The sequence below is a fragment of the Coffea arabica genome, chromosome 11e, assembly GCF_036785885.1.
Source record: "Coffea arabica cultivar ET-39 chromosome 11e, Coffea Arabica ET-39 HiFi, whole genome shotgun sequence".
Classification (NCBI taxonomy): domain Eukaryota; kingdom Viridiplantae; phylum Streptophyta; class Magnoliopsida; order Gentianales; family Rubiaceae; genus Coffea; species Coffea arabica.
The window spans coordinates 14,332,748-14,404,836 of NC_092331.1; the positions used below are offsets into that span (position 1 = coordinate 14,332,748).

The 72,089-nt window shown below is 34.1% G+C and overlaps 4 protein-coding genes across 5 annotated transcripts; 2 read left to right on the forward strand and 2 right to left on the reverse strand.

Annotated features, from left to right (window-relative positions):
* Nucleotides 1-11,710: 11,710 nt before the first annotated feature.
* Nucleotides 11,711-23,873, reverse strand: LOC113718964 (uncharacterized). Of its 2 annotated transcripts, none has more exons than XM_072071666.1 (16): nucleotides 23,488-23,873; nucleotides 23,206-23,367; nucleotides 22,648-22,827; nucleotides 22,394-22,451; nucleotides 22,018-22,068; nucleotides 21,587-21,669; nucleotides 21,093-21,180; nucleotides 20,535-20,576; nucleotides 20,368-20,442; nucleotides 20,088-20,156; nucleotides 19,466-19,581; nucleotides 18,791-18,903; nucleotides 12,972-13,051; nucleotides 12,621-12,741; nucleotides 12,220-12,286; nucleotides 11,711-12,131 (listed from the first exon to the last, which is right to left on the reverse strand). In XM_072071666.1, exons 1-16 carry the CDS (start codon nucleotides 23,715-23,717, stop codon nucleotides 12,008-12,010), a joined length of 1,659 nt encoding a protein of 552 aa, XP_071927767.1. In that variant the 5' UTR covers nucleotides 23,718-23,873; the 3' UTR covers nucleotides 11,711-12,007. The 2 variants fall into 2 exon arrangements, with proteins under 2 accessions (XP_071927767.1, XP_027099707.1); XM_027243906.2 differs by having other exon boundaries at nucleotides 23,437-23,872.
* Nucleotides 23,874-35,019: 11,146 nt separating this feature from the next.
* On the forward strand, nucleotides 35,020-36,420 carry LOC140021147 (uncharacterized). The gene is made up of 3 exons (XM_072071918.1): nucleotides 35,020-36,055; nucleotides 36,107-36,235; nucleotides 36,386-36,420. Exons 1-3 carry the CDS (start codon nucleotides 35,020-35,022, stop codon nucleotides 36,418-36,420), a joined length of 1,200 nt encoding a protein of 399 aa, XP_071928019.1.
* An 18,916-nt stretch (nucleotides 36,421-55,336) lies between these two features.
* LOC113718085 (uncharacterized) lies at nucleotides 55,337-58,619 on the forward strand. The gene is made up of 4 exons (XM_027243006.2): nucleotides 55,337-55,467; nucleotides 56,416-56,533; nucleotides 57,497-58,052; nucleotides 58,188-58,619. The coding sequence occupies exons 1-4, from the start codon at nucleotides 55,337-55,339 to the stop codon at nucleotides 58,334-58,336; spliced, it is 954 nt and encodes a 317-aa protein (XP_027098807.1). The 3' UTR covers nucleotides 58,337-58,619.
* A 12,505-nt stretch (nucleotides 58,620-71,124) lies between these two features.
* Nucleotides 71,125-71,553, reverse strand: LOC113718086 (uncharacterized). The gene has a single exon (XM_027243007.1). It carries the CDS (start codon nucleotides 71,551-71,553, stop codon nucleotides 71,125-71,127), a length of 429 nt encoding a protein of 142 aa, XP_027098808.1.
* Between the last annotated feature and the right edge of the window lie 536 nt (nucleotides 71,554-72,089).

Below are 72,089 nucleotides of genomic sequence, written 5' to 3' on the forward strand. Positions count from 1 at the left end.
ATCAGCCCAAACAACCTTTACCCATACAGTCTCCACCCATACAGTCTCCTCAAATAACAAACTCTTCTCTAGTTTGCTACAAATGCCATAAACCCGGGCATATAGCTCAATATTGCAAACTCAACCAAAGGATTAATACTTTGGGACTAGATGACCAAGTCAAAATTCAAATATCAAACCTTCTAATTGATTCAGAAACTGATTCTGAAAAAGAAGAAGATTATCTCAATCAATTGGAAGATGATATTTCAACATCTACTTCCTCACAAACCACCAGTGACAAAGAAGGAGAAGGCCCTACCATCAATGTCTTAACAAAAGACCAAAACCTTCTTCTTGACATCATTGAAGATACTCTTGAAATAGAGAAGAGACAACTCTATTTAGACAAATTCAAAGAATCCCTGAACCAAGCCACAAATTCTTCAAATCCCTTAGCCAGAGACCCTAGAATTCTTGAAACCTATAATCTCACAGACATTCTTGATAGGTTTCCCTCCAAACCTGTTCAACCTTTGACCCTACAACACCTTCAAACAGAAATTGATCTGCTCAAAGAGGAGATTAGATCGATTAGAGCCAAACAAGACCTTAGCAACCTTGTTCTTCAAAACCTAACACCAATTGAGGAACCTATCAACCAGGAGGATTCTGAATTCCTAGAACAACTTTCTAAAAAACCCAAGAAAGACAAGGATTATTTGGTCCAGATTCGATTGCTAATTAATAATAATTATGTGATCGAAACTGAAGCCCTATTTGATACGGGGGCAGACCAAAATTGTATTCTTGAAAGCCTTATCCCATCTCAATTCTTTGAACAAAACAAAGAAATTCTCAGAGGAGCTAATGGATCCAAACTTGAAATTAACTTCAAGTTAACAAATGTTCAAATCCAATTCTCCTCCTTATCTATTCCAAAAACATTTCTTCTAGCCAAAAAACTATCCAACAATGTTATTCTTGGAACACCTTTTATTAAAAAACTTGTTCCTTATCTTACTACAAATGAGGGCATAATACCCCAACTTCTTGATTCAAATGCCCTCCTGCCTTTTTCTAAAAAACTAACAAATTTTGTTTTGCAGGAAGAATGACAAATTCAGCAACAGTTGAAGAATGGATACCTCAATACCTTGCCAATAATTCTATCGCAAAAGAATATTATTCTCACAAACATCAATGCAGGGAAGATAGGATCAGATTCTTCAATGTTGTATTTTACAACTTTGAAACTGGACAAAGCATTCCTCCCTATCTTCGGTATCAACATAACAACATTGTTGCAAAACCAACAAACAACACAGTTCGCAGTTTGAAGGATCAAAGCTCCACGAGGCGAAGAAAAATTCAGAGACTAATTCTTTACAAACATTGGATCAAGCATCAAGGGGGAACACAAGCACCTGAGATTGACAAAATGATTCAAGAAACAAAACAAGAGCTATCCGCAACTATCTTCTAAAAACAAGATATTCAAGCTGGCTCAATCGGAACAAAATTCAGAAAAAATCATTTTTACTGTAACACCGGAGGCACTGTAGCAATCCGGCAAGTTACTGTGCAAACACGGCAACAAAAGACAAACGTTGCACCGTAGCGCGTACTGTAGCGGTACTATAGCAACACTGTAGCGGGTACTGTAGCACTACGGAAATTTTGCTATAAATACCCCTCAAACCCAACACATTCCATACACCATTCTACACCATTCTTACACCAATTCTTCAAAGCTACTTCTCTCTCTAGCTTGAAGAATCCTCCTCCCTCTCTCTACAAACAAGTTCTTAGTTTTTATATTTTAGTTTTTAGGATCAAACAAAGGAGCTTGTCCAAGCTTCATATCCTTGTAAGTTTGCTTTTATATTCTTGTATTCTAATTCAATCAAATGGTTGGCTGAGCCACCTACATTCATATTCATTTACTTGTTTTTACTTGTTTTGATTATACTAACCATATATGGCTGGTTATACCGCCTGATCTAACACTCTAACTTGTTCTTACATTTTATTTACATTTTGTTTATACATGCCTGGTTCAACCGCCTATACTAACTAGTGGCAGTGCGGCTGCGACCCACTTCCTAACTTTTATGCTTTCCTCCTCTATTCTTTACTTGTTCCTGGTTTAAGGGGCTAACCCCTCGTCCCGTCTGGTATTAGAGCCAGACTATTTGTTAGGAAGTGGGTCGCAGCCGGACTGATAAGAGTAATATTCATCTTATAAGACTATTTCATCTTATAACATATTACATGCTATTTGTACTGTTTAAGTGAAATCAAATAGAAATATTTATGGATTTTAAAAAAAAGAAACTATTAATACACATGATTAATGAAATATCAAAAAATTCATTTTATAAAATGTAAGGGATGAAAAAATTTATTTTTTAAAATGTGAGGGACAAAAATATTCATTTTGTAAAATGTGAAGGACGAAAAAAAATCTGATTATATAAAATTTAATTTAACAATTTTGTCTTTAAAAAATGATCACATGCAAGGTATGTGGTAGATTCCGACCAAAAATTAGTCGAAAATCTAGGTAGCGACCAAACTTAATCAATGTGAATTTGTAAAAGACATAAAATTACACTTTTAAAAGTAAATGACAAAAAAAATTATTTTATAAAATGTGATGGACGTTTTGAACGATTTTCCCTAATTATAATACAATATTACAATTTTTCCCTCCAATAAATCAACGTCTCAATGAAAAGAATAGTTCCGTTCCCATCATCGTTTTTTTTTGGTGTTCCCACCATCTTCCTCTCCATTCATTGCATTTTTTTTCCCGACTTTTACATTTTTTCCAAAAAGTAGTACATTGCATGCTAAGGTATGTCAGCTGATTCCTTCTCCTCTTTATAGCTGAAAGAATACAACAGAACAATTGTTAGCACAAAATTTATGTATAAATTATTTGCCAAAAGAACACCATATGCACACTATATATATATATATGTGTATATATATATATATATTGATAAAACATCATAATTTCATTAAAATCTGAAGTTAGATCATCAAACATACACAAATACCAAAGAACAGATTTGAAAAATAGATACTGTAGATTTGAAGAATAGAAGAATAGATAAAAATACATTATAAAACTCCAAATTTAAAAAATGAGATAAAATAATTGTAACTCCATGAATTAACAAGAACTCTTTCTTAAATTGGATGATTACATGTAAACTAGATTCGCAGTTCATTGACTCAAAAACCGTTTAAAGTATAATCTACTCACATCATGCACTCTAGTTTTATATAAAGCTTGGGCAGATAAACGATAGCCGCCTCAGCACGAAATATGAGCAGAAATCTAAGATCTGAAAAATCTATTACATGGGGCGTTTGGTTCAAAAACTCAAGCATTGACCTCACATATTTAATGAAAAAACTGCTATCAAACGGTCCTAATTGACCTCACATGTTTAAAGAATCAAATTGTCTACTATTAGGGAGTAATGGATTGCTAAGAATGTTTGTTAATTGTATCTGAATGCGGTGCGCTTTCAATGCCGGATGGTCAAATTAATGTTGAATCATTTTTACAAAAAGAAATGGAGTTTGAAACTTTTTAAACAGATGATGATACTTTTTTTGCGCTGTCGTTTAATTAGCTAGCAATGAAATACATGTTGAATTCATCTAAATGGATGAAAATAATAATTTAATGTATTGAAAAAAAAAATGTAACCCTGTCTTCATAGTGATTCTGCAGTAGAATTTAGATTGTCAACTGGCTCAATGAAAATGTACACTTAAGTTGATAATATTTAGTAGTATTTTCAAGTTGGTGCAAATACCTTGGCGGTGGCTGATATTTTTGGGTCCTGTACTTTTGTCTTTCTTGCCTAACCTTTTCCTTCCACTCCATGATCGAGAACGAAACTGAAAGCTAGAGTGGTAAACAAAAGTACAATTAGGGTTAAAAATAAAAAAGCCTCCTGTGGTATACCTAATACAAAGAAAAGTCTCATATGATTTCAAAATATACAAAACAACACCTTATGTTTTGAACTAAATTGTAAAACTGACGGAATCCGATAAACTTAATGAAAATGGCGGTCTTGGCTGTTAAACTTATTGGATTCTATTAAGTTTACCGTTATATTTATCGGATTCCGTTAAGTTTAACGGATTCTGTCAGTATTACAATTTAATTCAAAATATGAGGTGTTGTTTTGTATGTTTTGAAATCATGAGAGGCTTTCCTGCGTATTAGGTATACCACATGGAGCTTTTTTATTTTTAACCCGTACAATTATTTCATTAGAAGTCGTACCTTAAACCTTGTTCCGGTTTTCCTATATAATAATGATATGTTTTTGGGTCAAAAACAGAAAAGTCTCCCGTGATAAACCTAATATACAGAAAAGCTCTATGTGATTTCAAAACATTCAACACAATACCTCATACTTTGAACTAAATTATAAAGGTAACGGAATTTGTTAAAATTAACGGGAACAGACGAAATGACAAAAATGCCCTGATATAACTAAGCAAAAGATAGTTCCACAAAATCATTTGTTTCATTCTATAGAGAGAGAAAATTGGGGGTTAAGGGGTAGAACAAGTATATTTGTTAAAAATTAGGTATAAAATTTTTTTATTTAGGTTCCAATAAGTCATTTCCGTTAATTTTAATGGATTCCGTCACCTTTACAATTTAGTTTAAAGCATGAGGTATTACAAAGGGATTTTTGGTTTTCAAAGAGTTCTACAAAGAAGAAAAATGCTTAATTAAGCAACTGTAGATGTGATTCAGAAATCTTACTGCTTTATACAGAAGAGAAAAGAATAGAACTTGAAGATGACAATGGCCAAGGATTAGATGAAAAAATTTATGGCAATTACATAATTGTCAATTAAATGTCTTACCATATTTTCAAAACACTCAAGTTCAAGATTTGAATTCTATATGACAGATAGCATCATTATCTTGTCAATATTTGTAACCACACATGGTAATAATATTAGCAGGATGTGTATTTAAATTGACGTTGTGTCATTGCTTGCCTTTATTGTCCAGATAAGTATAAGAAAAAAGGATTTTCTAACCGGTTAACAATGGGCACTCATTAATATGAATAAAAAACAACCTGCATAATGAATGTATTTTTAAGGAATTCACATGCTAAATGGCATACTTGACCTTTTCCCTAAAATAAATATTACAAATGTTCTGCTAGCACTTATCATATTTTTTAAAATGTAAGATAAATTAGGGAAAGTAAACAAATACAATGGAGGAAATGTAACATTAAATAGGGAAAGTATATAATAAAAGGGCGCGTAATAATACTAGTACATGTATATAAATGGTAGATTAGGGAATTTTAATTATGTTAACGGGTGCACACCCGTTAGAAAAACCTTATTAGTTATTATACTACATTTTCTTTTTTTTTTCTATCAATTGATTAACTTACTACGCCCTCAGGGGCTTGGTCTGGTGGTTGAGGTTGCTGAAAATGGAGCTTCAGGTCCCTGGTTCGAACCTTACTGCCAGCAAGTTGCTGAGGGTGGTGAATAGTTTGCGGGGTCCACTCCCTGCGGGACACACCTAAAAAAAAAAAAAAAGATTAACTTACTACACCAAAAGGAGGAAGAAATGTGTGTGGTAGACATTGAGACTACACCAAGTAGGAGGAAAAAGGGTGAATGTGATTCGCCAAAAAGAAGGAAAAAGAGTGTGCAATGGACATTGAAACTCACCAACAGTAAATTGAAAAGTTTGCATGGCGGAACGCAATTATAACTCTAAAATTAAGAAAATTTTACTGTGGAACACAATTACTACACCGAGAATGAGGAAGAAGCGTGTGCAGCGGATGCTAAGACTCATCAAGTAGGAGAAAGAATAATGCGTAGTAGACATCGAAACTCATCAACAGTAAATTAAAAAGTTATACGATTCCTAAACCTAAACCGTTCAGTGAGATTGGATCCAAATCCAAATGACTAGCAAGAAAAATGAAAATGCACCCCGGCCTAAACTGTTGGTAGGGTTGGATCCAAACCTAGACAGCTAGTAAAAAAAATTATAAAATACATCTCAAACCTAGATTGCTAGTGTGATTGGATTCGGACCCAAGCAACTAATAAGAGAAATAAAAATGCACATAGGCCTAAACTGTTGGTGGGATTGGACGTGAGCCCAGATAACTAACGGGGAGAAATAAAAATGCCCCCATAACCAGATTACTGGCGGGCTTGGATATAAACTCAAACAACTATCGAGAGAAATAAAAATGCTTGCAGGTTTAGATCGCTAGTGGGATTGGACCCAAAACCAGACAACTAACGGGAGAAATGTAAAATGCATCTCAGCCCAGAATGTTTTTGGAATTGGATTCAAATCCAAACAACCAGTGGAAGAAATGTAAAATGCATCCTAGGCCTAGATTGCTGGTGAGATTGAACCCAAACTCAGTGTTGACCTTGGTTGATTAGTCCTTGGTTTTGATGATTAACAAACCAAAATGTAGATTTGGACTAATGTTTTTATGTGAGAAATTTATTAGAACAGGTCATTGATCCAAAAGAGAATCGAAAAGATTTGAATCAAAGAGAAGTTAAGAAATATGAAGGTTCGGACATAGAGGATCGGACGCTCATTCATTGTTTCGGCCGTCCGACACAAAAAGAATGAAACGTTGAACATTCTGACTTCTATCGGACGCAGAACAAATGGTTCGGACGTCCGATAGGTGGTTCTGACGCATGGTTCGGACGCAGAGCAAATGGTTCGGACGTCCGACAGGCCAACGGCTAGTTTCGACAGCATTTAATATTTGACCGTTGGAGAGTCTTTTGGAGCCATTTCTCACCTTCTACAAATACCCCAAAGCACAAGAAGACAAAAATTTTTTGCCAACACTAAATACAAGCTTACAAGTGAGATCTTTGAGTAGAAATATTCTTTGTTGGTTGTATAAGGGGTTGGGAAAGTTGGGTTGTGAGATTGCTCAAGTGAAGGTTACTCTCTAGGAGGAGTAAAACCTTGGTGAAGGTGAACCTATCACTTGGAGTGGTAAAACCTTGATAAAGGTTGCCTCACTTGTATAAAGTAATTCTTAATTGAGTGGGTAAGCTTTCAATTGTAGCTAGTTGAGGGTTTACTTGGAGAGTAGTAAAATTCCTTTGCTCAACCAAAGTATGTTTGGGGTGAGGAAGGAGTGAGCCTTCACTTGTACAAGTTGATTAGCACTACCATCAATTGAAGAAACTATTTGGTGGATTCAACTCCAAGTTTGGAAGAAGCTTGGGAGTTTGATTGGTTTGAATTTCTTTTACTTTATTGTTACTCTATTTTTGTGCTTTAAAATTGCTTATATTCTTTGTCATTGTATTTACTTGACTACTTGTCTGGTTGAGTATTTTGGTTGTATTTGGTTGCATCGGGGCTTACAATTGGTATCAGAGCTTGGTCTCCTAGAGATTAAGCTTAACCGCTTAGAGTAAAGATCATGGCTACCATAAAAGTTTCCTTTTTAGAATGGCAATCTATTGATAGACCACCTATGTTTAATGGTTCTCATTTTAACATGTGGAAACAAAGAATGATGATTTTCTTACAATCCGTTTATATTGAATTATGGTATGTGGTAGAAGATGGTCCTTATGAAGGTAGAATAGTTGACTCTACCACTAATTTGAATAGATTAAAAACTAGACAAGAATTGAATGAAAAAGACAAGAGATACCTTTCTTTGAATGCCAAGGCCATGTATATATTGTACAATGCATTAGATGTAAATGAATCTAGTAGGATTAAAGGTTATAAATCAGCTAAAGATATTTGGGATAAATTGTGTGAATTTCATGAAGGTAACCAAGATATTAAAGAACAAAAGAAATCTTTGCTTGTTTCTCAATATGAATTTTTCAAAATGCATCCTCTTGAAAATGTTGATAAGATGTGTAGTAGATTTTGTGACATTATTCAAGATCTTAAATTGCTTGGAAAAGAATATTCTTTGGGTGAGAAAAATAGAAAGATTTTGAATGCCTTGCCAAAAGAATGGGAAAACAAAATAAATGCTATAGAAGAGGCAAAGGATTTAAATTCTATGTCCATTGAATCTCTTGTGAATTCCCTAACCTCTTATGAATTAAAGCTGAAATTCAAAGTGCAAGAGGAAGAAAATGCAAGAATGTATAAGAGAGGCATAGCTTTTAAAGCATCTCAAGTGGGGGATAACCCATCCTTCATGGGTAATGAAAACATGGAAGTGGACAATGATATAGCTCCTCACATCAAAAGTTTCAAGAAGATCTTCAACAAGAGAAGTTCAAGAGGAGATTGCAAAATTACATGGGATGAATGCAATTCAAAAAGAGAAAAAGAAGAGTTGGCCCAAATGGCACTAATGGCCTTTGGAGAAGATGAGGTAAATTCTTATCACTCTTCTAGTGATGAAGATAATGAAGATGATGATGTGCATATTCTTATGATTAAAATACATAAAAGTTTGAGAAAATCTTATGCTAAAAATAAAGATTTGAAAACAAAAATAAATGATTTGTTGGAAGAAAACTCCAAACTTTTTCAAGAAAACAAATGTTTGAGAATGGAAAATGATGATTTAAAAAATCAAAAAAGTGTTTTTGATTGCAAAAATAATTTGAAAAGAAAGTTGGAAGAGAAAACAAAGTTTTATGAAAAAATGTTGGAGGAACAAAATTTGTTAAAGAAAAGAATTAATGACTTGAACGTGTTTCTCCAAAATGAAAAACAAAAGTTTTCTCAAACAAAAGAAAACAAATCTTTTCAAGGCACGAATAAGTTTGCTATGATAAGAAATAAGAAAATTAGTTGCATTAAATCCGCTTATGTGCAAAATACTTCTATCATGTGTCACTTTTGTTGCCAATTTGGACATATGCAAAATGATTGCTATGTAAAGAAAAATATGAGAAAAGGTATGAAATCCATGTGGATTGCTAGATCATGTTGTACTAACTCCCAAGGACCCTAAAAAAAATTACAATTGGTATTTTGAATGTTTTGACATTCTATATGGTCTTAATTTGAAAAATAAAGGGGGAGTTTGCTTTTTTATTGATGCCAAAAGGGGGAGTAGGATTTATTGAAATTTCTTTGTATGTTGGCTTTTTCTAAGGGGGAGTTTTATTTGAACTTATTTGATCAAAGAAATCTTCATTTTGTTTGTCATCATAAAAAAGGGGGAGATTGTTGACCTTGGTTGATCAGTCCTTGGTTTTGATGATTAACAAACCAAAATGTAGATTTGGACTAATATTTTTATGTGAGAAATTTATTAGAACAGGTCATTGATCCAAAAGAGAATCGAAAAGATTTGAATCAAAGAGAAGTTAAGAAATATGAAGGTTCGGACGTAGAGGATCGGACGCTCATTCATTGTTTCGGCCGTCCGACACAAAAAGAATGAAACGTTGAACATTCTGACTTCTATCGGACGCAGGGTTCGGACGCAGAACAAATGATTCGGACGTCCGATAGGTGGTTCTGACGCATGGTTCGGACGCAGAGCAAATGGTTCGGACGTCCGACAGGCCAACGGCTAGTTTCGACAGCATTTAATATTTGACCGTTGGAGAGCCTTTTGGAGCCATTTCTCACCTTCTATAAATACCCCAAAGCACAAGAAGACAAAAACTTTTTGCCAACACTAAATACAAGCTTACAAGTGAGATCTTTGAGTAGAAATATTCTTTGTTGGTTGTATAAGGGGTTGGGAAAGTTGGGTTGTGAGGTTGCTCAAGTGAAGGTTACTCTCTAGGAGGAGTAAAACCTTGGTGAAGGTGAACCTATCACTTGGAGTGGTAAAACCTTGATAAAGGTTGCCTCACTTGTATAAAGTAGTTCTTAATTGAGTGGGTAAGCTTTCAATTGTAGCTAGTTGAGGGTTTACTTGGAGAGTAGTAAAATTCCTTTGCTCAACCAAAGTATGTTTGGGGTGAAGAAGGAGTGAGCCTTCACTTGTACAAGTTGGTTAGCACTACTATCAATTGAAGAAACTAATTGGTGGATTCAACTCCAAGTTTGGAAGAAGTTTGGGAGTTTGATTGGTTTGAATTTCTTTTACTTTATTGTTACTCTATTTTTGTGCTTTAAAATTGCTTATATTCTTTGTCATTGTATTTACTTGACTACTTGTCTGGTTGAGTATTTTGGTTGTATTTGGTTGCATCGGGGCTTACACTCAGACAACTAGTGAAAGATATGAAAAGTAACCTCAAGGCTAAATTGCTTGATGGAATTGGACTTCCAAACAACCAGTGAGAGTGGAAGATATGAAAAGTACACCTCAAGGCTAAATTGCTTGATGGAATTGGACTTCCAAACAACCAGTGAGAGAAATGAAAAATGCAAAATTTGGATTGTCAAAAATGAAATTTAAAATGCAAGCTATTAAAACATAATAAATATAGAGTGTATGCAATGACACGCTTACTTGAGCGGCTTTTACAATCTTTTGATTTTTCAATCTTAGGAAGAAGAAAGAGAAAAAAAAAAAAGCTGACAATTTTTCAGGGAAGTCGAAAGTCACATGTTTTCCGAACTTGGGGAGCACAAGTGAAACACTTCCTTTAAGGAATTTGGAAAAGATGCTACACGTCGCTCTCCTCTTGATCAGCAAATCTTCTTTCAAAATTACTAGAGAGGATCAGGGGCCGAATAGAGGTGCATGTGATGGGAGACTTCGAAAACGAATTTTGAATGCATTATCAAATCAATTTGAAATTACTCTTTTTAAAACTTGCACGAGTGTAAACTATCATTAACTAAAAAATTGCCCCAATTTTCATCTTTAATTGAAAATTTTCTTTTTACAAATTTTCTCAGTCTTCTTTTCTTTCTTGTTTTCTGAATAAAATTTGTCCTAATTTAGAATTGCAACCTAATGTGACTGCCAAAAACCGCAATCCGAGCTGAGCTGCCGCGAGCTGGGCGAGCAGAGAGTAACCGAACTGGTGGGATGAGAGCACACGAGCTGCCCTGCAAAGAGAAATAAACGGAGGGGCTAGTCCCTGAAGTAGCTCCGACGATTAAGTCAGTGAGAGCTTGAGAGTAAGGCCCTAGTATGAAGTAGTGTAGATGGCGTACCTTGTGTTGTTTTGTGGTACTGTATTTATAGGCTTGAGGGGGATAGTTTCCTTATAGGACTACGACTCCTAGTCAAGGAGGAGTCTTTCTAGAGTTTCGCCTACTAACTCCAAAGGGTTCGGGGGGTGCGGCCCACTAAGCCCACACGGCTGAGAGGCGGTGGGTGTGGCCAAGCTGGCGCCCCTACGTCCGAGCTGCCAGACCACCATATACGAGCTGACACAGGGCATCTTTAGATTGGCTCCACCACACAACCCAAAAGTAAAATATTCTAAAAGTTCAATAGCAAGAATTGTAGATTTAAAGGGACAATCTCTCTCTCTCTCTCTCTCTCTCTCTCCAAATTCAGAACTGGTTGCTAGGGTAAGTGCTCTTACGGAGTAAATATAAGTCATGGTTATATTGTAAGCGTGTACAGACTGTTGATTGGAAGCAACAATATGATAAAATGAACTCCTTTTTCCTTATGATACCTTTGATTAGCGACTGGAAAGGCTTGTTTTGCCAATACTAGAATGCCTGTCCCTCTCTTTCAAAGTTTGATTTTAGTAATTAGTATCAGCTCGTGTCAAAAAATAAAAAGTGAAAATAGACAAACTAGAATCAGCTCTGCAAAAGCACATTTGCATGCTATATTTTTCAGAAAGCAATTGTCTGCAATTTGCACAAGGGAAAAAATTAAGCCCCTCGCCCTTAATTTGGCCGAGATGGAACTTTTCAGATTTCAGGGTGTCGAAAAGGTTTTGTCCTAGTACAAGAGGAAACAAAGAAAGGTAAAGTAGCCACTGTTCACCAGCTAATCTACAAGTGGAAAATAAGCTTGCCAGGCCAAAAATGATGGATGCAATGATTTTCCATCTGTGATGCCTTGAAATGAATATAGGAGATCAGTCAAGCCATCTACTTCCAGTCTTGAATGACTGCGCCAGCAGCATTCCGACCAGAAGCACCCATCACGCCGCCACCCGGATGAGCTCCACTTCCACATAAGTATAGACCTTGTACTGGAGTCCTGTAATTCGACCTACAAATTGCAAAGATAGCATATCACATTATGACAATGCATTCTGAAAGGGGACTCTTCATTGTAGCACTTGTTACATGCTTATTACCATCCTTTAACAGGTCGCATAAGGAACAAAGAACCCAACCCCATGGCACCATGAAAAATATTTCCTCCTGTCAAAATTTAAAAATGCTGAATAAGCAACTAAGCATCATAAGAATAAACTGTTATCTTAATAGCAAATACCAAGAACCCGTTCTTGCAATGTATTAATCAGGTAGAAAAATCAAGCCAAATAGTTCAAATGCATTCTCTATGACTGTCATCCCCGAGTGACTAAGCTGTTTTCTTAATTTAATTTAGAAACTTGTATGTATGTCTACAAGTATCCACTATCAAATAATGGGGATATAATGTCAACATATGGGTATAGAGAACCGGTATCAGTGCTGCATAGTCTCCGCAGCTTCTCCCAAACAATATGTTGAAACTCAAAAGTGAAGGTACCTGTCAAACCAATTTCTCTCTCAAGATCTGGTGGAGTCAACATGTCATATCCAAGAATTGACGAGCTAAAGCCAGGGGCGTATTCATCAATTAAGGAGAAGCATCTTTGTGCAAATGATTCCTACAGCAAATATTCTTCACTTAGTCACAAACTTGACCAGGGAAATTGCTACAACTGTTAAAAAAAAAAAGCAACAAACTTGAAGAAAATGTAAGTAACAGAATATTACTGAAGCAAGTTGATTATTAGAAGATAGAAGCCAAAAACGTACGAATTTTAACGGGTAGTGCATAGCCAAAATTATCAACTAGGTACAGAAAAGGAGAACTGATCTAAGAAATTTCACTCACCCTATAGGCAGGGTCTTCCCAACTGCCATCCAAAGGTTTATAAGGTGTGTACTGAATAAATAAGTTGATGACATGCTTACCTATGAGATGAATCAAATTCCAATGAGATATCCAGGTACTCACAGTAAAGTTAGTAGCATGAAATTATTTTATAATGCAAGTTAAAGAGGAATAAATTACTTAAGAAAATGAAAAATTCATATTTGCAACATACGAATAATGAAACTCAGCTACCTCCAACTGCTTGATAGAGAAAATTATCAAGTTCACAATGTTACGTCCCCTGACCCAAAAATTCATGGAATCCCTAATCCCTTGCATTTCCAGTCATACAGATGAAGACAACACAATAAATGTAAACATCTAGCATAGACATTATCAGAACATGCTGAAACTGTTGGTAGTTGCTTTTACCTGGATTTGAACTAACTAAAAACCTAATGCTCTTCTCTCAAAGTAGATTGCTCTGTGTTACATATACATATGTATGTATGTATGTATGTGTATGTATGTATGTGTGCATGCATGCATGTATGTTGCTCAAAAAATAATGTATGTATGTGTGTATGTGTACTTACATCGGAAAAATAAAATCTCACAGGCAGAAACTCTTGTTAGTTCCCTTACCTAGTGTTGAGATCTAGAATATCTTTTTCTATGTATATCCCATGATTTCTGCTATATCCCATGATTTCTGCTCTATTTTAGGATAGAATAATTTACTCCTAATGTATTTTAGGATAGAATAAATTAGCTCCTAATTTTTAGGAAATTACAGATTTCATGGAATTGACAAAAGTCAAATTCCATTTGTATAAATGTTGTACAGAGTCTGGAACAAAAGATATGACAGAACAATTCAGTTCTTCTTTTTGTTCATGGTATCAGAGCTTTTGCTCTTGGGACCTCTTCTTGTCAGCCTTCATTGCTGAGAACTTTCCTTTTCTTCAAGTCTTATTGCCAAGTGCAATTTCCAGCCTTCATTGCTGATTTTTTCCATTAGGCCTTCATTGCCAATTTTTCTTTGAAACCTCCACCATGTCTGAAACTGAAACATCAGAAATCCACTCCAATACCAAATCAGAGGAGACCTCAAATATTCCACAAACAGGGGATTTGCAGAGTATCCAGGCAGCCTACAGGCTCAACGGGAAAAACTATTTGAAGTGGTCACAATTTGTTCAAACATTTCTCAAAGGAAAGGGCAAAATCAGCCACTTGCTTGGAACTGGACCAAAAAAGGGAGATCCTAAATTCGCTGCTTGGGATGAAGAGGATTCTATGGTCATGTCATGGCTGTGGAATTCCATGTTACCTGAAATAAGCGATACTTGCATGTTCCTACCAACAGCTCAAGATATATGGACTACTATTCGACAGACCTATTCAAAGGCAGGAGATGCTGCCCTAATCTATGAGATCAAAACAAAGATCTCAGCCACTAAACAGGGCAACCTTTCTGTTACTCAATATGCCAACCTTCTGCAAAATCTATGGCAGGAACTGGACCAATATCGGTGTGTTCAGATGGTGTGTAGTGAAGATGCAGCCACCTTGAAAAGCTTTATCGAAAAGGATAGAGTTTATGACTTCCTTGCAGGTCTGAATGTGGAATTTGATCAGGTCAGAATCCAGATATTGGGGAAGGAAAGATTATCATCTCTGAATGAGACAATATCATTGATTCGAGCTGAAGAGAACAGGCGAGAAGTCATGTTAGAGCCTAAAACATTAGAAGGCTCTGCAATGATTTCTACAAAGTCAAATAAAGACACAATTTGGTGCACGTACTGCAAAAAATCAAGCCATACGCGAGATGATTGCTTCAAACTCCATGGGAAGGAACAAGTCCTTAGTCGTAAAGGAGGATTCAAAGGGCGAAAAGCCCACTTAACTGCTGGAGAAGACCAAACACAAGAAAAATCCAACCAGGCTGGTATGGGAGAATTCAAGAAAGAAGAAATCGAAAAGCTAAGAAACCTCCTAAATTCCCTTGAAAAGTCCTCTAGTACGTGTTCATTGGCTCAATCAGGTAAGTACCTTAACTCTTATGCTTTAAGTGCCTCAAGCATGTCTTCTCTAGGCTCTTGGGTCATCGACTCAGGAGCTACTGATCATATGACTCACAGCCCAATCAGATTTAGAACATACAACCCATGTCCTGGAAATAGAAAAATTACTGTTGCGGATGGATCTCCTATAACTGTTGCAGGCCAAGGAACAGTAAATCTATCAAATTCTTTGTCCCTAAATAATGTGTTGCATGTCCCAAAATTGTCCTCCAATCTCATATCCATCCATCAAATTACCAAAGATCTGAACTGTAGAGTAATTTTCTATACTACTCACTGTGTTTTTCAGGATTTGGTTACGGGGAGGACGATTGGACTTGCTAAGGTGAATGATGGGCTTTATTACCTTGAGGACATGAGTGGCAACAAGAAGAACAAAAATCAGTTATCCCTCACCTGCTCCTCAAATAATAAATCTGAAATTTGGCTTCATCATTTCCGTCTTGGTCATCCATCTTTTATTCTACTTAAAAGCATGTTTCCTTCACTTTTCAAGAATGAAGATGTTAGTAGTTTTCATTGTGATACATGTGAAATTGCTAAACATCATAGACTATCATTTCCATTGAGTAATACAAGATCTACGAGACCTTTCTCTTTGATACATACTGATATTTGGGGGCCTTGTAGAATTTCTAGTATTTCTGGAGCAAAATGGTTTGTCACATTCATTGATGATTGTACTAGAACTACTTGGTTATTTCTTATGAAAGAAAAATCAGAAGTAAGCAGTATTTTTCCAATGTTTCATAAAATGATTTGTACACAATTTGGAAGTCTGATTAAAAGAGTAAGATCTGATAATGCAAGAGACTATTTTAATCAAATTCTCTCATCTTTTTTTCCAAAAAGAGGGTATAATACATGAGTCATCTTGTGTAGATACACCCCAACAAAATGGGATTGCTGAACGAAAAAATAGACATTTACTCAATGTGACTCGAGCAATTTTGTTTCAACATAAAGTTCCAAAAACTTTTTGGGGGGAGGCTGTTTTAACTGCTGCACATTTGATAAATAGAGTACCTTCAAAAGTACTAAATAATCAAAGTCCCATTGCTGCTCTTTCTGTTTTTTACCCTGATTTTAATGTCTCTTGCACATTGTCACCAAAAGTGTTTGGTTGTATTGCTTTTGTACATGTTCATGCACACCAAAGAGGGAAACTTGATCCAAGAGCTTTAAAATGTATTTTTGTGGGATACTCAAACACAAAGAAAGGATATAAGTGTTATCATCCTCCTTCAAAAAAAATTTTTACCTCCATGGATGTCACATTTGTTGAAAATGAACCTTATTCTCAAAGTAACAATCCTCATCCCCAGGGGGAGAGTTCTTGGGAAGATAAGGAATTTCTCCTTGATCTTCAAAGTCCTACACTAAACTTAAAGTCTTTCAAGCCTGACCATACACCAAATTCTAAAGGAGAACATACTAGCAGTGAACCTGAACCTGAATTTGAAGTTGAACATGCCAGTAAAGAAATTGAACCTGATCTTGCAGCTGAGGGAAAATCTGGTTTAAATCCAACTACACCACTCAAGGTCTACTCAAGGAAGAAAGTTCATATTTCTGAACCTGTGCAAATCCAAGAATCTGAACCACAATCAGGTACTGAAAATTCTGTTCCTTTGTGTGTTCAATCTGACTCTGCTCCTTGTGAATTTATTGATTTAGACCTGCATATTGCTGTTCGAAAAGGAACACGAGAATGCACTAAGCACCCAATCTCAAATTTCGTGTCTTTCCATAGACTCTCTCCACAACATAAAACTTTCCTTACCACCATCAACTCCATTTCAATCCCACAAACACTACAAGAGGCACTTAGAAATAAGAACTGGTTACATGCTATGAAAGAGGAAATGAATGCCCTAGAGAGAAATAAGACTTGGGAAATTGTAAACCTGCCCAAAGGAAAGAAAACAGTGGGGTGTAAATGGGTGTTTACTTTGAAATATAGAGCTGATGGTTCATTAGAAAGGCATAAAGCTCGGTTGGTTGCAAAAGGATATACACAGACATATGGGATAGATTACCAAGAGACCTTTGCACCCGTTGCAAAAATGAATACTGTGCGTGTTCTTTTGTCTTTAGCCGCTAACTTTGGTTGGTGTTTACAGCAATTTGATGTTAAGAATGCATTCTTACATGGGGATTTAGAAGAAGAGGTGTACATGGAACCCCCACCGGGTTTCAATGAAATGTTTTTTAAAAAGAAAGTGTGCAGGTTAAAGAAAGCATTATATGGATTAAAACAATCGCCAAGGGCTTGGTTCGGAAGATTTACTAAAGTGATGCTAGCAATGCAATACAAACAAAGTCAAGGAGATCATACTTTGTTCATAAAATATTCAAAAGGAGGTGTTACAGCTCTACTTGTATATGTAGATGACATCATCATTACCGGGGATGATCCAATTGAAAGAGAAACACTCAAAAAGTGCTTAGCAAAGGAGTTTGAAATTAAAGAACTAGGGAGGCTGAAGTATTTTTTAGGCATTGAGGTGGCATACTCAAGTAAAGGCATCTTTGTTTCCCAACAAAAGTATGTCTTAGACTTGCTTAAAGAAACAGGCAATCTTGGATGCAAGGCAGCAAGTACACCCATTGAGCCTAACTTGAGATTGAATGAAGAGAAGGATGATAGCACAGTAGATAAGGGAAGATATCAGCGGTTGGTTGGGAAACTGATATACTTGTCCCATACAAGGCCGGACATAGCATTTGCTGTAAGTGTAGTAAGCCAATTTATGCATGATCCAAGAGAGAAACACTTGCAGGCTGTCAATAGAATTCTATCCTACCTCAAAGGGACACCAGGTAGAGGAATTTTGTTCAAGAAAAATGAAGGATTGCTCATAGAGGCATATACTGATGCTGATTATGCAGGTTCTGTTGTAGATCGTAGATCAACTTCAGGATATTGTACATTTCTTGGTGGGAACCTAGTGACATGGCGGAGTAAGAAGCAATCGGTTGTTGCAAGATCAAGTGCGGAAGCAGAGTTTAGAGCTATGGCTCATGGAGTTTGTGAATTGCTATGGCTCAAAATAATACTTGATGATCTTAAAATCAAGTGGGAAGGACCTATGAAACTCTATTGCGACAACAAGTCTGCCATCAACATTGCACACAATCCAGTGCAACATGATCGCACAAAGCACATCGAAGTTGATAGACATTTTATTAAAGAAAAGCTGGACAGTGGCATGATTTGCACTCCATATGTAGCATCAAATAATCAATTGGCAGATGTCTTAACTAAGGGAATGCCAACTTCCAACTTTGAAGACATTACATGCAAGATGGGAATGGAAAATATCTATTCACCATCTTGAGGGGGAGTGTTGAGATCTAGAATATCTTTTTCTATGTATATCCCATGATTTCTGCTATATCCCATGATTTCTGCTCTATTTTAGGATAGAATAATTTACTCCTAATGTATTTTAGGATAGAATAAATTAGCTCCTAATTTTTAGGAAATTACAGATTTCATGGAATTGACAAAAGTCAAATTCCATTTGTATAAATGTTGTACAGAGTCTGGAACAAAAGATATGACAGAACAATTCAGTTCTTCTTTTTGTTCACCTAGATTTGGACAGAGTAACTCAGCATGTAACACACTTCTCCTAAAGTAGATTGCAGTTTAAAAAAGAGGGAGAGAGATGACTCAACAGAAGATATCAAGGTATGCAAGGTAATGCATAACAACACAAAAAGTATGAAGCTGTGAAGTACCATGGGGAGAGAGAGTCTTGTCCAAGACAGAAGGGATGGTCATCTCAATGATGGGTCTTTTAGAGGGAAAACCATTTACAGCTTCTTGACAGGCTGAATCAACCTCTTCCATGCTGAAAGACATAACAGCTAGAAAATAAGAACCAGCTTAAAACTATCAAAAATCAAGACGATTAATCATTTAGCACGGACCTTGTTTTTCCCCATCAGAACCCCTATGTGTCGAGTAAGGTCATTTAGTTAGGTAAGAACTTTAAAACTTAAAGGCATATCTAGAATGTGAACAAATCACAAATATCACCATACAAGGTTAAAAACGACCACTGTGTAGCAATGTCATAATTCTATTGCTTCCTGACCCACCAAAAGATAACTGAGAGCACATCATGGTAAGTATTCATCTAATATCAATTCATCCGAAAGTTAAGAATGATCCAACAAGCTGAGTTGTTAGCGAAAGGATTTACTCAGTCAACCACATGCCACTTTCTATAAGTGATCTTGACTCTTAACAACCCTCTGAAATCAATGGTCTTCTTCATGACCTTTAATACAATTCGTCTTCTACCTATATCAGATGCTACGGATTACATATATAGGCAAATATCAATCTGTCAATCTCTCCCTTCTTTCTTTCGATAAACTGACAATGTAGAAGATAAAAAGATAACGTACCTCTCTGAACCAATATGGATGGTACCCATATGCTGAGGACCAGCATTAGGATGATTAATCTTGCAGCACTGAAATTGTGGCACTCGCTCAACAGCCAAGTTAATTTTTGTAGTCGCCTAATATAATGAGCAACATTGTTATAACACAAAGGAAAATTTTCATAGGAATAACATTACTGGAACTACAATGACCATGAGGAAAAGATAACGAAGAGTAAATAAATTTTCACTCCTATAATTAGCAACATTGTTATAACACAAAGGAAAATTTTCATAGGAATAACATTCTTGGAACTATAATGACAATGAGGACAAGAAAACGAAGAGCAAATAAATCTTCACTCCTATAATTCCTGGGTTCAATTGTCACTCATCAAACAACTTAAATCCATATATTTTGCATGAATACTGCCAGCATGCATTTGAATGAGAAACATACTTAATTACTTGAATAGTTCAAGTGAGCATTTGATGTTGTATATCATCCTCAAATATTGCACCTAAAGTGATGCTTAAAAAGACCAAGAGGAGCAAAGTTAGACGCTAATGTAGTAATATGCAACAGATCAGATAAATTAGTTAAACAGCTGAAGAAGGAATAATTAATTGGCATGACATCTTACAGAGCTGTAATCAGAATACTTGATTGCCTGAAGAAAGTCATCAGGAAGCACATGTTCTGGCACTAATTCCTGTCACGATACACGAATAATAACACATAACTAGTAGCTTTAAGCAATATTACTGGATATTTTTGGAAGAGAAAATGGTATGCATATACATACATACATGTTCATAAAAACATACATTTTACATGCATACATACATACACACACACACACACACATATGTACACACACATAGAGAGAGAGAGAGAGTTATGAGAATTAACAGCCACCTTACCATAAAAGTTTTATATGGAGTAGCATTTGACAAAACAACAGAAGACTGCACTTGAGTTCCATCAGGAAGCAGCACCTAAATGGTTTAATCCAGCTTCCCAAAGTCCAAATTAGAAATGTAAGCTTAAATTTCAACCCAAGTGTAAGAAATCATGTTGCAAAACTAACCCCGTTTACTCTTCCTGAATCAGCAATTAGCAATTTTGAGACCTACCAACAAAAACAAATGTTCAGCAATTATTTAGGACATATTCATAAGCACAACCTAATCATATAAAAATAATCACTAGGGAAAATTTTCAAACCAAAGTAAACTTAGGTTAGACATACTTTCTATCTTGATTTGCAAGAAATAATATGGTAAAAACAAATGATCTGAACAGGTCGTCTCAAGCAATATTTGGTACTAAAGCACAAAAGCTCCAATATAGGCTCCAAGCAAATGTGAAGACGGTTGAATATGTAAGAAGAAATCAACTGGTCCAAGTTTCTCCTTGTGCCTACTTCTAATATATCATGCCTCAACAGTAAATTAATGAAAAGATAAAATTAGAATGATATTTTTTAGAGGAAACACCACCAGATTCGGTGTTGTATGAAGAACTGAACAAGTTGATCAATAAAACAAATTGAAGCATCAACTGTGAGAATATATTTCATCAAGCAGCAATCTCTTTTACTGTGAAGAAGATGAATTTCATGTACGAGTAATTATGCATAAATTACCTCAGCTTTAGTCACTATTGTAGCACCCGCCTCCTGTGCTGCACTACCAACAGCCAAAGACACGGAGCCCATTCCACCTTCAACATATCTACAGCTTATGTTAGGTCTCAAGCAGGCATGTTATCCAAAGAGAATAAACATATCTATTTAAATCACAATAAGAGATGATGCTGAAGTCATTTAACAATAGGGAGATTCCTATATAAACAGTGAACAGCATTCCTGGACAAAAAATTTCCAGAACTGAGGCGTAGTAAGAGATCTGCGAGCATGCTCATGCAACAAGTATTTCATGAGAAGAATAGATTGAACTACTTTAGCATGATTGGAAGACACAATGAGGTGAAATAATGTAAGATCAAGGAGAAAGAAACCCAGAACGTCCTCAAATTAGCTCTAGGTAAAACATCTATAAAGCACATTAATAATGCAAGCAATCAGCTCTTTGTTACTGGAGCAAAATCACCCTTAGTATCCTAATGTATTATACGTACGACCAAATTCCATGATCACCATCAGTTTCTCCCATGATGTGATGAAGCAAAACATAGCCAGTTCCTGGTGTATGGACACTTGCCTGCGTGAAACGCGTTCAAAAATATGCTACACATCAGCATTTATGCTATAAGATGGGCCCCATGAGGCTGTTGCATGAGTAGAATACAGCTTTAGAATGGAAAGTAACTTGATTCTTCTGTTTGAACAGTAGACAGACTGACCATCAAATGATAATATATAGAATGGAAAACATGGACACAATTACTTCACAGAGCTGTAGAGTGACAATCAGGTCCCTTCACCATGGAGAAGAAAGTGTCGATTATCAAATCAAATTTACGGTTGATTGACAAAGGCATACAGTGTTCCCATTGTAAATGCTTTCTTGCTAATACTTGAAACCCTACACAAGGGATTTGAATCTCACCGTGGTTCCTATTACTGCATCTGTTGCAAGTGTTGCCTTCAGGACTTCAGTCTGTGAGGTAAATGGCAGAATATGAATTAGTCACTGGCAGGTAATACATAAATGCCTTTGTCATTCATCTCTACTTTCATCCATTTACTTATTGGAAAATTACCATACACTAGAAGGCCCTAAATCCTACTAATATAGAACAATTGTATTCATTTAGGACTGAAGCATTTAAAATCCTGCTAACATTTTAAGTAATGGCTAACATGAAATGCATGGCCCAATAACCTATGTTTGCTCTGTTTCAAATTGAAAGAGTCTGACTCTGCAAAAGATTTTAGGTGAGGCTCAAAAGTTACTGAAAGATAGCCTGTTTTAATGTGACTACCTCAAACCAGTTATTTAGAAACTTTGAGGCTGGAGAGAGCAAAAGATCCATAAAATCCCTGAAAATACAAAGTAGAACAGTTAAAACAGATAGGATCTTTATTGAAGTAAACAGTATCCAAGCCAACTTTAACAAGTTAGCTACTTATGGTCCTAGGCTGTAATCCACTGTTCTTAACGGAAGCAAGACAAAGCACCAAGACCAAAATGCAGTATAGATAAATCCATATTAGATGAAAAAAAATGAACCCTTACACCATCTCTCTTTGGCCCGTGGAAACAGCTCTTCGCATGCAATGAGCCCAAAACGCATATTTGTCTAACCTATCCTTCATATGAGTTTTGATAGATGATGCACGTTGAAGAGTTTCAGGAGGGGAGGAATCAATAAGTGGATCCATGAACTTACAGAAGTTCTCCAGCAGATGCTCATACCTAATATTGGGAAGACGACACAAAAATAAGTTAAAATTACTCTAAAATCTGTGATGGTATCTACGTTTGAAAGATTACAATCTGCATGTCAAGCTACACCCTCAACCAACATCCAGGCAAGTTAAAATTCAAATTAGCTGGTATTCTAATTGTACACTACTAGCCTACAATCACGTTAGCATTAAAAAAAGAAGAAACGGGTCTAACTAATGGAAGATTTTAGCAGCATCATCCAACTTTAAATTCATCATGTTTGCATAAATTGGCAGGTCATCGTGACTAAAAGCAGGACTATTTTTTTTTACCTAACCGACTTACTGAAATTATAGTTCAAAAACCAAGAGTTAAACTTTAGGAAATTACTGAAAGAGCAATAACCTGGGGTAAGCCTCAGCATCCTTCTTGGAGAACTTCGAAATTTCAGCATGGTTTAGCTCCTTATCAGGGCCGAGCAAAAGATAACGCCCGTCTAGACAAGGGGTAAACGACGACGGATTCCTCTTCAGTAGCTTCAATCCATGCCTCTTCAACTCCAACTCCCTTTTCACAATAATGAAATCAAACTCAAAACAATCCAAAATGGAAGAAAATCATTAATCAAGAAACTACTTTATGACGGAAGGACGGAGGAGGCTTTGGAGGTAGCTGCAGCGAGAGAACTTAAAGCCGGGAATGAGTTCTTCAGTGACAGCTGCTCCGCCGATAAGGTGACGGCGCTCGAGAACGGCGACGGAGAGGCCGGATTTAGCGAGGTAGGCCGCAGCAGTGAGGCCGTTGTGGCCACCCCCAATCACCAACGCATCCCATTTCTTTGCTTTCAACAAGCTCGATGAAGAATCGGTGGCACTTCTGGTGCTGAAGTTCGTAAATTGTTGAACTTGTCGCCTCATTTCTTGCTTTTCCACCGTCCTCTTTTGACTTCCTTAGTCACAATCTCACGGTCTGGCAGATGTTTGTCGAACCTATGTTTTGATAGTCGTACTGGACAATGATTCGCCTAACTGCAAGGCAGAGTCAATGGGTTCAACTGGTCGGCAGTGTCTCTTTGTGATTGCAATAACTTATTGAAAATAATTTTCTAATAAAGCTTTTAATAAAGAGTAAATTTTATATATACTGATGGTGTATATACTATCACGATTAAATATGAAATATATATATATAATATTTGAGTTTCAAATTCAAATTCGAATTATGTGTCATGCATCACGGTTATATAATATTTGAGTTTCAAATTTAAATTCGGATTATGTGCCATGTATCTAATGATGAAAGTGTATACACTGTCAGTGTATAGAAGATTAATACTTTAATAAAAATACTTATTAATTGATTAAGTACTTTTAAACATATTATTTGAAGATGTAGTTCAATAAATACTTATTGTATTGGATGATGTGTAATTTAAAAATTTTAAAAGTGTTTATCTCTTTATTTGGTTCATAATATAGGATAAAATGATTAAATTTGATATTTTATCTTTTAAATCACAAAAGTTACTCTAAAAGCACTAAATTTGACCTTTTGTGAAATGTGCTTTCAATATTAAAAGTTCTACTTCTAATTTTATAGAATGATGTTTATCAAATATTTTAAAAGTACCTTTAGCACCTAAAAATATTTTTTTACTAAAAGTACCGCAATCCCAAACGAGGCCTAAGTACGAGATGATATCATTGTGATGTCATAAATACATTTAGATATAGAGCAAATTATCCGGTTGGCTACTAAACTTTTTCAATCGTTGAGTTTTGGTCACTCAACTATTAAAAGTCTAGTTTTAGTCATTAAAATGTATAAATTTAAGACTTGAGCTCATTCAGTTAGATTTAGTCGTTAAATTCTCTAATGCATCTGTCGGCGTGATTTTCAAGACAAAAAAAGAGGTCAATTTGGGAAGTTCAACATGCATCTTCTGGATGGCAGAGAGGGGCAACAACCCGTTCCTAAAAACTCCCAACCTCCCTGCCCCAAATTACACTGCCTCAATCGATGGAATCTCCCCATGGCTCAAAGACTCAGCCAGTGGGTGGCAGAGATTCAAGAGAAGAAAAAAATAAAAAGGCCAAAGAAGACGAGAAGGCTTTCATATCATATGCAACGGGTGGTGGTACTGAAATTTGGAGAGGAGAGGAGAGGGAGGTAACCAGAATGAAAGGCAGACTCAAGGGAGGAGATTGCTATGGATGGTCGAAGTTAAGCACAGGTCCTTCGGTTGCTTTGATAAGATATTCCCGATCTGCTATTGAAGCTGTACAGAGTAGTATCAAAAGATAAAATGGATAACTTCAGAAACCTCGAGAGGTGTACAGGGTTGTTTGTTTGCATTGAAATGAAATCATCGGCAGCAGCGTAATTGCAAAGAGGGGCAACAACCAATTCCCAAGAACTCCCAACCTCCATGCCCCAAATTACACTAGCCTCAATCCAAGGATCTTCACTACTCCCCCAAGGGATTAGCAATTTAGGGTTCATTCCAAAAAACCCCCTATGGGGAAATGAAATTTGCTGGTACGGCTCTTGGTGGCGTTGAGTTTGGTCCTACTACTTCCTCTAATCCAAACTGGGCTTCTTCCATTTTCTTCTCTCTTGTAGTTTCTCTGATACTCTGCCTTTTTTTAGGTTTATACAATAAGAAGAAGAAGATGCATATTGAACTTCCTAAATTAACCCTTTCTTTTGTCTTGGAAATTGTGCTGACAAACAGACCGACGAACTTAACGACTAAAGCTAACAGAATGGCCTCGAGTCTTAAGTTTATACAGTTTAGTGGCCAAAACCAAACTTTTAATAGTTAAGTGACCAAAACTCGACGATTGAAAAAGTTTAATGGCCAACCGGATAATTTGCTCTTAGATATATATATTAAATATAGTAAAATAAAAAAGTATCAATATTTCCGTGTTTGCATACATATCAAAATTCACAATATATTGGGTTAAATACCAAAAACCCCTCTGTGGTTTGACTAATGTTCACTTTACCTCCCTATGGTTTGGAAACCTATAATTTGACTCCTCATCGTTTCAACTAAAGTAAAAGTCTGACGGAAAACATCTAAACTAACGTATGAACAAAAATGTCAAAATTGCCTCTCTATAAGTCAAACCCTTGGAAGAATGTTCGTGCATTTGAGAATGTGTAAAATACCAAAAATCCCCCTGTGGTTTGTCAAATGTACACTTTACCTCCCTATGGTTTGGAAACTACAATTTAACTCCCTGTCATTTCAGCTAAAGTGAAAGTCTGACAGAAATACTGTTATTGTAGATATTTTCTGTTAGGCTTTTACTTTAGTTGAAACAACAGGGAGTTAAATTATAGATTTCCAAATCATAAGAAGATAAAGTGAACATTAGTCAAACCACAGGGGATTTTTGGTATTTAACCCCAATATATTACCCACTTTGAAATTCAAGCACATATAGTCAACCCAATAACTTCACAGACGATAAACAACACCACCAAATCAAGTCATTTGCCTATAATTTTGACTAGAAGATGCCTTTCATGTTGATCTTTCATTAGTTGGTGTAGAGTGTGAACCATTTCATTATTCTGTACATCCAATAACATAAAATTATATCCAAAAAAAAAAGATCGGTTATCCATGGAGCACAAGCAACCTTCATATCAATTTGCAGCCAATAAGATACAAATTTCTGACCCACTCTGTTTGATATCACATAGTTCCAATCCCACACAAAGGTCCAATCATCAATTAACCATGCTTGTTCAAAGTAGAAAGCCAAAATACAAAAACTTACTAATGCATACAATGCGTTCTCGTGAAACAGAGTGGCTTATATGAGTGTAGAGGTGTGCAACAAAATCGAATTCGAATTTGATATTTTTTTGAAATTTTGACATCAAGAAATTCGACCGATTTCGATTTCAATTTCACTACTTCCGAATTCGAATTCGTACCAAATTCAGTTTGGAAATCAATAATCACCAATTTCACTGAAATTTGGATCCTTTATAATTATATATAAGTTTTGCTAAACTAAATGCTAACTTTTATATAATATATGTTTATAAGTATAACATAATATACAACTAACTTAATAAGACTTATTAGTGTATTGTTATATAATATAATTATTATTTAGATGTATTATTATATAATATAAATTTTATATTACATATACATACATAAAAAACATACAAATTTGAAGTTGAATTAGGTATTCGATTTCCGATTTTGAAATCGGAAATTCTGATTTGAGAAGACCCATTCTCGAATTCGAACCAAATTCATATATTTCAAAAACAAAAAATTGATTTCTATTTCGTTTCCGATCTACCGATTTCAAAAATTTTGATTTCAATTCGAATTCGGTCGGTAAATCAATTTTTTTTCGATTTTGCACACTCCTACGCGAGTGAAATCAATTGACAAACTCTGTGCTTGCAAAACTACGCTTCGCATAAGACACCCCAAGTACATCTTGCTTTTAATACGTGCCAAGTACTTCATTTTCCCAGTTGGCAGCATTTACAAGAAAGAATTTAATACCGGAGAAGGTTAGATCATTATCATTGATAATCACGATCTAGACACTTATCTAAGCTTAGTTAAATTGTACCAATACTATATACCACAATAAATGAAAGTCCAGATTAAGTTTCAGTGTGTAATAAAATCAATTTTACAAACCTCGAATAGTGTACCTTCACTAAATAATTTCAAATTCAAGAAGCCCACAAAATGCCGTCCATCATAAACAGCAAGAATGACCAAAAGAAATAAAACAGGAAACGATAGAATTATGAGTAGCCAGTCGAAGATGGTCTTCTCAAACTTATTCTACAAAATTTTTTCACTTATTCATCCTCACTGGGTCAACTTTGAACCTCTTTAAGCAGCAGTAGCAATCATGAATGAGAGCCTGCCTCCACTTACCATTTTTTTTTTAAAAAAAAAATCTTTCTTCTTACTTCATTTTTGAACTCTTTAGTTGGGACTTCTTCTGTAGTTTTGTAAAGCCAAAAAAATGTTAAAAAAAAAACGCTTACCATCCCAAAAGTTAAACGAAGTTACACATCAAATTTTTGTCCCAAGAAAATACAAGCCAATATCTACGGAGTCAGGCAAGCCAAGAGCAGAGCGGATATCATTTGAAGTTATAAACTTGACATTTACAAACTATAGAGGCAGCAAATCTGGCTCTAACACGTGTTTCTCAAAGTATTCTACTCGGATGATTGCCGAATAGGGCTTTGAGATCAGAGGAGATAACTCCGAACTTGCATGGATAAATTTTGGAGATAAACTTAACTGGTGTCAAACCAGCAAATATAAAAATTCCTATTCAAAAATTATAAACTCAAATAGAGTGATGAGTAGGGTTGTATTTTTAGGGATTGGGTGATTTATTTTCTTAGAGAAACAATAAATAAAAAAGGGGACTGGTAGGAAATTAATCTAATTAGTCAAATTAAATAAAGGCAAAAATGCAAAATTAAATAAAGCTAAATTAATCAAATATAAACCTCTAGTCAAGGGATTAGTCTCCATTCTGATTCAAGTAACTGATCATTGATATAAAGATAAAATTTACCTACTTATAAATAAATTGGTTATGGTTGTCAATAAGTTCTGACAATTTACCTCTCCTTACTATTTCCATAATCATAATAAATTCTATGATTATTTCCCTTACCAATTAGACAACCCTTAACTTTTAGGATTTAATCTATTGGCCCAATTCTAACCAACAAATACATAAGTTCGGATTGTTTAAATTAGATTATATATTCCTATAACATATATTCGAAAGTTTTTTACTACAATCACTCCCCACAAATACTAAAACCATCAAACAATTATATATTTGATATTTTAAATAGCAATAGATTATTCCAATAATTAAATAGTGGCCAGTTATTTAATCATGCAAAATAACCATCTCGAGAACAAACAGAAAATATATAAATACTTATAAATAAATGAAACAAATAAATCAAATTAGATGTCACAATATTCAGTGAATCAAAGTTTTGATTATCCTCTAATTAGAACATGAAAATGAGCTACTCCTTATGGTTGATTTGCAGCCCAAAAAAAAAAAAACTAGGGTTTTCTTGAGAAAGAAAGAGAGAAAAGAAAAGGAAACGACCAACAAAGATGAAGGGAAAATCATCTGACTTATTCCTGCATTCTGATCCCAACTAATAAATCAACTAAAACAGAATTAATCCCAACTAACAAGGATAAGACTCACTTATAATAAACAATCCACAGAATATATCAATTGATTTCCAAATAAATCCTATCAAGTCCTGACCACTTGGTAACTCCAATTCGCGACTCATATGATAACTACATGACAGTAGATGCAATGCCCTGGACTCGAGTTCTCACGTGTTCCTCTAAGACGTACCTAGTCCTTAAAGGTAAAGTCTTTTGCAAATTTTGAATTTTAGCTCCAATTACTTCAAAATTTCCTAAAGACAGCAGCAAACACAAGATATGAGCATAATCTAGCACTTGACACCATATTTTGCCACAACAAAAGGGGAATATTCACAAATAAAATACACAATTAACCATTTATCAAATTACCCCACACCAAGACAATGATTGTTCTCAAGCATTCACTAGTCCAAACGTTACAATTAAGATAACAAGCACTTCATAGCATAACATACTAGTACCACATTTTCTCAACAATCTCATCAAAATGAGGATGCACAAGACTCAACAACCCTTAAACAGATATTATTGTATGCACTCGATACTCAAAATGTTTAAGGGATAGTCAACACTCAAATCAATACCATGGAATGACATTATCATAAGCATGCTAATATATCACATCTCCACCAGTTTATATAAACTTAATGCAAAAATCAAAGGGCCTTGACAAGGATTGTAATGGGGCTTACGTAAGGGTTATATAAAAAGGGAAATTTAGGCTAAACAAATCAAAAGAAATACCAACAATTCTTTGTATGAAATCAAACTCCTTCTTCATTCACATTTATAGTTTTAGACATTTCCAAAAACCCCCCAAGTTTGTAAGTGCAAACATAATAAAGGACTTTGCTCAACTACCACAATACAACACCTATATACAAGAGCACTTCACAGCATTTTTTCCTTCTTATGCTTTTTCACTTTGTTTCACTTTGTTTCAATTTTTTTCAATTTTTTTATTGAAAGATAAACACTTGCCAACTTCAATCATCACCTTGTAGTAGTACTTTGAATTCATCATGCAACGAAATTAGAACATTCTTTTGATTCAAGGTTCAAATAGAGGGGTCTACACAAAACAATTTCGAATAATAATTGTGGTTATTAAACAAAAACAATAGGCCCAGATTCAAACATGGTTAACTAAGGGAAAACATAATTAAGGTAGGCCTATGGAAAGTTGAAAAGGGTTAATTCTAATTGCCCTTGTCATTTTAATGCATCAAATTCAAGTGCCATCTCAACATGCATAACAAAGCAAGTTGTAGAATGATCAAACCATGTGCTATATCACTCAATAAGAAGAAAATAAAGCAAATATAATTGTAGTGCTCCTTAGACTCAATAGCTCACAAACGGGTTAAAAACATGATAAATATTGCACATCCATCATTTAAGTCAATTGCAAGAAAATACAATACTCAAACCATCAACATAACATTACTCATATTTGCATATTGACCATATTTTCATAACACAAAAGACTCCAAAACAAATTCTAAATTATGAAAAATTTTAAAATTTTCATAAAAAATTATCACACTTGAAATATCCCCCCTCCCCCCCCCCCATATCTAAATCAAACATTATCCTCAATGTATGAAACTTAAGTGCCAAAAAAAAGAAGAAAAAGACTCCCCTGATTATTGAGCTAAGCATTTTGTGGGGGGGGGGGGGGGGGGAGGCAACAAGTTGCTTAAAAATCAATGCGGGCGAACCACACTAAAAGTTTGGATTGAGGAGATGGCAGAGTGATGACTACAATGACAAGAAGATGTCACCAGTGATGAGGGTGGAGTCGCGATATTGGAGGCTATTAAGGAAAAGAAACAAAGAAGAGAAAGTAGATTAGGATGAAAAAAAAAGAAATAAAAACATGGTATAAGACATAGGCACGCCCTATGAACCACTTTTTCTTTTTTTTTTTTTGGCAGTCAATTTTTGTTATTAGCGTGGTCATGCTATATAAGCAATAGTCTTCTATCGATCAAATTTTAAAAGCACAAAACTACACTTAGCATAGAGCATAGGCATGGTTTATCTCAAATCTTATACTGGACATAAGATGTGGGCACTTTTTATAAGCAAAAGCTTTCTGCCCTAGAAGTTGCCTTTGAAAAATTTATAAGTATCATGGAACATGCCCGTAGGCCGCGACCTACAACAAAAAGTTTTTAGTCAAAAAGAAACGAAATAAACTTAACTTTCACATAAAACATGAAATAAAACAAAAAGTGATTAAAAATTGACACTCTTGGATTGACTCCTAAATAGTGCCTTTCTTTAATGTCTTTGGCTAGACAATACCATGGTTGTTCAAGAAAGATAAAATCATTTAGTTTTTTTCATTACTTCCTCCTCATGCCAATAATATTTAAGCAAACAAGTTACTTTGTTTCTCGGTTCAATATGTTTGGTCATTGCAACTCCTAACTTATTTTTGCCATTGAGTTCAAAAACTTTTGGATCCTTTCATTTAAGAGGTAATTTGAGTTGTAGCATGACTAAAGTATTTTCTTCTATACGGATTTTCTTATTTCCATTCCGCTTCTCAACTTTGTGAAACATTTCTAGAATTCCTTGCTCCTTCGTCTCAACTTTTGATCTTGCAAATCAACTAGGGAATGGAGGAGGGATCACCATAACTGAAGGTTATTCACTAGACTCTTTCATTGGAGAGATTTGAAGTTGGGATCTCATTCTTTCTTTCTCAATTTCCTCTTGAACTGAATGCTTGATACCTACCTTTTGAGACTCTTGCAGTTTTTTATCACTTCTTAGAATAATTGCACTCATATTTTGCTTAAGGTTGACAATAGTCTGTGAGCATAAGTTTTTAGAAATTTGAAATTCCAATCAGCACATTGTAGATGCTAGTTGACTCAATTGATCCTCTAGGTTTCGAATATTTGTTCTTATCTCCTGTTAAAATTGTTGCATATTAGTAGATAGTGATTTAATACTTTCTTTAAGAGATATACCTGGTGTGGATGATTGTTGTTGCTATTGATATTGCTATTGAAAACCTAATGACTTCATTGCATAACTCCAGTTGGAGTTATCTCTCCATCCTTGATTATATACATTTGAATAAAGATCATGTCTCGTTTGAGGCAGGTTTGAAAATCCTTCAATAGCATATACTGGGGCATCCAAACCATCTTGTACTATGAGACACATGTTGGTTGGATGAGATGAGACATAATATATTTTACAAGTTTTAATTTGTTGCACTTGTCCTATGTAGGCATCTCGGCTTGCCCAGGTTTAATTCACCCATCCATTCCCCTGAATCAAGAGACACTTCGTCTTGGACATCTCCAGATGAGGTAATTGACGAAATCACTTCGTCTGTTTCTCAACTCGAAATAGCCAACATCTCAATAAAAGACATGACTTGTGATTGATGAATTGATGTGACTACCAGCTACCTTATTACTCAGACCTACATCTAACACCGCTACTCTAGGCTGTCTCATGATGTCTGACAATAGGTAGACCTCATCATTCCATCCACAGACCTCTCCACTAAAAGTACACATTCATCACTCACAAATGAGGTATGCAATCTCACTCATGCATTCAACTCCCGAACTACTTCTGCCTTTAGCATCGAAGTGAGACCAGAGGACAAAGCCCCAACCACTTGGTATTTTACAGGTGAGTTTGTTTATTGGTAACTTCGACTCATCCGCCAAGAACTCGCCTCGTCAATTGGCCTCATTTGTAAAAATGGCTTTATTTTTCTTAATCATGATACCTACCTGATCCAAAAGTAGAAGGGCTTCTCAGAGTGACACCGAGGCAGATGCAAATAACCAAGGAACTGATTAACAAGTTGAGGAACAGAGACAAGATCCTATATCCACGAATAAAGAGGCACTCACCAAAATGGTCAAGTTTATGGCCGAGAATCCCAATATCTTTAAAGATTTGGAGCGATACTTTAAGAGGAGGGGAAAGAGAAGGCCGAATAATCCAAATTGAAGCCTGTCGCCTCCCCCGAGATTTTGTGGGAGGAAGAATTAGATAACCATCATCTAAGATGAAACTACTCCCAGCGTACTCCTTCAAAACCTACCTCTAAATTGGTGTCTATCTTCAAAGTCTTTTTTCAAGTTCTATTCGGAAAGCGAGCAGAAAGCATGCCGAAGCACCATGCTGGGTTTGCTACTGACTATATGAAGACTCCACCCTTCACCGATAAGATAAACGACAATTTAGTTTCTCCGAACTTTAAACTCCCCATCTTACAACCTTATGATGAATGAGGTGACCATGAGAATTATATTCAGACCTTCATCTCGGGTTTTCATTTGTATTGTGTACTCGATTCAATCATATGCCGAGCCTTTCCAGTCTTTCTTCAAACTATTGCCCGAAAATGGTTTTGAAGTCTAGAATCTAGGAGCATATCTCTTTGGAAGAATGAATGGATAGATTTGTGGATAGATTCGTCTCGTTTTATCCAATAATCAAGTTGTCGACACATTTGATGAGCATACATCAAGCACCTGATGAATCATTGCGCTCATACCTTCAGAGGTACAATGCAGAAAATTTTCAAATTCTTGACTCAGACGAGCAAGTAACCATCGCGGCTTTCACCAATGGGTTGAGAGTTGGGACCTTCAATACCAAAGTATATTAGAAATAACCTCGAACCTTGTGCAAACTTTGGAAAAGAGTTGACAAAGGTATCCAAGGAGAAGATGTCAACCACATGAAGAGGAAAACTCAAACTTCCCAAACAGTTCCTGATCATAGAAGAAAAGATCATGGGAGAACCAAAGCTGTGACATCTGAACCTCCTGGACAAGACTCTTCCCGAGATCGATAAAGTGTGTTCGATAAAATAGCTAAAGGAAAGTCCCCAATTGCTGAGATTGAACTGACACCTCGCACCACAACTCAATCACATATACTTGCTATTATGGAGCAACATAACCTAGACAGATCTCCATCTAAGATAATTAGGAAGAGAGATGAGAGGAATACGAATCTCTTTTGTACCTGTCATATTGATATTGGATATAAGACTAAGAATTGTAATGATTTGAATAAGAAAATTCAGAACTCCTAAAACAAGGTTATTTCAAGTAATACGCCAAGAATGGAGCAAAACATCAAGAAAAGACGCAATCAAAGGGAATATGACAAGTCCCCAAGAGATCCTAGAAAGTCAAACCAAACTTTCCGTGACAGATTCCCTCGATTATAGGCCTAACGTAATTGATGTAATTAACACTATCTCTGGTGAACCAACTAATGAGAATAGCCAAAATTTCAGGAAGAGAAAATATCGACAATCTGATTCAGACCATGGAGCCGAGTTTCCATCTTACCCAAGTGGTTACTTATGGTCCAAATGACCCAGTGCCAATAGCATCAAGTAATCATGAAGTATTGGTCATTGATAAACGCATCGATAATTTTATCATTAAAAAAGCATATATTGATTCCGAAAATTCGGTAGACATCTTATATTACCAAACTTTCAAAAGATTGCAATTGAAAAACAAACAGTTAGCCCCAATTCAAGCTCTCTTAGTTGGGTTTGATGAACATGTCATCTATCCTGAAGATATTATTGAAAATCTAGAATATCTTTTCTGTACGGCTATAAATTCTATGTATATCCCATTATTTCTACTATATTTTAGAATAAAATAATTTACTCCTAATGTATTTTTAGGATAGAATAAATTAGTTCCTAATTTTTAGGAGATTACAGATTTCATAAAATTGACAATAGTTAAATTCCATTTGTATAAATATTGTATAGAGTCTAGAACAAAATAGATAATAGAACAATTCAGTTTTCTTTTTGTTCATGGTATCAGAGCTTTTGCTCTTGGGACCTCTTCTTGTCAGCCTTCATTGCTGAGTGCTTTCTTCTTTTCAAGTCTTTATTGCCAAGTGCAATTTCCAGTCTTCATTACTGATTTTTTTGTTAGGTTTTCTTTACCATTTTTTTTGAAACCCCCAACATGTCTGAAACTAAAACATCAGAAATTAACTCCAATACCAAATCAGAAGAGACCTCAAATATTTCACAAATAGGGGATTTGCAGAGTATTCAGGCAGCTTACAAGCTCAACGGAAAAAACTATTTGAAGTGGTCACAATTTGTTCAAACATTTCTCAAAGGAAAAGACAAAATCAGCCACTTGCTTGGAACTAGACCGAAAAAGGGAGATCATAAATTCGCTGCCTGGGATGAAGAGGGTTCTATGGTCATGTCATGGCTGTGGAACTCCATGTTATCTAAAATAAGCGATATTTGCATGTTCTTACCAACAGCTAAAGATATATGGACTACTATTCGACGGACCTATTCAAAGGCAGGAGATGATGCCCTAATCTATCAGATCAAAACAAAGATCTCAGCCACTAAACAAGGCAACCTTTCTGTTGCTCAATATGCCAATCTTCTGCAAAATCTATGGCAGGAACTGGACCAATATTGGTGCGTTCAGATGTTGTGTAGTGAATATGCAGCTACCTTGAAAAATTTTATCGAAAAGAATAGAGTTTATGACTTTCTTGCAGGTCTAAATATAGAATTTGATCAGGTCAGAGTCCAGATATTAGGGAAGAAAGAATTATCATCTCTGAATGAGACAATATCATTAATCCGAACTGAAGAGAATAGGCGAGAAGTCATGTTGGAGTCTAAAATATTAGAAGGCTCGGCAATGATTTCTACAAAGTCAAACAATATGGAAGCAAAGATAGGTAATGGATGTACAGAGTCAAAGAAAGACACAATTTTGTACACATACTGCAAAAAACCATGCCATACGCGAGATGATTGCTTCAAACTCCATGGGAAGGAACAAGTCCTTAGTCGTAAAGAAGGAGGAAAAGGAGGAAAAGCCCACTTAACTGATGGAGAAGATCAAATCCAAGAAAAATTCAACCAGGCTGGTATAGGGGAATTCAAGAAAGAAGAAATTGAAAAGTTAAGAAACCTTCTAAATTCCCTTGAAAAGTCCTCTAGTATATGTTCATTAGCTCAATCAGGTACGTACCTTAACTCTTATGCTTTAAGTGCCTCAAACGTGTCTTCTCTAGGCTCTTGGGTCATCGACTCAGGAGTTACTGATCATATGACTCACAACCCAATCAGATTTAGAACATACAACCCATGTCCTGGTAATAGAAAAATTACTGTTGTGGATGCATCACCTATAACTGTTGCAGGTCAGGGGGACAGTAAATCTATCAAATTCTTTGTTCCTAAATAATGTGTTGCATGTCCCAAAATTGTCCTCCAATCTCATATCCATCCATCAAATTACCAAAGATCTAAACTATCAAGTAACTTTCTATTCTACTCATTGTGTTTTTCAGGATTTGGTTACGGGGAGGACGATTGGACTTGTTAAGGTGAATGATGGGCTTTATTACCTTGAGGAACTGAGTGGCTATAAGAAGAACAATAATCAATTATCCCCCACCTGCTCCTCAAATAATAAATTTGAAATTTGGTTTCATCATTTCCGTTTTGGTCATCCATATTTTATTTTACTTAAAAGCATGTTTCCTTCACTTTTTAAGAATGAAGATGTTAGTAGTTTTCATTGTGATACATGTGAAATTACTAAACATGTGAGAACCCGAAAATTTTTATATTTTCTAGACATTATTTTATTTTCTTGTCTACAATTTTATACTTTTCTTCAATATATTAACTTTATATGCATTTTTATAAGTGAATATAGTTTTTCAAATCATTTTCCTGATATGAGTCGGTTCATGTTAAGTTTGAAGTGTATTATAGACGTGGGACCCGCTAGTGCAGTAAGTGCGATAAAATTTTGGTGATTAGGTGATTTTTGTGTAAAGGGATATTATTTTACAAGGTGTTAGGAGATAATTAGAGGTAAGTTAGATAGATGAACCATTGGTAGACCAAAAGATGAGATTAAACTTAAGAAAGGCCAAGTGTCATGATGCCATTGGATGTTGGACTTTTGACGAAAACCTTCTTACTTTACTAAAACCAAAATTTCTCTCATTTTTCTTCATGCTTGGCCGGCCATTTGAGAGAAAAACCAAGAGAGGAAAACTTCATTTCCAACTTCCAAAATTGCTTGAATCTTGAGTTTTGGCCAACAACTTTGAAAACTACTCCATACAAGCATCCACTAAGGTAGAGGAGAGGTGTTGATGGAGTTAATTTGAGAGGAAGAAACCTAAGCTACCATTTTTCTTGAGGTTAGAAGGTAAATTTGCTAAGAAATCCCTCTATACATCTAAAACTAGGATATTTGTGATTTAGGATTACAATATTTGTGATTTTATGAGAAATATTGTGGTTTGAGGTGATGATATAGAAATTTCCAGTTTTTGTGATGAAATTTCTGCTCACATGTAATGATTGAGGGTTGGCCATGTTTTGCTAGTTTGCTATATGAAAGATTGAAGGATTATGGAGTAGATTAACTTGCCTAAAGAAATTTCCAATTTATGTACTTAAATTTCAGATTTAGGGTTTCGAATTTGGCCTTGAAGATGGTTGATGTTGGAGCTATTAATTGGCTTTATATTAAGGGTGTTATGGCCCTAAAAGAGTGTGTTTAATGACTTGTAATTTGTATATGCAATTGAGATGAAATTGGTGGTTGTTTGTAGGAGGGAAAAATAGAGATTTTAAAGGGAGGTGCTGTTGAAATTTTTTCGCATGAACCCTTGAACAGTCTTGAAAAATCTACTATATCTTGATGTAGAAAAGGCGGAATCGAGTTCTGTTTGTTGTGTTTGAAACTAGATTTAGATTAGTTTCTACCGTCCAAATTTCATGATTTTTCTCAATTCCTATGAATATCTGTGATTTTTCAAAGTTAACTGAAATTGCATACCTGTTCTGTCTTTGCTGGATGAAGTGACAACTTGAGGCTCGAATATGACTGACTTGTGTTCTGAATGTTACCATAGTGTCTTCTGGAAAGTTGTAAATCTTTGAATCTATTTTTCAATGGTATAAATTTTATCAATTTTGGACTTAAGAACCTTGAGATATGATTTTTCAAATAGTGTTGTGCAAAACTGAAAATTTCTGTTTTCCTAGAATTGGTCTTACTTTCATTTTTCACTTCAAATTTGGATTGTAGGTAGGGTTTTGGGGAGAGGTGAAAGGCTTTGAGGTCGTTATGTCCCTAGGACCAACTATTATCTTTTCACTCAAAAATCACATTTTATCTCTTTGCATTTGTAGTTCATTTGAATAGGCATATGAGTTGTAGTCGAGTCTCACTTGTACATTCCGTTTACTAGATTTGGATGTGGAAATCTCAATTGTTTTACCTTGGTTATTTTTAGGGTTTCACGGTGATCAAAACCCTACTTTGGGTGAAAACTTGTGAAGTTATCTTTGCTTGAACTGGTGAGTGTACCGCTCCCCTGAATTGTTGTTTAATTGGGTCATCTGTACTTGAAATCTGTGACATGAATGACTATGAACTCTGTTTATTCTAAATGAGACGAGAGTGTACTTTATCACACTCGTTCTCTGGCCTATGTGACTGTTTATTGTATAAATTGGAATCTGTTACTTGTACCTGTTATGAGCTTAAATCAGTTACCTGCGCCTGTTATAATGTCGTTTGGAAATGTATCCAATGACCTTCCTGTTAAACCTGAGCTCAAACTCATGGGGAGTTAATTGAATCGAGCCAGCAAGGCCTTGGTCGAGAAAATTGACAATCCATGGGTGCCTGTTCCTGGGAAATCTATGGGTATTGGGGACTGAATTTCCGGTATACTCGAATATTACTATTCCTATTCCTGTTGAGGTGTTCGGACTCAATAAGGGGTATGTTTGGTGGACAAAATTTGGTGTTAAGTGGTGCTCTACTGAACTAGTTACTTTACTTGAAAGTAAAAGGAATGTCAACTACTACTTAATCAAGATATGGTACTGCAACGGGAATTTGGCTCCTGAGAGCCACCTATATCCTTCCTATTTGAATCATTGTGCTTAACTGCTTTACTTTATATCTGGTATGTGTATCTGACTGATTAAACGTGAAATGCCATGATTCTTGACTACTAGTATTTTGGTACCTCATTGAGCGTAAACTCACCCCCTTCCCGTTATCTTTGTTTTCCTTACAGGGGCAAACTATGAAATCATGATTTTTGGAAGAAAGGGTCGAGTTAGTGTAAATATTCTTTTGTTAAGCTCCTTTGTAATAGAAAAACCCTAATTGTATTCTGATCTAGTATCACATTTTGACTTATAAAGTTCCAACGTGTGTTTAAAAGTATTTATTCATGTCTCTCTCGTGTATTTGTTGGTGAATGTACGTTCGATGGGTTTATATGAACTTTACGTGTATCCGTTGGGGATTCGAACGAGTGTGAAATTTGATTGAGAAAAGAAAAATTTTGGCAAGAAACTGTTCACCGAATCCGGCGGTATATCCAGCCAGTTCTTGGCCGGATACTTGGCCGGATTGACAGGGGAAGTTGAAAAAAAATTTGGTTTCGCTACTGCCTTGAATCCGGCTGGATATCCGGCTAACTTCTGGCCGGATTGTAACGTGGACCACTTTTCGTTTCGTTTTCGGTTCCATCTTCCTTTTCATTGAAGTGTTTAATCGATGTCCCATTTCACCATATGATTTGGTAAGTTATATTTTGGCCTGGTGGTCTCCGATTGTTTATTTTCTTTTGGTTTTATCGAGCGTTATGCAGGATTTGTGTGATTTGTTTCCGTAGTCCCGACAAGAGTTGGACAGACAATCCGCCGAACCCTTTGATTCGCCTTAGAGGAAGGTGAGGCTGTCACAAAACATCATAGACTATAATTTCCATTGAGTAATACAAAATCTACTAGATCTTTCTCTTGATACATATTGATATTTGGGGGTCTTGTAAAGTTTATAGTATTTTTAAAGCAAAATGATTTGTCATATTCATTGATGATTGTACTAGAACTACTTGGTTATTTCTTATGAAAGAAAAATCAGAAGTAAGTAGTATTTTTCCAATGTTTCATAAAATGATTTGTGCACAATTTGGAAGTTTGATTAAAAAAGTAAGATCTGACAATACAAGAGACGATTTTAATCAAATTTTCTCATCTTTTTTCCAAAAGGAGGGTATAATACATGAGTCATCTTGTGTAGACACACCCCAACAAAATGAAATTGCTAAATGAAAAAATAGACATTTACTCAATATGACTCGAGCAATTTTGTTTCAACATAAAGTTCCAAAAACCTTTTGGGGGTGCCTGTTTTAACTGCTGCACATTTGATAAATAGAGTACCTTCCAAAGTGTTAAATAATCAGAGTCTCATTGCTGCTCTTTCTATTTTTTACCCTGATTTTAATGTCTTTTGCACATTGTCATCAAAAGTGTTTGATTGTGTTGCTTTTGTACATGTTCATGCATACCAAAGAGGGAAACTTGATCCAAGAGCTTTAAAATATATTTTTGTGGAATACTCAAATACAAAGAAAGGATACAAGTGTTATCATCTACCTTCAAAAATATTTTCACCTCCATGGATGCCACATTTGTTGAAAATGAACCTTACTCTCAAAGTAACAATCCTCATCTCCGTGGAGAGAGTTCTTGGGAAGATAAGGAATTTCTTCTTGATTTTCAAAGTCCTACACTAAACTTGAAGTCTTTCAAACTTGACCATACACCAAATTTCAAAGGAGAACATGCTAGCAGTGAACCTGAATCTGAATTTGAAGTTGAACATGCCAGTAAAGAAATTGAACCTGATCTTGGAGCTGAGAGAAAAACTGGTTTAAATCTAATTACACCACTCAAGATCTACTCAATGAAGAAAGTTCATATTTCTGAACCTGTGCAAATCCAAGAATTTGAACCTCAATCAAGTACTGAAAATTCTGTTCCTTTGTATGTTCAATCTGACTCTGCCCCTTGTGAATTTAATGATTTAGACCTGCCTATTGCTATTCGAAAAGGAATACGAGAAAGTACAAAGCATCCAATCTCAAATTTCGTGTCTTTCCATAGACTCTCTCCACAACATAAAATTTTTCTTACCACCATCAACTCCATTTCAATCCCACAAACACTACAAGAGACACTTAGAAATAAGAACTGATTACAAGCTATGAAAGAGGAGATGAATGCCCTAGAGAGAAATAAGACTTGGGAAATTATAAACCCGCCTAAAGGAAAGAAAACATTGGGGTGTAAATGGGTGTTTACTTTGAAATATAGAGCTGATAGTTCACTAGAAAGGCATAAAGCTCGGTTGGTCGCAAAAGAATATACACAGACATATGGGATAGATTACCAAGAGACCTTTGTATCTGTTGCAAAAATGAATACTGTGCATGTTTTTTTGTCTTTAGCCGTTAACTTTGATTGGTGTTTACAATAATTTGATGTTAAGAATGTGTTCTTACATGGGGATTTAGAAGAAGAGGTGTACATGGAACCTCCACCGGGTTTCAATAAAATGTTTTTTGAAAAGAAAGTGTGTGGGTTAAAGAAAACCTTATATGGATTAAAATAATCGTCAAGGGCTTGGTTCGGAAGACTTACTAAAGTGATACTAGCAATGCAATACAAACAAAATCAAGGAGATCATACCTTGTTCATAAAACATTCAAAATGAGGTGTTACAGCTCTACTTGTATATGTAGATGACATCATCATCATCGGAAATGATCCAATTGAAAGAGAAACACTCAAAAAGTACTTAACAAAGGAGTTTGAAATTAAAGAACTAGAGAGGCTGAAGTATTTTTTAGGCATTGAGCCAGTATACTCAAGTAAAGGCATCTTTATTTCCTAACAAAAGTATGTCTTAGACTTGTTTAAACAAATAGACAATCTTGGATGCAAGGCAGCAAACACACCCATTGAGCCCAACTTGAGATTGAATGAAGAGACGGACGATAGCACAGTAGATAAGGCAAGATATCAGCGGTTGGTTGGAAAATTGATATACTTGTCCCATACAAGGTCGGACATAGCATTTGCCGCAAGTGTAGTAAGCCAATTGATGCATGATCTAAGAGAGAAACGCTTGCAGGCTGTCAACAGAATTCTATCCTACCTAAAAGGAACGCTGGGTAGAGGAATTTTGTTCAAGAAAAATGAAGAATTGCTCATAGAGGCATATATTATACTGATTATGCAGGTTCTATTGTAGATCATAAATCAACTTCAGGGTATTGTACATTTCTTGGTGGGAACCTAGTGACATGGAGGAGTAAGAAGCAATCGATTGTTGCAAGATCAAGTGCTGAAACAGAGTTTAGAGTTATGGCTCATGAAATTTGTGAATTGCTACGACTCAAAATAATACTTAATGACCTTAAAATCAAGTGGGAAGAACCTATGAAACTCTATTGCAACAACAAGTCTGTCATCAGCATTGCACACAATCTAGTGCAATATGATCGCACAAAGCACATCAAAATAGAAAGACATTTTATTAAAGAAAAGCTAGACAGTGGCATAATTTGCACTCTATATGTAGCATCAAATAATCAATTGGCAGATGTCTTAACTAAGAGAATACCAACTTCCAACTTTGAAGGCATTGCATGCAAGATGGGAATGGAAAATATCTATTCACCATCTTGAGGGGGAATGTTAAAAATGTAAAATATCTTTTCTGTACAACTATAAATTCTATGTATATCTCATGATTTCTGCTCTATTTTAGGATAGAATAATTTACTCCTAATGTATTTTAAGATAGAATAAATTAGCTCCTAATTTTTAGGAGATTACAGATTTCATGGGATTGACAAAAGTCAAATTCCATTTGTATAAATGTTTTATAGAGCCTAGAACAAAATAGATAACAGAAAATTCATTTTTCTTTTTGTTCAAGTATGATCACTTTGATAATGACCGTGGGAATGTACCCTCTATGTCAAACTATTCCTGTCAACTTTATCATAATAAAGACAGATATCTCATACAACATATTTCTTAATCGACCCACATTAAATGTTCTACATACAATCTTTTCTACTTTTTCAATTATGATTGGCCGAGGTGACCAATGATGTACGAGCGGTCCACAAATGTTATCTTACTACCTTGTAGCCAGTCACATCAACCCATTACTCGCCGAGACCGGATTATAGAAAATCACATGTGTTATCCATTAATGCGATTGAGTCTTAAAAAATTGGAAAGCTAAGGAGGTTAGAGATCTAAGATGAGGTAGAAGACATCATATTAGATTTTGAACAACCTGAGTGAACTATTCGGGTCAGAGTGATTCTATTTTCTTCTATTCAAGAAGCGCTAATAGAATTTTTCAATTAGTTCAAGGACGTTTTTGCTTGGATGATTGAAAAAGTTATCGATATCCCACACAATTTGATGATACACAAGATTGATGTAGATTCACGGGTATGAAACAAAAGAGAAGATATTTGGTTCGGAACGAGAAGCTGTTCTGAAAGAGTTAGATAAACTTCTTCCAACCTAAATGATAAAGAAAGTTCAATGTTTGATTTGACTGTCTAATCCTGTAATGGTCAAAAAAGACGGCGGTGAATGGCGCATTTGTGTAAATTTTACTAATATTAATAAAGTTTGTGCAAAAGACTGTTACCCATTACCGAGAATAGATGCTCTGATCAATTCGACTATGGGACATGAGATCCTCTGTTTCCTATAAGCTTTTAAGGGTTACTATCAAATTAGGATGAATGAAGATGATCAAGAGAAAATAACCTTTATTACTGACCGAGATGTTTATTGTTATACTACTATACCCTTCGAATCGAAGAATGCTTGAACCACTTATCAACACCTTGTTAATCAGGTCTTTCAAAGACAAATCGTGTGTAATACGAAAGGCTATGTGAATGACATTTTAATAAAGAGTAGGACTTCTGACGTCTTCCTCTCGGACATATAAAATTTTTTAAGATATTGCGAGAAACTCGGATAATGCTTAATCCCAAAAATTGTGTGTTTAGAGTCACATCGAGAAAGTTTTTGCTTACTTGATATCCAGGCGAGACATCGACTCTAATCCTAATAAAGTTAAGACGATTTAACAAATGGTTACCCCGAGTAATATTCGAGATGTGCAAAAGTTGACAGAGTGATTAGCTATACTAAACTAATTTCTCTTCAGATCCGTCCAAAGAAAGATGCATTTTTTTAAGGTGTTAAGAAAGACTGACAAGTTTGCATGGGATGAGAAATACTAGCAAGCTTTCGAATAGATGAAGGAATGCCTTCATCATTTGCTGACGCTCATCTAAGATTAGGAAAAACCTTTTATTTATATATTGCCACGATTGATGAGACCGTCAATGCAGTATTCATATAAGAAGATGCGATTGGGCAATGGCCAGTGTATTCTATTAGTAAGGTTTTATGCGGTCCTGAAAGTTGATATCTACACTTGGAGAAACTGATGTTATGTTTGGTTCATGCAGCCCAATAATTAAAACCATACTTTCTGGTTCATCAAATTATCATTAGAAACGACAAGCCGATCCTGCAAATTCTGACTTGGCCAGAAGCCTCGAGACGATTAACTAAATGGGCCATTGTGACTCGGAGAGTACGATATCACCTACGAGCCCGAACAACAATAAAAATACAAGTGCTGACTAATTTCTTGGCCAAACTCATCCCTGGTGTGAGCGAAGACACTTCAAAAAGCACAAAACCATCACCAATTTGATCCCTCTAGGTCGATGGTTCATCTGACAACGAGGGTTGTGAAAATGGTCTATTTCTTGTAAGGTTAGATAGATGCTAGTGTTCTTATATGCTGTGTTTCAGTTTCTCTACTTCTAATAACGAGATTGAATATGAGGCACAGATCGTCAGCTTCTGATTTACAATGATCTCCGAGTTCTAATTTACAGTGATCTCAATTAGTAGTCCGGCAAGTTACAGGTCAATATGAAATCCAAGAAGAAAATATGAAGAAATATCTATCTCAAGTGCAACAACTAGTCGAGCATTTCGAGTCGTTTAAGATTTAGAAGATACCCCACTTCTAGCATAAACAAACTGATGCTCTCTTTTGACTAGCGTTCATTTCATTCTTTCAATTGAATAAGATAGTTCTAGAGAAAATCCTTACCGAGCCAAATCACAGATGGGAGGGCGTCTGCTCGGTCCATCAAGGAGAAACTTGGATGGATCTCATACTCAAGTTCCTTGGTTAAGGAATTCTCCCTAAAGATCGATCTAAAGTTAGGAAGGTATAGCGTAGATCAGCGGTACACCCTGCACAACAAATCGTTACACAAGAGATCTTATCTCCGACCATGGTTGAGATGCATTACTGTTGAGAAGGAAAAGCAAGTGCTCAAGGACATCTACAAAAGACTATGTGGAGCCCATATAAGGGCTCGAATATTAGTCAAGAAAGCCCTTCTTCTCAGATACTTTTGACCAACGTTTCAAGGGGATTCTCAACTCCCAGTATTAAGCTGTTTCTTGTACCAATTTCATGCCCATGTACACTATCAACCAACCAATCCGATGGTTCCCATCATGTCCCCTTGGCCATTTGAACAATGAGGTACAGATATAGTTAGACATTTTTTATGAGCACCCAAAAACTACTTTTACTTTGTGATCGCAATTAGAGCTGCAAATAAATCAAACTATTTGCAAGCAACTCAAATTTGGTCAACATCAAGTTTGAGTCGAACTCGAGGTGATCAAGTCGAATTTGAGCTCGAATTTGTGCTTAAAGATATTAAATTCATTAGCTCGCAAACCTATATATTTTTTAATTTTAATAGTAAAATTACATATATATTCCTAATATTTTATTATTTATTAAGAAAAACTATTATTTTATTTATTTTTTAAAAAATAAAAATAATTAATTTTTTATTTTCTTAAATTTGAACTTTATATTGAGAGTTCATTGAGTTCAAATTCGAATTGAGTTTCATAAAATTAAGTTGAAACTCATCTCGATTAGGTCAAAATTCGACTCGATTCACCTTATTTGCATCCTTAGTCACAATTGATTACTTTATTAAGTAGGTGACACAGACCTATTAACTAGCATAGCTGGTCGAGCCATTCAAAATTCTTTTGAAAAAATATTGTCTATAGGTTCTAAATATCGAGAATTGTCATCTTAGACAATAAAAACAATTTGCTAATAACCCTTTCAAGAAGTGATGCGAGAATTTCAGTATTAAACAGCATTTCACTTTAGTTGGCCACTCCCAAACCAGCAAACAAGTCAAAAATTTTAACCGTACACTCTTACACAGAATCAAAACATTAGGGGTGGGCGCGGGTCGGGTACCCACCCCATTCACCATTTGGCTGACCCGACCCGCACCTTGCGGGTCAGCCATTTTCTGGCCCTTACCCGCTTCGCATATCAGAGGGTACCCGATTATAGGGTATCCACTGAGATAGGGTCGGGTCAGCGGGTACCCGTCTCTTTCCATTTATCATTTAATTTTTAAAAAAAAAATTTATACCAATTTAATTTTATATTTTACACATTCATTTACGATTTAATAAATTTTTTTCTGAAAAAAGGTTTCCCACCAAGAAACAAGCATATGAAAAGAATATAAGATAAAGGAAAAAAAATTAAAAGAATTCAAAATCAATAAAAGTTTGAAATAAGTAACACAATTTTAAATATATATGTTCCACATTAATTAAACTTTTTTCTATAAAATATAAGATTATGGCCTCTATAAATGAATCTTGTAAATAAACTATAGTCTCTCATATTTGTAATGCAATTTGTTCAATAAAATTATTTATTTAGTTCTAACTTATTATTTTATAGTGTGTATATAAACATAAAAAATATATATATGCAGGGCGGATCGGGTACCCACGAATTTTTAATTATGTGACTCTAACCCGCCCCACATCTTAGCGGGTACCCGACCCTCTTTTGACTCGATCAAATAATAAAAATCGGATATCCTAATTTTCGGATCGGATATGACGGGTTTCGGGTTAGTTGATAATTTTGTCCACCCTTACAAAACATAGTTTCACCAAGCTAGCACAGCTTGGGTTGATGAGCTACCAAATGTGCTTTGGGTTTATTGCACTACATTAAGATCTACCACTCATGAAATACTATTCTCCTTGATTTACGGAGGTGAAACTATAGTTCCTAATGAATTCATCACTCCAAATTTCATGATGGCAGCTTATGTGATTGAGACGCATAATGAGAAGTGCCAAACGGATTTAAACTTATTGAAAGAAGAGAGAGAAGCAGCTGCATTGAAAAATGCCTTGTACAACAACATCCTAATTCATTACTACAATATTCGGGTTAAAAATTTTCATTTTAAACCAAGTGATCTAATTCTTTTAAAAATTCAATTAGCCGATCTGAACTCCAAGAGAAGTTAATTCCTCGATTGGAAAGACCTTATCGTATAATTAAAACTAATCTTAATAGCTATTGTAAATTGGCTTACTGAGATATCACACTTATACCTCAGACATGGCATGTCGAGAATTTTAAGTTGTGTTATCCTTGGTGATTAAACGTGAATATTGATTTATTTTTAACAAACTTGTCCGTCAAAAATAAGGAGGACAGGGAGGCTAAGTATAGAATGAATAGTTCAGACGAAAAACAAAAGAGTTGATATTATAAATGAAAAATTACATGGATCAAAGCACAAAAATTCGGGATGATTGAAGTACATAAAATTGAGATCATAGACACCTCTAAGTGTCTCCCGTCTCGGTTGCGTCATCTCCCCCCCACCATCTCAGCACCTCCTGTGCCCTCGGTGTCTCTCTGAACCTCTTTATTCCTTTCCACACCCTCGAGCTCTTCCTATAGTTCAAACTCGGCAAGCTATTGATTGAATTATTCCTTCACCTCAACCAGGTTCATTCCCTCTTGGATGCTCACCACCATGCAATCACACAGTTCTTTGGCATCTTCATTATAGTTATTACTAGTTTTGATTTTTTAACTTCTTCTTCCAACAGCAAAGGTTCAACTTGGTTGATAGCCGTGGTAAAGTTGAACATAAAGTTTGGCATCTTGAGCTCGCCGAGATCTTTATTGAATCCCTCTAATTTTAGGAATGTTTCCTCTATCGAGACCCGTGTCTTTTCAAGAGCCACCTTGTGAGCCGATCTCTCTTCTTGGATCCTCTTCAGCTCTTCTTCAAAGAATTGGTCTCGGCAATGGCGTGGTCCCTCTTTTGAAGATCACCTTCTCTAAAAATGCCACCTTCTTTTGAAGATCAGCCGTAGATTGGTGAGTATTGAGTAGAAGACCGTAATGCTTGATCAGCTCGGGAAACTACTAAGGAGACCTGACAATGGATAGGTGGTTCGTCAACTAAAAGAGCATTAACTACTTTGCATACTCCACATTTTGAGGTAACACTGAGTGTATGAGCAATTTCTGAGATGGACACAGACTTGACACCTATCATTAATATTGAGCCTCTAGTCTTGGCAATAGTACTCGCCGGAGTGTCGAACCTCAGGACTCGTTGGCCTCAATGGGGGGACCAAGTACCTATTCTATAGAGAGGCCCCCACAATCACTGAAGGATGAGGAGGAAGGGTCTTTCCTCTCCCATGACCAGCCGAGGCTATAGTTATACCTCAAGTAGTCACCCTTTCATGGATTATGGGTTAGTCGAGATTCTTCCTCGACAATTACCACAAAAGACTGCTGCGATGCCGAGCTGCTCCTTTATTTCCTTCCAACTCTTCGGGGGTTGGCTATGGCCTTGCATTTTTGCTTCTTGGCAACGCTGTTGGTTCCTGAGGTGATTAAATCATATACCTTCACGACTACATATAAGAGATGAATTATTATTCAATAATCAAGATATTCAAAATACTACTCAATGAAATAGAAATTATAAGTTTTCTTGAGTTTAGAAGAGTAATAGGGAGATTTTTTGGGGTTGATAAGAGCTCGACTGATGCCTCCGTCAACCAGAACCATCTTGAAAAAAAAAACTAACTGTTTATCTTGAGATTTGACCCTTTAATCTTCCTGAAATTTATCTCTTCCACGAGCCCAGGAGAGGGGTCAATAGGAGTGCTATGTGGTCTCCACCAAAACCCCTTTGGAAAATTTTTGGCCAGAACAACGACAAAGTTATTCCTCCACCTCTTAATAAAGTTGGGGGCATCTATCACCTACTTCTCAACATGTCGAGAGTGGGTTTCGAAGTAGAACCATCTCTTTTTGTTTCCACTATTCTTAATTGTATAGAACCTTCAAAAGAGGTTGATAGTGGGAACCATTCCCTATTCTCGACAAAGCATTTCGAACCCCGCCAGAGTTAATGGCGTTTGGAGTAAACTGAGTGATCTGAGTTCCCCAATACCTAAGATTATCTCGGAGAAACCTAGTGGTTGGCATCCTTAAGCCAGCTTCTAACTGCTCAACGTAGATTGTCATTTGACCCTTAGGAGGAAGAGCTACTGACTGGTGCGTCTCGACTTACTGTATGTTGTAACCTCGGCCAACTGTATGTAAAATAATGTATTAGGATATGGAGTTTGTTAAATTTATTTTCTTCAAGTTTTCATGATAAAGAAAGTAATGTAGGTCTTATTTTGTTAGATTACCATTTTATTACTTTCTTAAGATTGGTTAAACATAAATAGAAGTATTACTAGTGATTGAAGCACACCTCATGTGTGTACAAACAATAAACTAGTTATTTGTAAAAATTGTTTTCATAGAAATTGGTTATACACTGCGAAAATTAATTTGTTAAAGAACTTTATGAAAATAAAATCTTATAGATTAATAGTTTCTGGTTGTTAGCTACGAATGTGGGTGATTACTAACATAATTTAAACTTTTTTATAAAAGATAAATAAGATATGTTTGCAATATGGTTGGACTATTTATCCTTTATTAAAAGGGTAAAACAATCATTCAAAAAGTAATAAAAAGTTGTCCCATAAAAGGGACCACGCTTGATATATGTATTAAGATTTTTTATTTTTAAAAAAGATAATTTTTAAATATAATTGAACCATTTTAACCTTTATTGTATAGATTAAAAAATGTAGTTGATAAAGTAACCAAAAAGCTAACACTATTACTCCTTGTTTGGTATGCAAGAATGCTCGGAATGGAAAGGCCTTTCCATCCAGGATACATTTTCATCCAGAATAGCAGGAAAAATTGTATTGTTTTAAGGTTTGGTAGACAAGTCAAAATGGAATGTTTACTCAATTTCAAATATTTGGTATAATCGATATTTACATGTCAGAATAGAATATACTAAAATTTAATTTTAACTTAATTGCCTTAATTAGTTTATAGGACATAATATATCTTATTACTTTTTTTTATTTGTTCTATAATTGTATTTGTCCGTGAAATTTTGATATTTTTACTTTCAAAATAAATGAGGATTGCTATGAAAATTCTTTAATTGTAACACTTGATTTATTTTAATGTATAAATTTTAAGTTAAAATTTTGCATTTACTAGCAATAGAATTAGCAACATAAAATATAAATTACATGAAATCAAAAATTTATAATTTAATTTTAATCTATTTTCAATTTTGATGTGATTCAAGAAAAAAATTCTTACACAATTGTTTAAAAGTTAAAGAATAAAGTATCTTAAAACATTTGTTTCCTTGTATAAAAGAAAAAATTATTTTAAATACAATGAAAATTATTTATTATGAAAAATTACATTCAAACATTAATTGAGCTTACAAATAATCTAAGATATCATGATGCAGTATAATGATTTATAAAGATAAATTTGACATCTTACTTTAGGCATTCTAAAACGAAGGTGTAAGGGCTTTTCCTAAGTTTTTTTTTTTTTTTTGAAAAAATGGGATTCCAATAAAAAGTTAAAATGAGCATTTTAGGGAAAAAAATGGTTTTCCCATTTAAATGAACCATACCAAATGCAGGAATGAAATGTACACGTTAAAAAGACCTTTTCATTTCAGGCCATTCCTACATACCACGAGCGGCAAAAATATTTTATCCTCCCATTTCTCTCTCTACTTAAAACTTCCGAACAAAAGAAATGTCATCTTTTTCTCACCCTTTTTCTTTTCTCCATTTCTCTCAATCCTAACAATGAGTTTGTTTGGATAGGAGGTTATTTGAAATATTTATTTAAAATAATTATTGTAACACTTTTTGTTATGTGATGTATGTGAGATAAAAAGGTGAGTGAAAACTGTATTTTTAATGTAAGCAGAAATTTTTTTTTTTTCAAATCTTCCTATCCAAACAAACTCAATGTCTTAGAAATTAAACAATAGCATTATTCAAGAAATAATTTATGAGTAATTATCAACAAGTGAACTATTAAGAAATTAACCATGTGGGAAAAAATATTTTGTTTGTATGTTAGCTCTTTGTTTTTTCTTTTTAAGCAAAAAATATCTTATTTTTGTTATTCCTTTAATTTTCTTTTTAAGCAAAAAATATGTCATTTTTTATTAATCAAATTTTGTTTTATCTTTTCTTTTGGTGCTAAATCAGTCCATGGTAGGTTAAGGTGTTAAGAGTGAGAAGATCACAGGCCAAGGCCCAAGAACGCCAAAGCCCCTGTGGAAAACGAATCATGTTTGTCTCCAAACATCCGTCCAACATATCTTTCTTTCCATGTATTTAGCAGTGTTTCTAGTTAAATGAGAAAATGGCAAATAATTATCTTTTTAACTTATTTTTCTATAAACAACTAACCTTTCAATTCTGTGATGTGAAAATACTTATTTTGATAAATTATCATTTGTTGTATTTTTACTCCATGTTACTAAATCGTATTGAGTTTAGGGAAAATATCTCTTGTAGTAACGTTTTTAGACTTTCTAAGTTTCTATTTTTTATATCACTTGGAGGCCAATTATAAAGTAACTTTATTGGATCACATTCTTATACTTTGCATCATTTTTTGACCATTTGTGTCTAATGTTCAAGTTAACCTTTTATGTTTACGGCCTGAGATTGAAAGCTTCACTAAACGCAATATTATGCCAAATTACTGATCTATACATAGCATGAGCACTTGTTTAGTGAGTGAAAGAATGTTGCTTCATAAATCAAAAAACTTCAGTGCTTTAAAATGTTTGTTGTTGACAATGACTTCAATTATTGTGTAAGTCATTGCAAAATTTCTGTTGTGGTTTCGAAAAGATATAATTACAAAGAAAATCCTCAAGCATGGAAAATAGTTTAGAAGAAAATGTTTAAATATCGAATCAGCACATGCCAAATAATACTCATTCTTTAAATTGTGCTTGTAAGAAAAATTCAATAATTATTCATAAAAAGTAGAATTAGGTATCATCCAACACTTACCGAATTCGACACTTAAGATAGACACTATTATGGAAAGTAAATTTTATTCAAGATATAGGTCATACTGGTTTTTGTTTTTTTCACTTTAGTTGAGTCAGAATATACTAACATACACACACATTTTAGTGTCGTAATGATATATAACAGCAGTCATTAATACACTAGTTGTCAAGAGAATATTGACACAACTTTGGTAGTATCGGCCATTTATCAATTACTACAATATATTGCGAAAAAAATTTACTCCTTTTATCCTTTGGGATTTTCAATAGTTTAAGTCCTAATTTTCATTTCTCAGTATTATAAGAATTGTGAAACCCAAAAAGAATAAATGAGTATGAGTATAATTTTTGGAATATAGGCAAAGGTTCTATCTATTTACAGTATGGATATTTGACTCTTTTTTTGAATATTTGTCCTTGACACACTACTAGGAACATTTTTGAGGATTTTATCTTGTTAGAAGTTACTACTTAAAATGCAATAGAATTTGCAGACCTCAAGACCATCATAATTATACTCCTTTAAAGTTTTGTGATTAAGAAAGAAATAATTTAGTCAAATTAAATTGGGAGCTAGTGAAAGCAGATATTACTTTAAAAAAATAAAAGAAAATGAAAAATGGGAGTTACATTTTGTTCTTTTTTATGTGTATACATAATAACAGATTTCTTTTGTATAACTACCAATTTCTTTACTAAAAGACCTCATCAGACGATGACCATTTTAGATAAGCGCTCCGGTTTCTACTGAATTAAGCAATAGAAAAGGAAAAAAGAATGCAATTTCATTTTGCTTTTCAATTATCAAGGGTCATGGATAATTTATACAATTACTATGATAGGAAAACGACATGTCTGTATCCTTCTTGTCCAAAAATTTTATTTTTCTTTTGAAAACCAAAGACCTTTTTAGGTTTTCATGTTTCTTGTTCTCTTAATTGGGTCTAAATACAGCTGCTAGTTGATATAATACTAAAGCAGCATTGGCAATCAACTTATGTACATCTTTTAGGTCAAAGGATAAGTTAAAGTTTGTCAAAAAACATAAGGAAATAGTATAAAAGGTGCAAGGCAAGGCAAGGCAAATTCTAAGGAAATAATTAAACGTGGTAGCTTAATTATGTAGTGATACACTTAATAAACCCTTTGAGACTAATATGAATAAATACCCAAGTATCTTATCACATACCATTAGTACATCTTATGTAAAAATCATTTTCTCCTCACCTTAATTTTAGCTCAAATGTAGGCCTGTCAATTGGACCATCTGAGTCGGGCTTTCATAAGTTCAGATTCAACTCATTTAATTTGTAACACTTTCGAACTTCGGATCATGAGATTCAGGTTAATAAATATGATGATCATACTCAACTCACAAAATATTCGGGTTTTGAGCCTTATTTGGACTTAGCTCAAGTTCACTTATTGTTCCTCAATTTCTTAACATAATTACTGTAACTATTGAGTTGTAAAACTAATTTAATATTCACAGGACTACAACATTAAACTAATTATGAACAAATAACAGTTTTTAAAAAGTACATAAATCAAGAATTTTTCAACGACATTTATATCTAATTCGTTCAAAAAACATGAAAAATAGTAATAAAACATGCTGTCATAAGCCACATCTTCAAAAGTTGGAATTTCTTCATAGCTTTGTGACTTGAATTTAAACATGCTTGATGACTTGTGTTTCTAGACTAAAAAGAAATCAACCAATATTATGCTAATGCAAAAATATACACAACCAATAAGAAAAATTAGAGGTTCAGTTATGCATTACCAATATTGACTCTCATGAAAGCTAGTAGAAAAGTCTTCAAATGTATTTTTGTGTTCTATAATTTGTACATATTTAGTATTTAGTGATAATATATTTGGATATATAATTATATATAACATCAAAATATAAATATTATATATATATATATATTATTTGTCATCACATGTATAGGTAATTTAATAGTTGGGTCTATATCAGGTTTAAGCCTAATGAGGCCCTAACTCGATTCACACTAAATTCGAGCATAATTTTTAGGCTCGAATTAGAGGTTCAGTTATGCATTACCAATATTGACTCTCATGAAAGCTAGTAGAAAAGTCTTCAAATGTATTTTTGTGTTCTATAATTTGTACATATTTAGTATTTAGTGATAATATATTTGGATATATAATTATATATAACATCAAAATATAAATATTATATATATATATATTATTTGTCATCACATGTATAGGTAATTTAATAGTTGGGTCTATATCAGGTTTAAGCCTAATGAGGCCCTAACTCGATTCACACTAAATTCGAGTATAATTTTTAGGTTCAATCTCAAACCGGCTCACTGAAAAGTTGGGCTAATCGAGCTTTTATCGAGTCGAACGAGCAGAGCTCGGGCTGGCTCAGGCCCATTGACAATCCTACTCAAGCGTTATCCAACTTTTGTCCATACTCGACAAGTAAAATATAAGAAACACAAAACAAAGGATAGAGAAAAGGTCAAAAGTTATAGAGTTCTCCTCTTTCTAACTCAATTGAGGAAAGAAAGAAAGAAAGAAAAGCTTAAAAACTTTTCCCTCATTAAAAATAAAGCTATTTTCATTGCTCAAAAACATCTTTTTTCCCTTCTTAATACTCTTTTACACTTCTCTTCCATGGAGGGAGAAGGAATGAGAAGAAATTTCCTTTATGCAAATAAATACCAAAGGAATCATCACCTTCCCTTTTCCATTCTTAACCCAAAGCCGCACACCTTACCCATATATAGAACTTTATGGGATCAAAAATATTTTTCTCAACCTAAAACTCTAACCAATTTGAAGAACAAAGCAACTCTTGTTCCAATAAATCCTTATTTTATTTCATCTTCATCAAGTAGTCGTGCAATCCATGGCCATCTAGGAGAAGAAGGAGGGCTATTCCAATGGCCAACTACTCTACCTCCTTCTCATGACACAAATAGATTTATCAATGGGGTGGTTTTCTTCAATGAAGAAAGTACTCCAAACTTAAGTCAAGAAATGAATCTCAAAGGTGGGTTTGGAGAGGAAGAAAATGTGGCATCGAGAATACCTAGAGGAACAGGAAGGAGAGAAAAAGGTGGCTTTTCTGTTGCTTTAATCAAAGGCCTATGGACTGAAGAGGAAGACAAGTAAAATCATGGAATACCCCTTTAGTCTCTTTTGTTTTTATTGTTACTTTTATCTATTCCCTTTCTATGGCAACGGCGCGGGGTTCGGGTGGGGAACCCCTCCCCCATCCCCTGCCCCGGTGCCTACAAACTCCCCCCTCCCCCACCCCATCCCTCGTCCCCCACTCCCCCCGCCCCGCCCCGCTTCTCCCGCGGGTGCCCCTGTGGGGCTAATAAAAATTTGTTATATAATTTTATTATGGTTAAATTTTAGCAAATAATCAAGTACTAAAATATCAACATATCATCAAATTATTATTTATTGTAATTTTACAATTGAAACTTATAAAAAAAATCAAACAAAAATTATTTGAATATAATCCAACATGATAAAATAAATATAACTAAAATAGTCAAGTTTTCACTTTTGACACAAATACAATCACCAATTTATTATTATGCTTGTGCTTTTTTTAAGAAAAAATATTATTGTATTAAGTGTAATTAGGGATTTAGTATAAATGTATTAGTAAATTTGGTATAACCAATTAATAATTTGTATTAGTACACATATATAATTATTAGTATAATTAATAATATCAATTATATTATATATACTAATAGACATTATATAATACATATAACTAATAATATCATTATCATAAGTTTGTAACTAATTAAATTATATATTATATATATAATTATATATATATATTTTATATATTTATTTTTTTAAAGCAGGTGGCACGGCGGGGGATGAGTGGGGGGGAAAAAATTCCCCCTGCTCCCGCCCCACCCCCAGCCCCAACCCCCTCCCCATTCGTCCCCCACAGGGCGGGTGCCCGCGGTCACCCGCCTCCATTGCCATCCCTAGATCTTTATCTTATTTATAACATGCAAAATTAGTTTTATGCTGAAAGCATTGGCTAATTTGTTAGCTTCCTAATTTCCTTTTTTGTTGTTATGCAGTACACTAAGAAGGCTAGTGAAGCATTTTGGAGTGAAAAAATGGGCAGAGAAAATGGTGGGAAGGACTGGTAAGCAATGCCGAGAGAGATGGCATAACCATTTGCGTCCCAATATTAAGGTTTTTTCAACTTACATATTTTATACCTTTTTATCATTTTTTAGAGCCATCTTTTGTCACTTGATAGCTAAAACTTGATTTTCCATGATGTTTGATATTATCTTGGTCCCTTAGTCGTTCTTTCACATGATTCGATTGTTTATTTTCCATCTTCTGCCTTTCCTTTGCCAAGTAAGGTTCATAATTTTAATAGAAAGCAGTAATGGATCTAAGAACTTGGATTCTCTGTAGATTTGGTGCTAAATATTTTCCAAGGTTTGTCTATGAGAACCCCCCCCCCCCCAAATTTTGATTATGTTATTTTTCTACTTTCTTTTTTCTTTTTTGGAAAAATAATATTCTCCCAATTTCCTTATAAGTAGATTTACAAATTAAAATTTTGATTAATGATGTTTCCAAAACAAATGTAATTATTTGTTCAATTTTTGGATATTGTTTACATCTTTATCATCTATCACTCACATTTAGTATGTACAATAATTCATCATCAATATTATAGTTTGGGGTTTTGCTTGAAATCAAGACTATAAACATACATATGGCCAGTTGTTGGTGTCCAAGATTTTTACTTTTTTTTCAATCTATAGGGATAGCATCATTTGTCTTTGAAATATGATTTTTTTATGTAAATAAATGTATATAGTTTTCTACCATTATTTTTCTTTTGGGATTTTCTTAATTTTTTAAATCAGCATTTTAACATGTTAACTTGCTAGGGAGGTATATTCTATTGCATTTTGTCATATTTGTCACCTTTCTCATATTGTTCGAGCCCATATTTCATGTGATAGGAGAAACTCTTTTTTTGACAAAGGAATCATGATTTGTTATGAAAGATTTTTGTCTATGACAAAGGAATCATGATTTTTTTAATGCAATATTGATTTTTTCTTATAATATTTCTACACTTGTACTAGTCTAATGTTCAACATTTGTTGTTTGTAAATATTTATCTCATTTTAGAAGGACACTTGGAGTCCGGAGGAAGAGAGACTGTTGGTGGAAACTCATATGCAGGTTGGAAATAGATGGGCAGAAATTGCCAAAAGAATTCCAGGAAGGGCCGTGAACTCCATAAAGAATCACTGGAATACCACAAAAAGGAGACAAAATTCAAGGGGAAAGGTCAAGAAACCGGAAAGGGTGCAGAACGAAAGAAATCAGTCAACTATTTTGCAAGAGTATATCAAAAGTACTTATCCCAATAATAATTCCTTAACCACCATTAGCGTAGACCTCAGCTCTACCATCGTGATACCAACCAATAGTGCAACCACTTGCCCAACTTTTCCCAATTCCATCATATCAGAGGACCCCTCATCAACTCATTTCAATCTGCTTTATCCAGAATTATCTCAATCCACCACTGATGATTCCCTTTTCTATCTCACTCAACACTCTTATGATGATGAGATAAACTTTATGCAAAACTTACTTGGAAACAATAATCTCAACGCCTTCTTAGTTGGTGAGAATGATAAAGGAAAGGCTCTTCTAGACATTGGGATCGATCCAAAAGGCAAGTGTTCTATTTCGTTTAACCCTTTTAGATATAGCAGCTCTAATGATAATAATCAGAATTTTGATAAAAATTGGAATTATGGGCTTTATTCATCTTATATTGAATAAAACTTGTTGACCAAATCCTTTTTAGGTGATCAAGAGAATAATCAATCTGCACATATAATGGATGAAGGTAATGCCTTAACTGCTCCTCCTGAGATCTACCCCAGCAACATGAACATGAAGACAATAACAATGGATCAAACCAGTCCTTCATCAAGAAAGGAGGTTGACTTGTAGAGATGGTCTCAAATTCACAATTTTCTCGCAAGAATGTTGCTAATAGCTTTGTGTTCTAATATTGATTTAGTGAAGTGATACTCAGTTTTTAGTGTCCTAAAGAACTTTTGGAGTTTTACAAGCTTTTAACTAATAATTAGAACCAAAATTTGAGCACCTCTAGTTTAGTTCTAATTTCGGTTAGAATTGGCATATTCTGGGTAATTTGCTTAAGAGTTGTCAAAAAAAAAAATGTGACTAGTGGCAATTATGTTTTATTATATGAATGATTTTCTTGTTTTTATTCTTGAATCTTGTAATATTTTGCTCTCTAGGTGTTAGTTTTGTGGTTTCAATTACATGCATAGGCATTATCTTTTTTTTTTTCTTGAATCAGTGTATCCTTCTTTTATATTTTTCAATTTTCTATTGTTTCTGCCATCCTACTTTCTCAAATGGCTAGTGTCCTTCTCTGGGTTCTAGTTGATAAAAGTTTTGTTTCCCTATAAAATAGAAAAGTACAATACTAAAGAATGTTCCGCAATCATCCATTAATCCTTGCATTCTGCAAAGTATTGTTTGTATGGTGATGAAAGCATCAGTAAAGTCAAAGACAAAAAATACTTACTATTTTTTTTTGTGTCTCAACATAGTTCCATCATGTTGTGATACTAGAATGGACTACAAAAAAGGACACTTCTAATAATGGTAGATTAGTACTACAAGTGTTATTAGATACTTTGTGATGGTTTGCTACAAAAACCAATGTCTATTCTTAGGATTATTAAAATTTTGAATCTTTTTTAAAATTAATATAAACAGTCTTAAATGGTTAATTTTAACTATATATTATCATCATTACTATAATGATAGTTAATGATTTCTCAATAATTTGGATGATGGCATTTTGAATATCAAACCTTTGTCGACGTAAAAAAATTGATAGGCTAACAAATGTGTTAATTAGTTCCTATCTCAAAATACTAATCAATTCGTTCCACAAATAATGGTGAAACTCAAAAAGCTTCACCTATTTTGATAGCAATGGGAGAAAATATATTTGTGTCAACTTTTTTTAGGATAAATAAAATTCTAAAACTTTTGAAAATTAATACTAATAGTAGTAAATGGTTAATTTTAGCAGTATATTATTACCATTACTTTAACAATAATTAACAATTTCTCAATAATTAAAATGATGTTATATTGAATGCCAAAGCTTCATAGACATAAAAAAATTTTGGTAGCATAACAAATTAATCAGCACTATCTCTTAAAAAAAATAATTTTGGTCCACCAACAATATTGAAATTCAAAAAACTTTGGTCACTTATTTTCATTACAAAGAGTGATAACGCATTTCTATTTACCAATTTGCAAAAACTCATGGTCACTTTTTAGGATTTGAAACTTTTGAAAATTAATATTAATGGTCTTAGATGGTTAAATTTAATGATATATTATCTTTATACTTTAAAGATAATCAATGAATTCTCAAAAATTAGAATAGTGTCATCTTGTATGTCAAAGATTAGTCGAGATGAAAAAAATTTAAAAGTATAATAAATGCGTTAATCAGCACCATCTTAGAAAATTAATTGGCAGGACCCATTAATGATGTTCAAATTCAAAAATTTTGGTGCACTTATTTTCATATGCAAGGAGGGAAAATACATTTCTATCAACCATTTATAACAAAAATAAATTTTTTATTTCAAATAAATAAAATAATGTGGTGATTACTTTCATGATAATTAATGACTTCTCGACAATTAGAATGATGTCATTTCAAACTTAAAAATTCATAGACATGAAAAAAATTGGTAGCATAGCATAATAAATGTGTTAACTAATGTCATTTCAAAGAATTAATCGACTAACTCCATGAATGATATTGAAATTTAAAAAGTTTTGGCACAATTTATTTTCATAGCAATAAGGAAAAATACAATTCTATCAACTATTCTGCAACAAAAATAAGAACTTTTATTCAGAATATATAAATTTAAGAAATTTTTTAATATTAATATTAAAGGTTTTAAACAATTAAGTTTAACGGTTCATTATCATGATCACGTCAATGATGACTAATAACTTCTCACCAATTAGGACAATATCATTTCGAATGCCAAAAAATCATTGACATAGAAAAGTGATAGCATAATAAATGTGTTATTCAATGCCATCTTCAAAAATTTATCGACATGGTCCACCAGTGATGTTTAAATTCAAAATGTTTTGGCACAGTTATTTTCATAGTGAGGAGGGAAAGTACATTCTATTAACCATTTTCAACAAAAATGAGGATTCTTTATTAAGATAAATAAAATTTTAAATTTTTTAAAGTTAATATTAATGGCTTTGATGGTTAAATTTTATGGTATAGTGTCATCATTACTTTAACTATAATTAATGACATCTTGACAAGTAGGGTTATGTCACCTCAAAGATTGACATGATAAAAATTAATAGTATATAAATGTGTTAATTAATAACATCTAAAAAATTAATTGACTAAATCCTCTAATAATATTTAAGTTGAAAAACTTTTGGTGAACTTATTTTCATAGCAAGAAGATAATACATTTCTTACAAGAATCATTAAAGTTATTTATTCAATCATTTTGCAACAAAAACAAGATCTGTTTTTAGGATAATAAAATTCTGAAACTCTATAAAATTATTGTTAATAGTTATAAAGAATTAGGTTTAACACCACGTTATTGTAACTATTTCATGATAATTTTTTGATTTCTCGATATCTAGAATGATGTTATCTCGATTGTCAAAGTTTTTTTTACTTGAAAAAGATTTGATAATATAATAAACGTGTTAATCATTCACATATCAAAAAATTAATTGATTGGCTCCCTAAAAATATCAATATTCAGAAAGTTTAATTTGCACTTATTTCAAGATAAGAAAATATAATAAGTTTTTATGAAAAATTTGAGATTAATTATTCAATCATTACCTTTTGAACTAGTTATTTAATTAAGAAAATTAAACTTAGTACATGACCAAGAATTTTAGTACTAGTGTTGATCTGTGCCCTCTTTTGCTTCTCAACAATCTTGTTTGGATTCAAAAAAGTAAATGAGATAGTCAAAGATAGGTTATTTTGCCCAAGGATACAAACCTTTTCTAGCGTGAATGTTTTGAGTTAATTCTCAGATAAAGTTAAATGACAGTAGGACAAATACATAATGGTGCTAATAAGAAAAATATCAAGAAAGGATAAGGGTGCCAAATTTCCTATGGTTTCTTTAGCTCCTATTTGGTTTTCCTTTTAATAAGGTTTTTTGAGTGTATTTTTGCAATTTTTTTATAGTTTAAATTGTCACATGCCATTCTTTTCTTGGAAGAAAGACAATTCATTATCGCTTTTTTCTCCTCCCCATGCCAAGCATCATGCAACCTTGTCTTTTTAGGTGCACACAAATAATGAGTTGTATATATAAATGTAACGGTTTCTTTTCACTTTTCTTGATAATAAGCAGCTTTTCATTTTATGTTCTTGCATTTGACTTGCTCATTATGGGTAAAAGTTGGCTAATGCTTGAGGTAAATTTAAGGCAATGAGAAAATAGTTTTCACGTAAGATGCAGTGCTGATATATAATAGGATATTGGGATTTATATTCATTAGTCTTAAAGAATTTATTAGATGCATAATTACACAATATTTTTAACTCTAAAAGATGCATAATTACGCAATTAAGATGCCACAGTTTATTGTTTCCTTAGTATTTACCTTGCCTTGCATTTTTCATGTTATTATGATATATTTTTGGTGAATGTTAACTTACCATTTGGCTTCAAAGATTTAAGTAAGTCAATTGTCAATATGGTTTAACTATTAAGGCAAGTATCAGGTTGAACAATGACTGTATTTAGACATCATTAAGAGAACAAGAAACATGAAAACCTAAAAGGGATATTTCATTTTCAAAGCACAAATAAAATTTTTTGGCAATTGGGAAATATAAATGTAGTTTTTCTCTCATATTAATTAAATAAATTACCCTTGATAATTGGTGATTGAAAAGAAAAATGAAATTGCATTCATTTCTCTTTTCTGCTATTACCTAATTCAATAGAAAATGGATTTATTATCTATATTGGTCATCATCTGATAAGGTATTTTAGTAAAAATAAAGTGGTAGCTATGTAAAAAGAAATGTCTTATTATGGATATACATTTAAAAAAACGAACAAAATGTAATTCTGTGACAGCCCCACCTTCCCCTAAGGCGAACCAAAGGGGTTAGCGGACTGCCTGCCCAGCTCTTGTCAGGACTACGGTACAGTTACATCGTTCTATAACGTTCCGGAACTCACCAATGCACGCAAACAAGTCAGAAAACACAAAATAAAAAAAACGAAAATTTGCGCCGAGGATGAATAGTGCAGGCCACGTCAGAATCCGGCCGGAATCTGGCCGGATTAGCGGCCGGATTCTTGGCCGGATACTGTCCAGTGAGCAAACAAATTTTTTTCTTTTGCCGTTTGAAAGCCGAATCGCTCCGAAGTTCATCCAAACATCAATTTAACATATAAACATATATATATACAATGGAAATCAACATTTACAACCATAATGGCATGCCAAAACCATTCATTAAGAAGTACACATTCGATTTGCCTAACAAAAGGAAATGAACCCGTTATACATTAGGGTTTCACTTCAAGAGCGATACAAAAGACATTTACAAGCTCAGTATGGCAATTGACTATCCAGTCCATTTTCAAAAGCAAGTATATTCCTGTAAGGAAAACAAATAACACGGAATGAGCCAAAGCCCAGTGGTATACCACCCAATAAGCAATCAAAGTCATATAAGAATGAACCTTCATTTAAAGTGCTCAAATAAGCAATGAAGCAAAACGGTAAAAGGATACGGTCGGCTCTCAAGAGCCCGTTTCCACGCTTGAAATCTTGAACCAACCTCATTGACTCTCCGTCAATGTTATAAAACCAAACCGTAGACAACTCTTTACTTCCATTCCTTCCACCAACATACCCCAACCGGGCCCGCACTCCATTTCAGTAGCTTTTGGTAAGACTCGAGTTTACCGGAACCAAGGGTCTCATTACCACAAGGTTCCCCAGTACAGTCCCCGTGGCAATTCAATCGTCACGACCAAGCCCTCGCCGGCTCGATCCAATTGACTACCAAACGGGGTTGAGCTCAGTAATGCAGTATGGCCGTTGGACATCATCCAAACGACATCAATTCAGTTTCCATGAAATGGAATTCGCCAACCAATATATCAAGTTCAGTAATGCAATAAAGCGGTAACCAATCAGTGACAATATCAAAAGAGGTGAGGGCGGTCAAGTACACCCTCACCTTGATCAATTTCAATATCCAAGTAAGCCATTAAGGCATCACATAACATTTAACAAGCCACATAGTAATCCATCAAGTGAGTAGTATACTCACCAAGCAAGTAAGTGGTATTTCATGTACCACGATCACCAAGCCGTCGAGCACTACCTTCAAGCCCTAGAACATGGAACACATACAATGAGACTCGAGAACGAGTCACCAAACAATGCTAAACACAACCCCAATAGGGTTTCACATGCATAAGTAGGCATGATAGCAAACCAGAAATTAAGATATGGCCTTAACTTAAGCCTCGATAGAAAAACCGTGTTTGATCTTATAATGCGGTAATGGCGTCAAATTCACTACGGTTATCGGTTGGGGGTGTAAGACCCACCATTTCGAAGCTATGAAACAGGGCTACAACAATGTAGAAGGGCACTCAATCCAGTTCCTAGCTTAACTAGGTCAAAATTGCAAAATACTAAACCAGAAATACCAAAACAGGTTTGCAAATCACCAAAAACTGTAATCAGTATATCTCAGTCTATACAAGTCCAATTGCCGAAATTCCAAAGACATAAGTTAGCTAAGACATTCAGCTACATTTCATCAGAAGACACCAACTCCAAAATCCAAACCAATTCCAGTCAAAATGGCCAATTACTATCGCAGTTTTCGCATTCTGTCCACAGCAGAACAGCTACAGTAATTTCGTCATAACTCATTCTACATTAACCCAAATGCCCTGAAATTTTACAGGCACCTCAAACACATCAATACCTACAACTTTCATGTTTTGAGCAAAGTCTAATTCGGCCTCTAACCCTATGATCAAAAACCAGACAGAATTGGGGAATTAAGAACCCTAACTTTTCAATTTCACACCAAATCCCAAATTGATTGCATTGAACCACATTTCACATCCACTAGAGCCATTATAGTCCATTGCCAATCATCACAAACAACCACACCATCATAATCCAATTAAACCAGAAAAATCATCATAAAATGGAAAACTTCACCAAATCAATTCCAACCAAGATAAAAACCAGAAATTTCAGCACTCTTATCACTAGTAAGCACAACATAAGCATCATTAGGTGTAGTAGGGTGTTTCAAGCTTCACTTACCAAGAAACAAGAGAGAGGAGGATGTTGAACACCTTAATCCTTCAAACAAAGTTCACCAACACACTTACTATCACAAGGAGCAAAGTTTTTATGGAGTAGAACTAACTTAAGCACTTGATTTGGTGGATTTGGACTTGTTAGAAGCTTGAATGTTGAAGAGTTTTGTCTTCCTTGGAGCTTGAGAGGGCCGGCTATGGTGGAGAGAAAATGAGGGAATTTTAGTGAATTTTTTGAAGATATTTACTAGTTGGGTCAAAAGTCAAAAATTTGTCAAAAGGTGAATAGTGTTTCTTAAGTCATAACCAATGAGAAAGTGACATGTGCCATCTCATTAAATGCCTTCCTATCTTTCTTTTCTCTCTCACATCAATCACTCAACACCCGATAAATTTCTCACAGTATCCGAAACTTAACCTTATTGGCCGAATTTTTCCGAACTTTTCGCACTAGTGGGTCCCACGTCCACTATTCACTCTTAATTTTCTAAAATTCTCCAATGCTAGAAAAATCATCTTAAAACTATAATTGCTCATAAAATCCACTAAGAAAATATTTCGAAGCCAGAAAATGCAGAAAACATGCAATTAAGGGGAAATAAACCCTAGGAAAATAATGAGGGTTTTACGGGTTCTCACAAATTCTCGTTCTTCTTTTTCTTTTCCTTTTTTCTTGTTTGAAAGTAATCTTTGCTTTTCCTATATCAAACTTTAATTTGGATAAATTACTTCTTTCCTAATCACAAATTTTAAAGGAGTATAATTATCATCGTATGGAGTCTGCAAATTCCATTACATTTCGAGTACTAACTTCTAACAAGGTAAAATGATTGAAAACATTTTTACCAGTGTTCAAGGACAAATATCCATAAAACAAAAAGGATGAATATCCATACCTTAGATAAAGAGAACCTTTACCTATATACTTCAAAAATTGTACTCATATTCATTTATTCTTTTTTAGTTCCACAATTCTTATAATTCTAGGAGATGAAAAATTAAGACTAGAGTACTGAAAATTCAAAAGGATAAAAGGAGTAAAATTTTTTTAGTAATATGTTGTGCTTATTGACAAATAGCCTATAGTATTAAAGTTGTATTAATATTCTCTTGACAAATTGAATATAAAAAAGTGCTATTACACAATGTTTGCAACACTAAAATATGTGTGCATATAATATATTCTGACTCAATTAAAGCAAAAGGAAAAACCAATATACCTTGTATTTTAAAAAAATTCACTTTCCATAATTGAATCTATTTTAAGTGTCGAATTCGATATATGTTGAGCATATTTCTACTTTTATACATAATTGTTGAATTTTTTTTCTTATGATTACAATTGAAAGAATGAGTATTACCAGACATGTGCCCATTCAGCATTTAAACATTTCCTTCTAAATTATTTTTCATACTTGTGGATTCTTTTCTAATTTTATCTTTTTGAAACCAAAAAAATTTTAAAAAATACTTGCTATAATTTACACATTAATTGAAGTTATTGTCAACATTAAACATTTCAAATTTTAGTAGTTTTTTGCTATATGAAACAATATTCTTCCACTTACTGGATAAGTATTCATGTAATGTATAGATAAGTAATTTGACATAATATTGTGTTAAATAAAGTTTCTGATTTCAGGTTGCAAACATAAAAAGTTAATTTGAGCATTAGACACAAGCAAATTGGTCAAAGAATGATGCGAAGTATAAGAACGTGATCCAAAAAATTTCTTAATAATTGGCTATTAGGCCTCCAAGTGATAGAAAAACTAAAAAAAATTAGAAGGTGTAAGAACATAACCGTAAGAGATATTTTGTCTAAACTCAATACCATTTAGTAATATGGAATTTTGTGAAAGTGCCACAAATGATAAATTATCAAAATAAATATTTTCATGTCAAAAAATCAAAAGGTTAATTGTCTAAAGAAAAATAAGTTAAAAAGACAATTATTTGCCATGACATCATTTAATTGGAAACACTACAAAATAAAGGAAAACGTAAGAAAGATATGTTGGACAGATATCTTAAGGTAAGTGTGATTAATTTTTCAAAATTGCTGATTACATTCATCTATTCAATAGGGCTTGACATCTTTTGACTTTGGGCCATGATCTCCTCACTCCTAACGTCCAACCAACTAGAGACTAGATTAGCACCAAAAGAAATGATGAAAATAATGAATTTATAAAAAAAAAATGACATATTTTCTGCTTAAAAGGAAAAACAAAAGAAATAACAAAAATAAGATATTTCTACTTTATAAGAAAAACAAAATAACTAATTAGCACAAAAAGAATAGAGAAAAATCATTGATATATAAAAAATAAGATGTTTTTGCTTAAAAAATAACAAAAAATAAGATATTTCTACTTCAAAAGAAAAACAAAATAATAAACATACCAATAAAAAATTTTCCCCACATGCTTAATTTCTTAACACGTCAACCGTTGATAATTACTTATAAATTATTTCCTAAATAATGTGACTATCTAATTTCTAAAAATTAGTTAGGATTGAGAAATAGAGAGAAAAGAAGAGAAAGAGGAGACTTTTCTCTTAGTTGAAAATTTTAAGTGGAGAGAAAAGAAAGGGAATAGAGAAATGCGAAGGAATAGTCTTATGGAAATTTTCTCTCCAAAAGTGAAGAGAAATAGAAGAAAAGTGTTCTAATAGCATTAAAAAGACTTGAATTGCCATATTTCTTATTACAATAAACATCGACACTATTGAAACTGGGGATAGCTAAATAAAAATATACACTTATACAATGTTCCATCCTATTACTCCCAAATAGTATGAATGGGAATTGCAATCCTTTCTCCTCTTTCTTAAGTTTTCTCCTTTTCTTTTATCTCCTCTTCTAAACTCCCAAACTAGGCCTAAGATAGTTATTTCTTTCCTTCAATGTTTTTTTCATTGGCGGATTACATTTGTACCTTTAGCATTTAGCATGTAAGATGATGTTAAAGAGAACTAGTATATTAGTATCTTTCTTCATGGTTCCTATTGAAGTTAAAGTTTAGTGTTACTAAAATTTAATTTATTTTTCTTTTGTTAGCTTGGAAGAAGTTAATAAATGTTTATTAATTTGTCAATTAAATGCATTTGCTATGTAGTAGTAAGTTTTTAATGTTGTAAATTGAGGTTTTTCTTACTGAATATTTACTTAAAGATTTTTTTATGTTGATGCCATTTATTTGTGGACCATGACACATGAATTGACCATCATTTGCTAGCCTCTATTTCGAGCTCAATTTTTTTGGTGTGTCATTTAAACTAGGTTGAAATCAGTCACATCAACAAGTGACCTATTTCAACCTTTTTTTTTCTTTTAATAACTCCAACTTCTTGATGTAGGAGAAATTCTATAGATTTCGAAGGTTTTCACCTTCTTTTGGCCTTGTAAAGTATCACGACATCTTTACCCTGATAAAAAATATTTCAACAAATAAACATAAAAATTTGTATCAAGTTATTTTCAATGCATCAAATAAAATAATTGATTGAAAATTTTAGCAAATTAGATTGACAATAGAGTCACCAAATGCTTTATTGACGAAATTGCGAAGAGTGACCGGAACCTTAAAGTTATTATTCTAGCAATAGAAATAGGAAACTTGTTTAAGGAACCAACCACACTGCAATTAAAGTGTAAAAAGTGTGATAAGTTAATTGTAACATCAATATCTTAGACAAGTCTCAAATAGTGTCAGGACAGGAGAAGGCAGAAAGCTTAAGCAATATTTGATTTTCTTTTGAAATATATATCAACAATCACTCCAAGATAACTTTACATAAATGTTTGTAAGTGGTAGCACTTGTTTAATTTAAAAGCCATATAGAGTTGAAATTAATGACAAGTTCAAGTAACCCACTAACTATTACAACAACCCAAAATATTGGCATCTTTATTATGTCAGTATAACAATTAAAACAAAGTTAAATTAAGATTAAATGTAAACTATCATTAAGTACATAATCCCATTCATTGAAATGCAAATCAACAAGACTGCAAATTGTAAAGATAATAAATTGTTCAGCAACACCATTGAAGCTTTATTAAGTGATCTAGATTTTGTTAGTTGTTTAGCTTTATCCATAATCAATCATAGAGTGAGTTGCACCACGAAATTAGACAAAATTTAAGGGAAAAACATTGGAGGATACTTCAAGTTTTCAATGATGTTTCAGAATTTGTAAATTGGCTTCTCTATTTGATGTGTTAAGAAGTGTATTGAGTAACTTGCAGCTAAAATGCAATTCAATGTTTGCCATGCATAAAAGTCTTGGCATCAAATGAAAGATCTATTATTCCTCTACTTATAGTAAATATAATCTATAATGGGAAAAAAAAGGAACCCATCATAGATTTTAACTGCGAACCACATTTCTCTCTTCTATCTTGCTCCATAGTCTCCCTAACAATTTTAGAGAGAATGGGTTGAGAAAGAATCATATAGTAGAGATTCAAATAAGCGGTTCGAAAGACAAAAATTGTATCAAAAGGAAAAAGGTAAATATATATGCAGAATAATCAATTTTTCCATCAAACTGAAAATCAAACATGTAGTTGAACAGTTAAAATTTATGTGAAAGGTCAAAACAGATATATAAGAACTTCTAATTTTTCTTATATATTCAGGTCAATGAAATTTATATGCTATAGATTCAGATGAGGAGTTTAAAAGACGAGAATAATAACAAAAGTAGAAAGACATATACTTATGTAGAATATTAAAATTTTCCATCAAATAAAAAATCAAACATTTAGTAAAAACAGCTAAAATTTATGTGAGAGGTCAAAACAAATAAACTTCCAATTGTTCTTATACATTTAGGTCGTTGGAATTTTAACTGCAACCTTAAACAAAGACTTGATTAATTTTTATGCTAGATTTAACATATTTTCATTTGATAATAGAACTCTTAAAGGAGTGGAAAGAAAATTCTTTTCTAGGTTCAACGAAGCAAAGCTACTATAAAATACTTCTTTCGAATGAGTTGAAAAAATGCATAGCATCATTGTTTTCGACTACCTTAACTAGCAAAGTGTTAATTTATGAAGACTATTGTCTAAGAAAACCTACTGCTACCATGACATACTTTACTATTGATGAAAACTTGGATAAATAAGGATAACGTAATAAACTAGCTTGTACTTGATTACTTTACTAAGAATAATTACATGAACTAGTGTGTTTATTATTAAACTTTTGTATTAGATTATATTACTTCTTGCTGTTTATTTTTCTAATAAATAAATTTTGTGCTACTCTTAATACTTTGAGAGTAATTTGTATTTTACGTCAATTTACTTCTTAAGGCCAAATTTTTGTTGTACATTCTTATTTTCTTCATTTATATGCAGACCAACCTTTTGTTTTATTGGAGAAACATTTCTTTAAACTTTTAGGTTTCTATTTGAAAGGTTTTGAAACATGATTCACTTATTGACTTATTATTCTCCACTTAGATTGTGAAGGTAATTATCTACATTTTGTATTTTATTTAATTCCTTTTGTAAATATTTTGTTGTCTTTATATACTTATGAGTGATTTTTTGACATGCAATAAAGAATTTTTAGAATTTGGATTATTAAAATATAGAAATGAATTCTTAATCATAATGGAATCAATTGATTTATTTTTTATGTTTGGGTGATAAGATACATTACCTAATTTGAATCATATAGTATAGTTTGCAGATTTTATTTTAATCAAAACTATTTTCACAATTTGAATCTTTTCACTTTTATGTATGTATTTATGCAAACATCTTTTTTTCCTTCCAAGAAATTCAAATAATTTGTGATGCATCAATGTATTGCAACAATTTTGTCTGTATGTCACTAAAGGCACCTAAACAAATTCTATGTTTTTGGGCGTACGCATTGTTGATGGTAGTGATCATTTTTTTTTTTTTGCAAAATCCGAATGCGGGTGGGTTGCCAACCCCCTACTTTATTAGAGAGAGTAGAGACATTACAAAGCCTGCTAGGAAGAAGAGCCTACGGCCCTTGAACAATAGAGGATGAAGTACTTTACAACCCAGGATCGAGTACAAGGGACCTCCCAACAATCCATTTGCAAGGCTGTCTGAACATCCAGTGGAAGCTGCTGGACCGAGGAGAAGACAGTGTCAACTTGAAGCTTTCCTCCTGCTATTTTGTCTGCGCAACTCTTCGCCTCTCTGAGAACATGGCGCACCATGGACGACAATCAACTAATAAGCCTCGAATTCTACGCAGGGTATTGCTCAAAGGCCATTTGGCTGTGGCACCAGATTGCAACAAACGAACCAAGGCCTCCGAGTCGACCTCGACGAGAAGACCGGTAAGGTTTCTATCCTTGACAATGCAAAAGTCCATGCCATAAGGAGAGAGCCTCTGCAGTCAGAGTGCCCACCTCCCTAAACTCCTTATAAAAGGCAAAGACCAAATGCCCCGTGTGATCGTGAACTAGCCCTCCACCCGAAGCACTTGCACCAGAGACACTAGCGTCCGTGTTGAGTTTGAGCCTGTTGAGTGGAGGTCTCGACCAGGGCACAGCACAAACCTTGAACCGTTTGGGGCGAAAACCTGCGTCTGGAGACCATGGATGCTCCAGGTCCCCAATGAAACACTTGGGTAATAGGACTCCGGTTCGACCAAGCTGTACCACAAAGCTATCAATGTCCAGAATGACCTGACGAGCCTGAAATGACGCACCCTCATGTCGTGCATGGTTACGCGCTTTCCAGAGAAACCAAACTACAATAGCTGGCATAACCATGAATGTGATTCAGCGATCCCAACCCAACATAGCCCAACCAAGACATGAACATTGCTGAGAGAGAGGAGTGCATTTAGACCTGTCAATCGGGCCTAATGAGCCGGGTTTTGATGAGTTCAAGCTCAACTCATTTAATTTGAATCATTTTCGGGTTTCGGGCTATGAGTTTCGGGTTCGTAAATGTGAATTTCATACTCAACTCACATAATATTCGGGTTGTGAGCCTTAATCGGGTTTAGCCCAAACTCACTTATTACTTCTTAACTTTCTTAATATAATTACTATAACTATTAAGTTGTAAAACTAATTTAACATTTACAAGACTATAATCTTAAAACTAAACATGAACAAATAATAGTTCTTAAAACGTATATAAACCAAAAAATTTTCAACAATATTTATATTTAATCCATTCAAAATGCATGAAAAATAGTAATAAAACATGCGATCATAAGCCAATACATCTTTAAAAGTTGAAACTTTTTTTATAATCTTGTGATTTAAATCCAAATATGCTTGATGATTTTTGTGTTTGT

Excerpts from the sequence above, each read along its gene's own strand:
- LOC113718964 (XM_027243906.2), bottom strand. The coding sequence starts at position 23,717 with ATGAGGCGACAAGTTCAACAATTTACGAACTTCAGCACCAGAAGTGCC. Across the intron at positions 23,368-23,436 it reads CTCCGTCCTTCCGTCATAAA|GGAGTTGGAGTTGAAGAGGC; the intron begins GTAGTTTCTTGA and ends TATTGTGAAAAG. Across the intron at positions 20,443-20,534 it reads ATTCAGGAAGAGTAAACGGG|GTGCTGCTTCCTGATGGAAC; the intron begins GTTAGTTTTGCA and ends TAAACCATTTAG.
- LOC140021147 (XM_072071918.1), top strand. The coding sequence starts at position 35,020 with ATGTCTGAAACTAAAACATCAGAAATTAACTCCAATACCAAATCAGAA. Across the intron at positions 36,056-36,106 it reads ATGTTCATTAGCTCAATCAG|GCTCTTGGGTCATCGACTCA; the intron begins GTACGTACCTTA and ends TGTCTTCTCTAG. Across the intron at positions 36,236-36,385 it reads ATCACCTATAACTGTTGCAG|GATTTGGTTACGGGGAGGAC; the intron begins GTCAGGGGGACA and ends TGTGTTTTTCAG.
- LOC113718085 (XM_027243006.2), top strand. The coding sequence starts at position 55,337 with ATGAATCTCAAAGGTGGGTTTGGAGAGGAAGAAAATGTGGCATCGAGA. Across the intron at positions 55,468-56,415 it reads TGGACTGAAGAGGAAGACAA|TACACTAAGAAGGCTAGTGA; the intron begins GTAAAATCATGG and ends GTTGTTATGCAG. Across the intron at positions 58,053-58,187 it reads CATTGGGATCGATCCAAAAG|GTGATCAAGAGAATAATCAA; the intron begins GCAAGTGTTCTA and ends AATCCTTTTTAG.
- LOC113718086 (XM_027243007.1), bottom strand. The coding sequence starts at position 71,553 with ATGGTTATGCCAGCTATTGTAGTTTGGTTTCTCTGGAAAGCGCGTAAC.